General features: G+C 48.4%; 1 protein-coding gene across 1 annotated transcript; it reads left to right on the top strand.

Annotated features, from left to right (window-relative positions):
- The first annotated feature begins 4,059 nt into the window (after positions 1-4,059).
- Positions 4,060-42,600, top strand: atg9a (ATG9 autophagy related 9 homolog A (S. cerevisiae)). The gene is made up of 14 exons (XM_043694411.2): positions 4,060-4,236; positions 20,033-20,076; positions 25,279-25,343; positions 25,993-26,154; positions 26,917-27,058; positions 28,282-29,030; positions 29,866-30,019; positions 32,207-32,386; positions 33,341-33,586; positions 33,946-34,127; positions 37,193-37,310; positions 40,066-40,294; positions 41,512-41,642; positions 41,844-42,600. The coding sequence occupies exons 1-14, from the start codon at positions 4,134-4,136 to the stop codon at positions 41,847-41,849; spliced, it is 2,511 nt and encodes an 836-aa protein (XP_043550346.1). The 5' UTR covers positions 4,060-4,133; the 3' UTR covers positions 41,850-42,600.
- The last annotated feature ends 21,983 nt before the right edge of the window (positions 42,601-64,583 follow it).

Below are 64,583 nucleotides of genomic sequence, written 5' to 3'. Positions count from 1 at the left end.
TGAGGGAGTGGGCACTGTCAGAGGGTCAGTGCTGAGGGAGTGCTGCACTGTCAGAGGGTCAGTGCTGAGGGAGTGGGCACTGTCGGAGGGTCAGTGCTGAGGGAGTGGGCACTGTCAGAGGGTCAGTGCTGAGGGAGTGCTGCACTGTCAGAGGGTCAGTGCTGAGGGAGTGGGCACTGTCGGAGGGTCAGTGCTGAGGGAGTGGGCACTGTCGGAGGGTCAGTGCTGAGGGAGTGGGCACTGTCAGAGGGTCAGTGCTGAGGGGAAGTCACTATATTTCTGTTTGTGTGATCTTTCTCTGCATAAATGTGCTGCTATGTTTCCCATGTCATGACCAAAATGATATTTCCTTTACTGTGAAACGTGTGAGCTAGTGTAAACTATTGTTTTCAAGCAAGTGCTGTGATGTGGGATGTGTTGTAGTGCCTCATTCAATATCTGGATAACCAGATGGTTTCTCATTCCAGAAAGTCCGATCTCCAAGCTGGTGAAAATTGAAACTGAAACAAACTGTGGTGATTGCTGATTTTCAGTCATTGCTTCTCTTTCAATATTTCAATTGTGGCTTACTCAGTCTGTGATTTTGACTACACCTTCATAGTCAGATACAGCATGGGGTTAGTTACATTACACTTTTAAACTGAAAGTAATGCTCCCTTAACGGTGGCACAGTGGTTAGCACAGCTGCCTCACAGCGCCAGAGACCCGGGTTCAATTCCGGCCTCAGGCGACTGACTGTGTGGAGTTTGCACGTTCTCCCCGTGTCTGCGTGGGTTTCCTCCGGGTGCTCCGGTTTCCTCCCACAGTCCAAAAGATGTGCAGGTCAGGTGAATTGGCCATGGTAAATTGCCCGTAGTGTTAGGTAAGGGGTAAATGTAGGGGGTATGGGTGGGTTGTGCTTCGGCGGGGCGGTGTGGACTTGTTGGGCCGAAGGGCCTGTTTCCACACTGTAAGTAATCTAATCTAATCTAAACACTGTCCCCCATTAAGTAGTCTCAGGAGAGGCACAGCGTTTGGGCAGATACAGAGTAAAGCTCTCTCTACTCTTTAAAACTGAAAGTACAGCCGACTCTACTTAAATCAAAAGTAAATCTCTTCATATTGTCCCCATCAAACAGCCTGAGGACAGGTACAGCATAGGGCTGGATATAAAATAAAGCTGCTTCTACACTGTACACATCAAACACATTCAGGACATTCAGCATGAAGTCAGACATCTTTGAAGTATTGTCTCTGTTGTTACGACACGGCAGTGGACCCTTCTGGTAATTAAACCGAACACAAAGAAAAGCCACCTCGCCTCGTAATCTGTTAAAGTATGAGTGACAGAGAACTCCCAAATTCCACTATTGAAAGAAAGATATTAATTTTATTCTTTAACTCTTAAAAGTGAACATTAAACAACAGCTATTTATAACTCAGCCTCCTTTCTCTGAAAGGTCTGTTATCTACGTCCAACTCTCGAACAATGTACTGATCCAATAAAAGTCCCTAATAAAATTACATCAACTTAATTTTCAAAACCAAACAGCGGCTGTCGTCATCTGCTTCTGACTTCTTTCAGCTGCAGATCTCCCGGGGTTGTCTTTGGTTTTTGCTGTAAAGATGTTTCATATGAAAAAGGTACTGTTTAATAGTGTTTTGGATGGCAGTCTGCCTCTGTCTCTAGACGACAGGTTGTCATGCTTTCTTTGTCTAACTCTCAAAATGCTGGCTTATTATTTACCCCAAACATCAGATCCTCTCATTGGTTCGTTGTTGTCAAAACAGTAAAATTCAAATTCGATTGGGTTTTCATTTCCTGACGGATCATTTAAACTAGTTCAATTCAAATGGTGATCAAAACAACTGAGATATCTAGTTTACAGCCAAATGTTACATATTTTCAATTTTCCAGTACACACTGAGACTGCTAGTCAGTCACATGACAATTGCCTGCAAGCTCTCACTGCCAAAATAGCCTTCTCTTAAAGGTACAATACACACCTTCAACTTCATAACACTGTCCACTGGATAACTAATCACTTACCTCTTTCGAACTCATTTTCCTGTTTCTCTTCCTATCTTTCAGGCATTGGTAGCCCTAAGTCTATTGGGTCTTGCGTCTTGGTGGTAGTGCCTCTATCTGTGTGCCAGAAGGTCATAGTTCAAGTCTCACCTTTCCCCAGGCATGTCATAAGTGTTGGACTTATTAAAAAAAGCACATTATCCGTTCATCTAAGTTATTGATTTGGACTCAAATCAGTTGTTGCCGTCATATTGATCTCTGTGGCAGCACTCTAGTTGTACTTTGCCAGACAAGAAACAATCCATTACAGACCTTTCGTCCCCTGTCTAGGTGACATCCTCAGTGCTTGGAAGCCTCCTGTGAAGTGCTTCTGTGATGTTTCCTCTGGCGTTTATAGTGGCCTGTCCCTGCTGCTTCCGGTTGTCAGTTCCAGCTGTCCGCTGCAATGGCCGGTATATTGGGTCCAAGTCGATGTGTTTATTGATTGAATCTGTGGATGAATGCCATGTCTCTAGGAATTCCCTGGCTGTTCTCTGTTAGGTTTGTCCTATAATAGTAGTGTTGTCCCAGTCGAACTCATATTGCTTGTCACCTGAGTGTGTGGCTACTAAAGATAGCTGGTCATGTCGTTTAATGGTTAGTTGGTGTTCATGGATGCGGATCATTAGCTGTCTTCCTGTTTGTCCTATGTAGTGTTTTGTGCAGTCCTTGCATGGGATTTTGTACACTACATTGGTTTTGCTCATGCTGGGTATCGGGTCCTTTGTCCTGGTGAGTTGTTGTCTGAGAGTGGCTGTTGGTTTGTGTGCTGTTATGAGTCCTAGTGGTCATAGTAGTCTGGCTGTCAGTTCGGAAATGCTCTTGATGTAAGGTAGTGTGGCTAGTCCTTTGGGTTGCGGCATGTCCTCGTTCCGTTGTCTTTCCCTTAGGCATCTGTTGATGAAATTGCGGGGGTATCCGTTTTTGGCGAATACATTGTATAGGTGTTCTTCTTCCTCTTTTTGCAGATCTGGTGTACTGCAGTGTGTTGTGGCCCTTTTGAATAGTGTCTTGATGCAACTTCCCACAGTCCAAAGATATGCAGGTTAGGTGGGTTAGCCATGGGATGTGTGGGGTGACAGGGATAGGCTAAGGGGTTTGGATTGGGTGCTGTTCGGAGGATCAATGTGGACTTGATTGGCCAAATGGTCTGCTTCCACACTGTAGGGATGCTACAAGTTTAAATCTCTAGCCCTTTTATAAAGGATACTAACATTGCATTTGTCTTCCTGACTGCCAGTTGGACTTGGACTCCCAAGCCTCATACCTTCCCACATTGTACTCCACTGCCACTTCTTTACCCACTTGTCGAGTCTGTCCCAGTCCTTCTGCAGCACCATCCGTCCCTTCACCCACCTTTTGTGATCATCTGCAAACTTAGCAACAATGCCCTCATTTCCTTTGTCCAGATCGTTAATGTATAATGTGAATAATTGTGGTCCCAACACTGGCCCATGTGGAACTCCAGAAGTCACCGGCTGCCATCCTGAAAACGATGCCATTCTTCCCACAGTCCTCTATCCGGGGCAGTACCTTGTCCCGAACACCATCTGCTCTTATCCTATTTCATAGCTCCTGATTCTGGGCTCCAATTTATCCTGTTTATAAACCTTTTAAGCTGTGAGTCAAAAGAGAAATCCAGCAAAAACCACCTCTTTCCGCTCTCCACCTAATTCCTACATTGCCACCAAATTCCCCGAATGATCTCCTCACTCTGGATGGGACCTCTCCTTTCTGAATGTGTGAGGTTTACTGATCTCATTGAGTTAGATCTATTTGTGTTTAATCTTAGACCACCATTCTCCCTGAAGAAGATGTAACATTCAATCATGTTAGGGTGTTTCACCACTTAGTCATTAATTAATCCTGTCTATTGCATGTTTCCATTGTACTTGCTTGTGAGAGCAGCTGAAGAGGTCTGGAAGTGAAACTGGACTGGGATTGAAGCTGTAGGAACAGTGTCCATGCTGGCTTTGATGTTGCACTAACTTGACCCTTTGTTCTCTTTGCAGTTCGAGCCTTGCTGTATGTCAGTGGGACCTTCCTGTGTTATTGAAGGATGAGTGTGCCTGTCACTAGTTGAGTAATGGCAGCATTCACCACAGAGTACCAGCGACTGCAGTCCTCCTACACCGATTCCCCACCCGGGGAGGAGGATTTGCTGGTTCATGTGGCTGATGGGGGCAAATGTGAGTTGAATGTTTTCTTATTCTTCCCCAGTCCCCTACTCTCCTAACCCCACCCCTGTCATGGTTGTGAATTGGATGTATTTTTTTTTAAAAGGGAAGCTTGGGATCATTGGGGTCTGTTTTATGGAGTGTAGTTAATGAACTAATGTGGTTTTAAACTCTGTTTGCATACAGTTATCTCTCGTATGTAATACCAGCCTTGTATTCAACAGATCATCTTCAGCCATTCTGCCAGCTCAGTGTAATGCCATCACCAAATACATTGTCCTTTCCAACAGAACCTATCCCTCTCCAACACTCTTGCCTTCTCTTCAATTATCTCCAACTTTCTCGATCCTGTGATACATTTCCATACAAGTGCAGGAGAAATAGCAGCTGTCCTTTCACCTCTTTCCTGTCTCAGGCTCAGAGTACTTCTTCAACACTGCTCGCAATGTGATTTAATATCCAAAAGGAAAACTGAACAGCAATTGGGTAATTGATTTGTGTAACATCTCTGATCAGTGTATCCAAGTTTCTGATGGCCTGACGCTTTAGTCTTCCACCTTTGTTTCACATTGCCCTCACTGTCCTCAGTCACCTGCATCTTCCAGTCAGGTTCAGTGGAAACCTCAGGATCAGCCTTGTGACCTCAACATTCAGGAGAAAGTGAGGGCTGCAGATGCTGGAGATCAGAGCTGAAAATGTATTGCTGGAAAAGCGCAGCAGGTCAGGCAGCATCCAGGGAACAGGAGAATCGACATTTCGGACATAAGCCCTTCTTCCTTTTTCAGACCTCAACATTCAGTTGAACAATTGCAACTTTCATCCTCTGCACTCATTTTGTTGACTTTGTTCAAAAAGTGGCTGTTGGTCAATCTGCCATTCACACCTTCTCTAGATTAGATTAGATTAGATTACATTACATTACAGTGTGGAAACAGGCCCTTCGGCCCAGCAAGTCCACACCGACCCGCCGAAGCGCAACCCACCCATACTCCTACATTTACCCATTACCTAACACTACGGGCAATTTAATATGGTCAATTCACCTGACCTGCACATCTTTGAATTGTGGGAGGAAACCGGAGCACCCGGAGGAAACCCACGCAGACATGGGGAGAATGTGGGCGGCACGGTGTCACAGTGGTTAGCACTGCTGCCTCACAGCGCCAGAGACCCGGGTTCAATTCCCGCCTCAGGCGACTGACTGTGTGGAGTTTGCACGTTCTCCCCGTGTCTGCGTGGGTTTCCTCCGGGTGCTCCGGTTTCCTCCCACAGTCCAAAGATGTGCAGGTTAGGTGAATTGACCATGCTAAATTGCCCGTAGTGTTAGGTAAGGGGTAAATGTAGGGGTATGGGTGGGTTGCGCTTCGGCGGGGTGGTGTGGACTTGTTGGGCCGAAGGGCCTGTTTCCACACTGTAAGTAAGCTAATCTAATCTAATGTGCAAACTCCACACAGTCAGTCGCCTGAGGTGGGAATTGAACCCGGGTCTCAGGCGCTGTGAGGCAGCAATGCTAACCACTGTGCCACCGTGCCGCCCACTAGATTTGGTTATTTCCACTCCATTGGCCCCTTGCCACTGTTTTGGACATTTTGATCTCTCTTGTCTTCCCCTTTTTATTATAGACCTTTCTTCTAACCCTGTGTTACTGGTTGTGGCTATAATCCATCACTTTCTAACCTTTTCCCACTTCTGACAGGAACAAAGAAACAGGAGGAAACCAATCAGTCCATCGAGCCATACAATCATGGCTGATTGAACTCTTCAATGTCTTTTACCTACCCATCCTCATCACCCTGTACCCCAGTGGTAATCAGAAATCTGACTCACTCTAGCCTAAACATACTCAGTCTGAACTTCCACAACCCTCTGTGGTAGAGAATTCCGCAGGTTACAACGGAGTAAAAGAAATTCTCCTCATCTCCGTCCTCAATCTCATCCCCAATATTTTTTAAGTTCTGCCCTTTGGTTCCAGACTCCCAGTCAAGGGAAACATCTTACCTACATCTGTCCTGTCTATTCCTTTAAGTATTTTGTAAGCTTCATTCACCTCTCATTCTTTGAAACGCTGGAGAATATAGCTGAAAATGTGTTGCTGGAAAAGCGCAGCAGGTCAGGCAGCATCCAAGGAGCAGGAGAATCGACGTTTCAGGCATGAGCCCTTCTTCAGGAATTCTCCGCTGGAGAATATAGGCCCAGTTTGTCCAGATCTGAGTGGGGACCTGAACTTCTGGTCTTATTCCAACCTTGAGCTGAATTCCGAGGTGAGGTGACAATTCTTACCCGTGACATTGAGGCTGCATTTGACTGAGTTTGGTATGGAGGAGCTCCAGCAAAACATGACCAGTTCATTGCTGCTGTCTATTTTCTACCTGTTAGCCAGCTTTTACATTCCATGTGCTTTAATATGTTCCACCCAACCTCCTGCAGGGAGTTCGATTCTCAGAAGCTTTCTGATGAAGTATACTATAGCCATTGAGTCTCCTTTATCAATTTAGTTGATAAGATCTTCCAAAAGCCCTCACAAGATTGTCAAACATGATTTCCCATTCTCAAATCCAAGCCTGACTCTGCCCAATCATCCAATTGTCTGATTATCTGATCCTTTATAATCGACTCTAACATTTTCCCTATTTCTGATGTTAGGCTAACAGTTCGGTAGTTCCCTATTTTCTCTCTCACTCCCTGCTGTGAGCCACAGCTGACTGACCTTGTTGGAGTTGTTGCACCTCTTAGGAATGTGTAGTTGCTGTAAATTACATAATAGTTATCTTTTTTAAAAATCCATTGCCCATGTTACTCATGCCTTTTCATGTATTTTCCCAATCCATTCAGTCACTTTTTGCTCTTGTTTTCATAATCTCCCTTATTCACATTGACTGACTGGTCTTTGTTCAGATTGAGCTCCCTCCCTGGTCACCATGCAGCCATGTTTCTGGAATGATAATTAGATCGAACCTTTGCATCTGTATTAGCACCTACAGATTAACCACCTTGTTATGAATACTGTGTGCATTCAGAGAGAATGCTCTTAACTTTTGCCTTTTTGACATTATTCCACTATTGAAGTGTACTCAATACTCTGCTTTGTTTATCCTGCCTTCTAGTCTCCCTAGCAAATTTTTGATTTCCTGTTACCAACTAAATTGCCTTCCAACTTGGCTTATCACTTGAGGTTTCTATCTCCTTTATGAAATAGTTTGAACCAACCCCAGCAGTGCTAGCATATAAGGAGCTTGACCTGGTCCTGTTAAGATGTATCATGTCCAGTTTGTGCAGGACTCACCAGCCCCAGAAGCAGTTCCAATCCTCCTAAATCTGGCCTCCCTTGTACACCAGTTCTTCAGCAATCTTCTTCAAGCAGTCAGACCTTTCACTCTTCTACTCATGTCGTGTGACACTGGGAATGAACTCGTGGGAGTGAACCTCTGATACTGCTTTTTAATTTTCTTCCAAACTCATTGAAATCACAGATTTGTTACGGTGCAGAAAGAGGCTATTTGTCCCATTGTGCCTGCACTGGGCTCTTCTAATCAGCATCATTACCAAGTGCAAATTTGCCCCCTTTTCCCCCTTAATATTCACACTCACTCTATCTAAATAATTATTTATTGCCTCCATGAATCTGCCTGCATCACATTTCCTGGCAGTGAACTCCAGACCCTCATTACTCGTTGTGTGAAAACGTTTTCTCTTGCATTACCCTTGTTTTGTTTGCACTTTTAATCTATGCCCCTCTCATTCTTCCTCCTTTCTTTAACAGCGGGAACAGCTTCTCCTGCTGGACTCTGTCCAGCACTCTAATGATTTTGACAATCTGTACCAAATTATACTCTCAGCCTCCTCTCTCCAAGGAGAAGAGCCTCAACTTTGATCTCTCCTCAAACTGAAATTTCTAAGCCTTGGAACCTTTCTTGTAAATCACTTCTGCACTCTCTCCAATGCTTTCCCGTCTTTATGACAATGTGGTGCCCAGAATTATACACAGTAGTCCGAGCTGAGGTCTAACAAGTCTCATATCACCTCCTTGCTCTTGCAATCTGTGCTCCTATTAATAAAGCTGAGGCCACTGTGCCTCTCTCCAGATTAATTGCTCTCTCCAGATATCCCACGACCTTCAATGATCTGTGCACATAAACAAGGTTTAGAACATTTAAAAAGAACAGGGAGGGTGGAAAAAGAGGAGGGGGTGTAGCATTGTTAATCAGAGAGTGCATCACAGCTACAGAAACGAAGGTTGTTGAAGGTTTGTCTACTGAGTCAGTATAGGTGGGAGTTAGGAACAGCAAGGGAACAGTCACCGCATTGGGGGTTTTCTACAGACCCCCTAATAGCGGTAGAGAGATTGAAGATCTCATAGACCGGCAGATTCTGGAAAAATGCAGATGAAGCAGGGTTGTTGTTATGGGTGACTTTGACATTCCCAATATTGACTGGAACCTCCTTAGTGCAGATGGTTTGGATGGAGCCGTTTTTGTCAGGTGTATTCAGGAGGGTTTCCTTACTCAGTATGTAGACAGGCCGACGAGGGGAGAGGCCATTTTGGATTTGGTGCTCGGCAACGCGCCAGGACAGGTGTCAGATCTCGCAGTGGGAGAACACTTTGATGATAGTGATCACAACTGCCTCACATTTACCATAGCCTTGGAGAGTGACAGGAGCAGTTACAGAGGGAAGATATTTACTTGGGGAAAAGGAAATTATGATATCAGACTGGGAGCAATTGTTCCACAGAAAGGGCACGGCAGACATGTAGAGATTATTTAAGGAGCAGTTGTTGCGAGTGATGCATGAATTTGTTCCTCTGAGACAGGTAAGAAGGGGTAAGATTAAGGAACCTTGGATGACGAGAGCAGAGGAGCTTCTCGTCAAAAGGAAGAAGGCAGCTTACGTAAGGTGGAGGAAGCAAGGATTGAGCACAGCTTTAGAGGATTACAGGCTTACTAGAAAGGAGCTCAGAAATGGACTGAGGGAAGTCAGGAGGGGGCATGAAAAAGGCTTGGCAGGAAGGATTAGGGTGAACCCAAAGGCATTTTACTTACACATGAGGAATAAGAGAATGATCAGGGAGAAGGTAGGGCCGATCAGGGTTAGCGGAGGGAACTTGTGTGTGGAGTCTGAGCAGATAGGGGAAGCCCTAAATGAGTTTTTTGCTTCGGTTTTCACCAAGGAAAGGGAACTTGTTGTGAATGAGAACTTTGAGGAGCTGGGATACAGGCTTGAACAGATCAAGATTGATGAAGTTGATGTGTTGGAAATTTTGGCAAACATTCAGAATGATAAGTCCCCAGGGCCAGACCAGATTTATCCGAGGCTGCTACGGGAACCGAGAAAGGAGGTTGCTAAGCCGCTGGCAAAGATCTTTGCTTCCTCGCTGTCCACGGGAGTCATACCAGAGGATTGGAAGGAGGCGAATGTTGTTCCTCTTTTCGAGCAGGGGAATAGGAAAATTGCTGGCAATTACAGACCAGTCAGTCTGACATCTGTAGTCAGCAAAGTTTTGGAAAGAATTCTGAAGGATGGGATTTATGACTATTTGGAAAATAATACTGTGATTAAAGACAATCAGCATGGCTTTGTGAGGGGCAGGTCATGCCTCACAAATTTTATTGAGTTCTTTGAGGAATTGACGAGGCAGGTTAAAGAGGGTCGAGGAGTGGATGTGGTGTATATGGACTTCAGCAAGGCATTTTATAGGGTTCTTCATGATAGCCTCATTCATAAAGTCAGGAAGTATGGGATGCAGGGACATTTGGCTATCTAGATTTAGAATTGGTTAGCTGACAGAAGGCAGAGAGTGGTTGTAGATGGAAAGTATTCTGCCTGGAGGACAGTGTTGAGTGGTGTCCCGCAGGGCTCTGTTCTTGGTAGTTTTTATAAATGATTTGGATGAGGACATTGAGGGGTAGGTTAGTAAATTTGCAGATGACACAAAGTTTGAAGGTGTCGTTGATAGTATCGAGGGCTATTGCAGGCTGCAGTGCAACATTGACAGGGTGTAGAGCTGGGTTGAGAAATGGCAAGTGGAGTTCAACCTGGGTAAATGCGAAGTGACTCATTTTGGAAGGTCAAACATGAGTGCTAAATATAGGATTAATGACAGGATTCTTGGCAGTGTGGAGGAACAGAGGGATCTGGGTGTGCAAGTGCATAGATCCCTGAAAGTTACCACCCAAGTGGATAAGGTTGTTAAGAAAGCATTTGGTGTTTTGGCTTTCATTAACAGGGGCATTGAGTTTAAGGGCCTTGAGGTTTTGCTGCAGCTCTACAAAACTCTGGTGAGACCACACTTGGTATATTGTGTCCAGTTCTGGTCGCCCTACTATAGTAAAGATACAGAGGCTTTGGAGAGGGTGCAAAGAAGGTTTACCAGGATGCTGCCTGGACTGGAGCGCTTGCCTTATGAAGAGAGGTTGAATAAGCTCAGACTTTTCTCTCTGGAGAGAAGGAGGAAGAGAGGAGACCTGATTGAGGTAATGAGAGGCATGGATAGAGTCAATAGCTAGTGACTTTTCCCCAGGGCAGGATTGACTGGCACGGGGTGGGGTCATAGTTTGAAGATATTAGGAGGAAGGTATAAAGGAGACGTCAGAGATAGGTTCTTTATGCAGAGAGTTGTGAATGCATGGAGTGAGTTACCAGCGGTGGTCGTGGAAGCAGAGTAATTAGGGAATTTAAGCGACTGCTGGACATGCACTTGGACAGCAGTGAGATGAGGGATGCATAGGTTAGGTTATTTTATTTTAGGTTAGGGATAATCCTTGGCATGACATCATGGGCTGAAGGGCCTGTACTGTGCTGTACTTTTCTATGTGCTGTGTTCATAAACAGCCAGGTTCCTCTGTTCCAGCTTCTCCTTTCAAATTGTAACCTTTATTTTATATTGTCTTACAAAGTCCTTCTGATCAAAGTGCATCACCTTATACTTCTCTGAATTGAACCTCACCTGCCACCTATCCGCCCACTCCAGAAGGACATTGACAAATTAGTGGAGTTTCTCACTGCCCTATTCATAGTTTACGATTCTTCCAAATTTGGTACCAACATAGTCCATGATTCTGACTGATTCTTCCCCCTCACCTAGAAAGATGTCTGTGATATCCTCGATCCTGGCATCAGGGAAGAAACGCACCATCCTAGAATCACATTACCTGGTGCAGAAACAGCTGCCTGATTCTCTGACCATGGGCTTCCCCATAGCTATTGCTCATCCATTCTTCTCCCTCCACCCTTAGCTGGTGCCATGGACATGGGTCTGGCTGTGTTCCCCTGAGAAATCATCACTCTCCAGTTTCCAAACGAAATACCAATTGGTAAGCATGATGGAGTCAGGGACTCTTATATTTCCTGCCCCGTTTACTTAGGGTGTCTGATAACCACCCATTCCCCTTCTCCCTTTCCACTTCTAATCTGCTGTGTGATCACCACCTATCCATTCTATCCATGTAGTTCACTGCCTTGGAAGTGTACAGCAGTGACTTTAGCCACTGGTCATATTCCACAGCCTGGAACTCAGGCTCCTGCCACTGGTGACACTTCGTGTGCGTGCGTGCGTGCGTGCGTGCGTGTGTGTGTGTGTATCTTAGATATAGCACAGGATGTACACCCCACATGACACTGCTGACCTGCCATCCCTTGGCACCAGACACTGTTTTAGATTAGATACCCTACAGTGTGGAGACCGGTCCTTCAACCCAACCAGTCCACACCGACCCTCCGAAGAGTAACCCACCCAGACCCATTCCCCTCTGACTAATGCACCTAACACTATGGGCAATGTAGCGTGGCCAGTTCACCTGACCTGCACATCTTTGTGACTGTGGGAGGAAACCGGAGCACCCGGAGGAAACCCACGCAGACACGGGGAGAATGTGCAAACTCCACACAGAGAGTCGCCCGAGGCTGGAATCGAACCCTGGTCCCTGGTGCTGTGAGGCAGCAGTGCTAACCACTGAGCCACCGTGCTGCCCACTTGTCACCCTTAGTCAGTATGAACTTACAATGAGCACTTCACAAGCACTCTCTCAAAAAAAAGGAGGAAAAATGACGAGAGGCAAACACTAATTAATACCAACTTCACTATAAAGATTAGAAATACTGACACTCACCAATCAGTTCTTTCCATGTAGTTATGACATCACTCTGCAATCGGTGTCCGTGCAGGAAGGTTTCTCGATCTGTGCCCTCTTTATTTTGCAATAAGCCTTCATTATTGGGGGAGTACTTTGGGGCCAGCGGTCATAATTCAATTAGAGTTAAAATAGTGATGGAAAAGGATAGACCAGATCTAAAAGTTGAAATTCTAAATTGAAGAAAGGCTAATTTTGACGGTATTAGGTAAGAACTTTCAAAAGCTGATTGGGGGCAGATGTTCGCAGGTAAAGGGATGGCTGAAAAATGGGAAGCCTTCAGAAATGAGATAACGAGAATCCAGAGAAAGTATATGCCTGTCAGGGTGAAAGGGAAGGCTAGTAGGTATAGGGAATGCTGGATGACTAAAGAAATTGAGGGTTTGGTTAAGAAAAAGAAGGAAGCATATGTAAGGTATAGACAAGATAGATCGAGTGAATCCTTTTATAGACAGTAGGAATATACTTAAGAGGGAAATCAGGAGGGCAAAAAAGGGACATGAGATAGCTTTGGGAAATAGAATTAAGGAGAATCCAAAGGGTTTTTACAAATACATTAAGGACAAAAGGGTAACTAGGGAGAGAATAGGGTCCCTCAAAGATCAGCAAGACGGCCTTTGTGTGGAGCCACAGAAAATGGGGGAGATACTAAATGAATATTTTGCATCAATATTTATTGTGGAAAAGGATATGGAAGATATAGACTGTCGGGAAATAGATGGTGACACCGTGCAAAATGTCCATATTACAGAACAGGAAGTGCTGGATGTCTTGAAACACAGAGCAGAGGAAAATCACCTATACCGTGTATTCAAAAAGAATGGGTACCCAATGAACACAGTCAACTGATTTCTCAGCAACAAACCCAAACGAGCAGACAAAACACGTCCAGAAACCCTAGCCACTCTACCCACGTCAAATACATCTCGGAAATGACTGCCAGACTACTCAGACCCCTTGGCATCATGGTAGCCTACAAACCAACCAACACACTAAAACAGCAGCTAATGAACTTGAAAGAACCTATACAGGCAACAAGCAAAACTAATGTCATTTACAAAATACTGTGCAAGGACTGTAACAAACACTACATTGGACAAATAGGCAGAAAACTAGTCACCAGGATACATGAACACCAACTAGCCACAAAGACATGACCCTCTCTCACTACTATCCTTACATACAAATGAAGAAGGACACCATTTCAACTGGGACAACACATCCATCCTAGGACATAAACAAAGACACGCACGAGAATTCCTAGAAGCATGGCATTCCAACCAGAACTCTATCAATAAACACATCGAGTTAGACCCCATCTACCACCCCCTGAGAAAAAGAACAGGAAGTGACTTCATTACAGGAAATGTCATCACCAACGGCCTGCCTGCAACAGTAGTAGAATGGCTGACATTAAGGGCATTTAAATGGGCATTGAATATACAGATGGATAATGATACATATGCAACATGGCTTTGTGTGTGGGAAATCATGTCTCTCAAACTTGATTGAAGATGTAACAAAGAGGATTGATGAGGGCAGACTGGTAGACGTGATCTATATGGACTTCAGTAAGGCATTCGACCAGGTTCCCCATGGGAGACTGATTAGCAAGGTTAGATCTCATGGAATACAGGGAGAACTAGCCATTTGGATACAGAACTGGCTCAAAGGTAGAAGACAGAGCGTGGTGGTGGAGGGTTGTTTTTCAGACTGGAGGCCTGTGACCAGTGGAGTGCCACAAGGATCGGTGCTGGGTCCTCTACTTTTTGTCATTTACATAAATGATTTGGATGCGAGCATAAGAGGTACAGTTAGTAAGTTTGCAGATGACACCAAAATTGGAGGTGTAGTGGACAGCGAAGAGGGTTACCTCAGATTACAACAGGATCTGAACCAGATGGGCCAGTGGGCTGAGAAGTGGCAGATGGATTTTAATTCAGATAAATGCAAGGTGCAGTATTTTGGGAAAGCAAATCTTAGCAGGACTTATACACTTAATGGTAAGGTCCTAGGGAGTGTTGCTGAACAAAGAGACCTTGAAGTGCAGGTTCATAGCTCCTTGAAAGTGGAGTCGCAGGTAGATAGGATAGTGAAGGCAGCGTTTGGTATGCTTTCCTTTATTGGTCAGAGTATTGAGTACAGGAGTTGGGAGGTCATGTTGCGACTGTACAGGACACTGGTTAGGCCACTGTTGGAATATTGCGTACAATTCTGGTCTCCTTCCTATCGGTAAGATGTTGTGGAACTTGAAAAGGTTCAGAAAAGATTTACAAGGATGTTGCCAGGGTTGGAAGATTTGAGCTCTGGGGAGAGGCTGAACAGGCTGGGGCTGTTTTCCCTGGAGCGTCAGAGGCTGAGGGGTGACCTTATAGAGGTTTACAAAATTATGAGGGGCATGGATAGGGTAAAAAGACAAAGTCTTTTCCCTGGGGTCGGGGAGTCCAGAACTAGAGGGCATAGGTTTAGGGTGAGAGGGGAAAGATATAAAAGAGACCTAAGGGGCAACGTTTTCATGCAGAGGGTGGTACGTGTATGGAATGAGCTGCCAGAGGATGTGGTGGAGGCTGGTATAATTGCACCATTTAAGAGGCATTTGGATGGGTATATGAATAGGAAGGATTTGGAGGGATATGGGCCGGGAGCTGGCAGGTGGGGCTAGAGTGGGTTGGGATATCAGGTCGGCATGGACGGGGTTGGCCCAAAAGGGTCTGTTTCCGTGCTGTACATCTCTATAACTCTATTATAGCACCTGTTTATCCGTTTGCAATGAATTCCCACATTCCCAGTTACTCGTTCTGTCTCAAACCCATTCCAGTGCAGTCTCCCTCACTCTGACTGTCTGTGCACTTTGAACTAGCTGTAATATGGGGAGCTCTGACGAGGCTCTGGTCGGTCTTAACCTGCTGCTACAGTAATCAGCACCGAATTCAGGCAGAAATTTCAGGTGGTTGATGGATAATTTTCATTGTTGTGCAGTTGTCTTTTAACTTCCTTAGAACCTATTGGTTCTAGGTCTGATCCTGACTCTTATGCTATAACTAAACTTGCAAAAAATTTACTGGTTGAATTCCATTTTGATCTAAATTCTCAGATACTCACTCTGTCTGAGTGAAGTGAAGTTTCCTTTATTCTGTCTGTGTGGTTTATTCTGTTGAAAATTTGCAGACCAGATATGTAACATTGTTTCTCTCTCCATAAACGTTCTTGGATCTGCTGAGTGTTTCCAGCGTTTTTCTTTTTCTTTTATTTCCATTATTTGCAATGTCTTGCTTTTATCATAGAATCAGGGAATATTTGCAGCACAGAGGGGAGGCCATTCAGTCCCTCATGTTTGTACTGATTCTGTAAGAGCAACTTACCTAGTCTCACATGCCCACCTTTTTTCCTCATAGCATTGTAACTTTTTTCCGTTTCAGATAGTAATCCAATTCCTCCTTAAACACGTCAATTAAACTTACCTCCATGTTGCTCTTGAACAATGCATTCTAGATCTTGCTGCAGGAAAATGTTTCTCTTTGTGTCACCATTCCTTCTTTCTCCAACAACCTTAAACCTGTACCCTTTAACTCTGTGCCTAATTTTAACTGTGCCTAACTTGGTGACATCAGCCCGTGGAAATCCAGATCAAAGTCATTGATGTTCTCAGAAACAGAGTTGGCTCCAAATCCTGTGAGGAGGCACCTTGACCCTCTCCAAGAAACGTAAACATTCTGTCTCATGCCCTCTAAGCAGTGCTTAATCTCACCTTGCTTTGGAGATGTCGGTGTTGGACTGGGGTGTACAAAGGGCTCTGGACAGGATGAGCCAGCTGACCATGGCACCATGGTGCAGAAGGCCATTCAAGAGGAGGGAGCAAAAAGACAAGTAGTTGTTATAGGGGATTCTATAATTAGGGGGACATATAGCATCCTATCCACGCCAGATCAGGAGACTCGCATGGTGTGTTGCCTGCCCAGTGCCAGGGTGCGGGACATCTCCGACCAGCTTGAAAGGATATTGGAGCAGGAGGGGGAGGATCCAGTTGTTGTGGTCCACGTTGGGACTAACAACATAGGCAAAGCTAGGGTGGAGGACCTGTTTGGGGATTATCGAGCACTAGGAAGGAAATTGAAGTACAGGTCCTCAAGGGTCATAATCTCCGGATTACTGCCCGAGCCACGTGCCAATTGGCATAGGGATAAGAAAATTAGGGAAGTAAACACATGGCTAAGGGATTGGTGTGGGAAAGAGGGATTCCACTTCATGGGGCATTGGCATCAGTTTTGGAACCGGGGGGGATCTGTACCGTTGGGACGGTCTCCACCTAAACCGATCTGGTACCAATGTTCTAGCGAAGAGGATAAATAGGGTGGTCAGTAGGACTTTAAACTTCTGAGTTGGGGGGAAGGGAAAGTGAAAGCGACAGGGAGTATGGAGTTAAATGGAAAGATAAGCAGGAGGATAGCATGTATGCAGGTGGATTTAACCTTGAGGCAGATTAGGAATGCAACAAAAAGGAAGGATAACTTAGGACATCTTATGACTTCCAGTATCTCTAATGATAAAAAAGTTAGCATTAAGGCACTTTACCTGAATGCTCGTAGCATTCGTAACAAAGCAGATGAACTAACGGCACAGATCATTGTGAATGATTATGATGTGGGCATCACAGAGACATGGTTTCAGGGGGTTCAGGACTGGCAGTTAAACATCCAAGGATTTACAACTTATCGAAAAGACAGGGAGGTGGGCAGAGGGGGTGGGGTGGCCTTGTTAGTTAAGAACAAAATTAAATCTATGGCACTGAATGACATAGGGTCGGATGATGTGGAGTCTGTGTGGGTGGAATTGAGGAACCACAAAGGCAAAGAAAAACCATAGTGGGAGTTATGTACAGACCTCCTAACAGTGCTCAGGACCAGGGGCGCAACATGTACCGGGAAATAGAAAAGGCATGTCAGAAAGGCAAGGTCACAGTGATCATGGGGGACTTCAAAATGCAGGTGGACTGGGTAAGTAATGTTGCCAGTGGATCCAAAGAAAGGGAATTCATGGAATGCTTACAGGATGGCTTTTTGGAACAGCTTGTCATGGAGCCCACAAGGGAGCAGGCTATTTTGGACCTAGTGCTATGCAATGAACCACACTTTATAAAAGATCTTAAAGTAAGGGAACACTTAGGAAGCAGCGATCATAATATGGTAGAGCTCAGTCTGCAGTTTGAAAGAGAGAAGGCAAAATCGGATGTAATGGTGTTATATTTAAACAAAGGTAATTACAGGGGCATGAGAGAGGAACTGACGAAAATCGATTGGAAGCAGAGCCTAGCGGGGAAGACAGTAGAGCAAAAATGGCAGGATTTTGTGGGTATAATTGAGAACACAGCACAGTGGTTCATCCCCAAGAAAAGAAAGATTATCCGGGGAGGGATTAGACAGCCATGGTTGACAAAGGAAGTCAGGAAATGTATCAAAGAAAAAGAGAGATCCTATAAAGTGGCCAAGAGCACTGGGAAATCAGAAGATTGGGAAGGCTACAAAAACAAACAGAGGATAACAAAGAGAGAAATAAGGAAGGAGAGGATCAAATGTGAAGGTAGGCTAGCCAGTAATATTAGAAATGATGGTAAAAGTTTCTTTCAATACATAAGAAACAAACAACAGGCAAAAGTAGACATTGGGCCACTTCAAACTGATGCTGGACGGCTAGTGATGGGAGATAAGGAAATAGCTGGAGAACTTAATAAGTACTTTGCGTCGGTCTTCACAGTGGAAGACATGAGTAATGTCCCAACAATTAAAGGGAGTTGGGGGCTGAGTTGAGTATGGTTGCTATTACAAAAGAAAAAGTGCTAGAAAAGCTAAAAGATCTTAAAATTGACAAATCTCTTGGCCCCGATGGGCTACATCCTAGAGTTCTGAGGGAGGTGGCTGAGGAAATAGCTGAGGCATTGGTTGAGATCTTTCAAAAGTCACTGGAGTCAGGGAAAGTCCCAGATGATTGGAAGATCGCTGTTGTAACCCCATTGTTCAAGAAAGGATCAAGACAAAAGATGGAAAATTATAGGCCAATTAGCCTAACCTCGGTTGTTGGTAAAATTCTAGAATCCATCATTAAGGATGAGGTTTCTAAATTCTTGGAAGAACAGGGTCAGATTAGAACAAGTCAACATGGATTTAGTAAGGGGAGGTCGTGCCTGACAAACCTGTTAGAATTCTTTGAAGAGGTGACAAGTAGGTTAGACCAGGGAAACCCAGTGGATGTGGTCTATCTAGACTTCCAAAAGGCCTTTGATAAGGTGCCACACGGGAGACTGCTGAGTAAGGTGAGGGCCATGGTGTTCCAGGTGAGCTACTGGCACGGATTGAGGATTGGCTGTCTGACAGAAGGCAAAGAGTTGGGATAAGAGGTTCTTTTTCGGAATGGCAGCCGGTGACATGCGGTGTCCCGCAGGCTTCAGTGTTGGGGCTGCAGCTATTCACGTGATAAATTAATTATCTGGATGAAGGGACTGGGGGCATTCTAGCGAAGTTTGCCGATGATACGAAGATAGGTGGACAGGCAGGTAGTACTGAGGAAGTGGGGAGGCTGCAGAAGGTTCTAGACAGTTTGGGAGAGTGGTCCAGGAAATGGCTGATGAAGTTCAATGTGAGCAAATGCGAGGTCTTGCACTTTGGGAAAAAAGAATACAAGCATGGACTACTTTCTAAACGGTGAGAAAATTTGTAAAGCCAAAGTACAGAGGGATCTGGGAGTGCTAGGTGAGGATTCTCTAAAGGTAAACATGCAGGTTGAGTCCGTGATTAAGAAAGCCAATGCAATGTTGTCATTTATCTCAAGAGGGTTGGAATATAAAAGCACTGTTGTGCTACTGAGACTTTATAAAGCTCTGGTTAGGCCCCATTTGGAGTACTGTGTCCAGTTTTGGTCCCCACACCTCAGGAGGGACATAGTGGCACTGGAGTGTGTCCAGCGGAGATTCACACGGATGATCTCTGGAATGGTAGGTCTAACATACGAGGAACGGCTGAGGATCCTGGGATTGTACTCATTGGAGTTTAGAAGATTAAGGGGAGATCTAATAGAAACTTACAAGGTAATACATGGCTTGGAAAGCGTGGACGCTAAGAAATTGTTTCCGTTAGGCGGGGAGACTAGGACCTGTGGACACAGCCTTAGAATTAGAGGGAGGTCAATTCAGAACAGAAATGCGGAGACATTTCTTCAGCCAGAGAGTGGTGGGCCTGTGGAATTCATTGCCGCAGAGTGCAGTGGAGGCCAGGACGCTAAATGTATTCAAGGCAGAGATTGATAAATTCTTGATGTCACAAGGAATTAAGGGCTACGGGGAGAATGCGGGTAAGTGGAGTTGAAATGCCCATCAGCCATGATTGAATGGTGGAGTGGACTCGATGGGCCGAATGGCCTTACTTCCACTTCTATGTCTTATGGTCTTAAAGTTAGAAATCACACAACACCAGGTTATAGTCCAACAATCACCTGATGAAGAAGCAGTGGTCTGAAAGCTAGTGCTTCCAAATAAACCTATTGGACTATAACCTGGTGTTGTGTGATTTGTAACTAATCACATCTTGTCCTGTAGGCTGATTCAATCAGTTTCATGTTCACTGGGAGTCTGGCTGGTAATGAGCAAAAGGTGCTTTAAGTAATCTCTAATCTTTCTGTTTAATTCTCCACAGCTCCATGGCATCACATTGAAAACCTGGATTTGTTTTTCTCCAGAATATCCTTTTGAATTGTTTCAAAGTCTGTTGCATCAGCATGTTAGAATGTGGTTGAGTTCACTAAAGTTATCTGTCCACTTCCTTCAGTGGCACTGAACAAGGAAATGAGACACCTGAGAATTAATGCACGTCAGTTGAGATTTCAACAGGAATGCATTGACAGATATGTACATTATTTGGGATCTGTCAGTTGCTGTGCCTTTTGTTGTGGCACCAGTACACTCACTCGACTCTTTCAGGGAGATACCTGCATGCTACTGGTGTTTTTTTTCAGTCCCCTCTCTCAGGGCGATACCTCTACAGACTAGTGTCTCTCAGTCCTTTCTCTCAGGGAGATATTTTTCACTGCAGTCTCTGTCCTATCTCTTTCTCTGTCCTATCTCTTTCTCTGTCCTATCTCTTTCTCTGTCCTATCTCTTTCTCTGTCCTATCTCTTTCTCTGTCCTATCTCTTTCTCTGTCCTATCTCTTTCTCTGTCCTATCTCTTTCTCTGTCCTATCTCTTTCTCTGTCCTATCTCTTTCTCTGTCCTATCTCTTTCTCTGTCCTATCTCTTTCTCTGTCCTATCTCTTTCTCTGTCCTATCTCTTTCTCTGTCCTATCTCTTTCTCTGTCCTATCTCTTTCTCTGTCCTATCTCTTTCTCTGTCCTATCTCTTTCTCTGTCCTATCTCTTTCTCTGTCCTATCTCTTTCTCTGTCCTATCTCTTTCTCTGTCCTATCTCTTTCTCTGTCCTATCTCTTTCTCTGTCCTATCTCTTTCTCTGTCCTATCTCTTTCTCTGTCCTATCTCTTTCTCTGTCCTATCTCTTTCTCTGTCCTATCTCTTTCTCTGTCCTATCTCTTTCTCTGTCCTATCTCTTTCTCTGTCCTATCTCTTTCTCTGTGTCTCCCTTTCTCTTTGCAGTAGAACATAGAACAGTACAGTGCCGACATTTTATCCTTCTCTAAGATCAGACTAACCTACATTCCCTACATTTTGATATCTTCCATGTGCCTATCCAAGAGTCGCTTAATTGTCCCCAATGTATCTGACTCTACCACTGCTGGCAGTGCATTCCATGCACCAACTACTGTCTGTGTAAAGAATCGACCTCTAAACCTTGGACATCTCCCCTAAACCTTCCTCCACTCACCTTAAGATTATGCCCCATCATGATAGCCATTTCCACTCTGGGAAATAGTCTCTGCTATCCACTCTATCTCTGCCTCTCATCATCTTGTACACCTCTATCAAGTCACCTCTCATCCTTCTTTGCTCCAATGAGAAAAGCCCCAGCTCCCTCAACCTTTCTTCATAAGACACACCCTCCAGTCCAGGCAGCATCCTGGTAAATCTCCTCTGTACCCTCTCTAAAGCTTTCACATTCTTTCTATAATGAGGTGACCAGAACTGAACACAATATTCCAAGTGTCATCTAACAGGGCTCTATAGGGATGCAGTTTAACCTTGCAGCTCTTAAACTCGATCCCCCTGCTAATGAAAGCCAACACACCACTTTCTTAACAGCCCTGTTAACCTGGGTGGCAACTTTGAGGGATCTATGGACATGGACCCCAAGATCCCTCTGTTCCTCCACACTTCCAATAATCCTGCCTTTAACCGTATACAGAGGAACCTCGATTATCTGAAGGGGATTTCAGGGTCCCAGTAGAAACATTACATCAAAGTGCTGTTTCAACCCTGATTGCGTCTTGTGTTTACAGGTACAATGATTAAAAATGAACTCGGCTCACTGCTGCTGAGAACACTCCTGGACAGTCCAGGCAGCGTCTCCAAATTACTGACTTCCTGCGCGCTCTCTCTCGCGCGCTCTCTCTCTCGCGCTCTCTCTCTCGCGCTCTCTCTCTCGCGCTCTCTCTCTCGCGCTCTCTCCCTCTCGCGCTCTCTCCCTCTCGCGCTCTCTCCCTCTCGCGCTCTCTCCCTCTCGCGCTCTCCCTCTCGCGCTCTCCCTCTCGCGCTCTCCCTCTCGCGCTCTCCCTCTCGCGCTCTCCCTCTCGCGCGCTCCCTCTCGCGCTCTCCCTCTCTGTCTCTCTCCCTCTCGCGCTCTCCCTCTCGCGCTCTCCCTCTCGCCCTCTCCCTCTCGCCCTCTCCCTCTCGCCCTCTCCCTCTCGCCCTCTCCCTCTCGCCCTCTCCCTCTCGCCCTCTCCCTCTCGCGCTCTCCCTCTCGCGCTCTCCCTCTCGCCCTCTCCCTCTCGCGCTCTCCCTCTCGCGCTCTCCCTCTCGCGCTCTCCCTCTCGCGCTCTCCCTCTCGCCCTCTCCCTCTCGCGCTCTCCCTCTCGCGCTCTCCCTCTCGCGCTCTCCCTCTCGCGCTCTCCCTCTCGCCCTCTCCCTCTCGCCCTCTCCCTCTCGCCCTCTCGCCCTCGCCCTCGCCCTCGCCCTCTCGCCCTCGCCCTCTCGCCCTCGCCCTCTCGCCCTCTCGCCCTCTCGCCCCCTCGCCCCCTCGCCCCCTCGCCCTCGCCCCCTCGCCCTCGCCCCCTCGCCCTCGCCCCCTAGCTCTCGCCCCCTCGCCCCCTCGCCCCCTCGCCCCCTCGCCCCCTCGCCCCCTCGCCCCCTCGCCCCCTCGCCCCCTCGCCCCCTCGCCCCCTCGCCCTCTCGCCCTCTCCCTCTCGCCCTCTCCCTCTCGCCCTCTCCCTCTCGCCCTCTCCCTCTCGCCCTCTCCCTCTCGCCCTCTCCCTCTCGCCCTCTCCCTCTCGCCCTCTCCCTCTCGCCCTCGCCCTCTCGCCCTCGCCCTCTCGCCCTCTCCCTCTCGCCCTCGCCCTCTCGCCCTCTCCCTCTCGCCCTCTCCCTCTCGCCCTCTCCCTCTCGCCCTCTCCCTCTCGCCCTCTCCCTCTCGCCCTCTCCCTCTCGCCCTCTCCCTCTCCCTCTCCCTCTCCCTCTCGCCCTCTCCCTCTCGCCCTCGCCCTCTCCCTCTCGCCCTCTCCCTCTCGCCCTCTCCCTCTCGCCCTCGCCCTCTAGCCCTCTCCCTCTCGCCCTCGCCCCCTCGCCCCCTCGCCCCCTCGCCCCCTCGCCCCCTCGCCCCCTCGCCCCCTCGCCCCCTCGCCCCCTCGCCCCCTCGCCCCCTCGCCCCCTCGCCCCCTCGCCCTCTCCCTCTCGCCCTCGCCCTCTCGCCCTCTCCCTCTCGCCCTCTCCCTCTCGCCCTCTCCCTCTCGCCCTCTCCCTCTCGCCCTCGCCCTCTCGCCCTCTCGCCCTCTCGCCCTCTCGCCCTCTCGCCCTCTCGCCCTCTCGCCCTCTCGCCCTCGCCCCCTCGCCCCCTCGCCCCCTCGCCCCCTCGCCCCCTCGCCCCCTCGCCCCCTCGCCCCCTCGCCCCCTCGCCCCCTCGCCCCCTCGCCCCCTCGCCCCCTCCCCCCCTCGCCCCCTCGCCCTCTTGCCCTCTCCCCCCCTCGCCCCCGCCCCCTCGCCCCCGCCCCCTCGCCCCCGCCCCCTCGCCCCCCTCGCCCCCCTCGCCCCCCTCGCCCTCCCCTCGCCCTCCCCTCGCCCTCCCCCTCGCCCTCCCCCTCGCCCTCCCCCTCGCCCTCCCCCTCGCCCTCCCCCTCGCCCTCCCCCTCGCCCTCCCCCTCGCCCTCCCCCTCGCCCTCCCCCTCGCCCTCCCCCTCCCCCCCCCTCCCCCTCGCCCTCGCCCTCGCCCTCGCCCTCCCCCTCCCCCTCCCCCTCCCCCTCCCCCTCCCCCTCCCCCTCCCCCTCCCCCTCCCCCTCTCCCCCCCTCTCCCCCCCCTCTCCCATCTCTCCCCCCCCCTCGCCCTCTCCCCCCCTCGCCCTCTCTCTGTCTCTTTCTCTCACCTCCACAGTTTCCCTGAAGTTCTACATAGGGCTGTACCCCCCCCCCCCCCCCCCCCCCCCCCCCCAGATAATCTCTCTAACATTGTCCTGTACAGGGCAGAGGTGAAACCTGTCAAAATGTTGTCTGTGTGCGTGTGCTATTTGGAGACTTACCCCACAAAGGCAGCAGCAGCGGTCCTATTGTTGGTATCCAGTCCGGCTGCCCTGGAGGGGGTGGCAGATGGGAGTTGGGTCAGACGTAGGAGGGGCGGGGGCACAGACGGGGATCAGACGGTGGGTGGGGATGGTTGGGGGAGGCAGGGTCTCATGCACAGTGCTGCTGCTGCTTGGTCTCCTGAACGGGGAGCAGACTTTACAGAAAACTCCGAGCCCCAGAAAAAATCAATTACCCAAATGAGATAGTGCCTGCCCATCTCGTTCGGATAATCGAGGTTCCTCTGTATTCTGCATTCAAATTCACGCTTTTCCAGGTTGAATTCCATCTGCCAGTTCTCAGCCCAGTTCTGCATCCTGTCAATATCCCATTGCAACCAACAACAACCCTCCACACTATCCACCACTCCACCAACCTTCGTGTCATCGGCAAACGTAAGAACCCACACTTTCACTTTCTCATCCAAGTCATTAATAAAAATCACAAAGAGCAGAGGTCCTGGGCTGATCCCTGCAGAACATCACTGGTCACCGAGCTCCAGGCCGAATACGCTCAATCTACCACCACCCTCTGTCTTCTATGGGCTGGCAAAGTCTGTATCCAGACAGACCGGTTTCCCTGTATCCCATGCCTCCTTACTTTCTGAATGAGCTTACCATGGGGAACCTTATCAAATGCCTTGTTAAAATCCATGTACACCCCATCCATTGCTGTACCATCGTCAACATGTTTTATCACAGCCTCTCAAAGCCATGCTGACTATCTCTAATCAACCTATGGTTTTTCAAGTAATCATAAATTCTGTCTTTCAGAATCCTCTCTAATACTTTACCCATCACAGACATGACTGGTCTGTGATTCCCAGAATTATTCCTATTCCCTTCATTGACTGGTGTATTCCATGTCCCCCCTCGTAAGGAGATGTCTGTATAGAGAATGGTATCTCTCAGGTAGAGTGAGAACGGAGATATCTGTTCCCTGGTGTCTGTCAGTTCCCCCTCTGTCCCTCTTTCTCAGGGATATGTCTGTACATTGACTGGTGTCTCTCAGTCTACTCTCCCTGGGGAACTACTGTGTGCAGCATGGAGTCACGTTCATAGTTCAGCCCATCAAGTCAACATTGTTGACAGTAATTGAAGTATTCAGGGTGTGAGACCCTGATTGAATGTTGCACTTGCGTTTCCTGTGTGTAAATTGGGCTGCCTGAGGCAGTGGTGGGATCTGTGTTCTTCATTGAAGTTCCTCATTTTACCTTAACTGCTTGGCATGTCTATCACTTGCATCAGAAGAATGGCTTCCTCTGTATGCTGCTATCCGAGATGTTTGAATTGGTGTAGGTATTCTTAGTATTAACTACATTTTGGTATTAATCTATATCCAGCACTAGATATTCATCTAGATCCATCTGTATCTAACTTCAAGCTGTTCCTACCCTGGAGTGAGACAATGTAGAGGGAGCTTTACTCTGTATCTAACCCTGCGCTGCCCCTAACCTGGGGGTGTTTGATGGGGGGACAGTGTAGAGGGAGCTTTACTCTGTATCTAACCCTGCGCTGCCCCTGTCCTGGGGGTGTTTGATGGGGGGACAGTGTAGAGGGAGCTTTACTCTGTATCTAACCCTGTCCTGTCCCTGCCCTGGGAGTGTTTGGGGACAGTGTCAATGGAGCTTTGCTTCCAGTAGAAAAGAGTAGAGGGAGCTTTATTCGAAGTAACATCTTGCTGTCTCTGTCTTGTGAGTGTTTAATAGAGACCGTGTAGAAGAGCTTTACTTCCAGCATATTAGAGTAGAGGGTGCTGTACTCTGTGTCTAACCCCAGGCTGTCCCTGTTCTGAGAGTGTTTGGTGGGGACAGTGATGATGGAACTAAATACTTACAATTTAAAAGTGTAGAGGAAGCTTTCATCTTTATTGAACCCATGTTGTATGTGCATGTGGATTCCTGGTTGATAGTAATCTCTCTCTCTCTGGCTCGATTTCTGCAGGCAGTTTGTCTTTGTCGTGACTTTCACCACGTTCTTGGTCAGTTGTGTTGACTACGACATCCTTTTCGCTAACAAGCTGGTGAACAATACTCATCGTGAAAGCCAGCTGATGAAAGTGACACTGCCAGATGCCTTTCTGCCCCCATGTGTCTGCACTGCTCAGTAAGGATTGTGGAGGAGGGGGGATTGGGGCAGACTGACATGTTTGGTCGATCTAGTCATAGTTCAAAGGAAAGTCGGTTTTATTCCCTCACTGACATTAGCGACCTAGTTGGCTTTTTATATCTTCAATGTTTTTCAATGTTACAATTTATATATTCGTAGAATTACACTGAATTTCCAGGATGGAAACAGGCCTTTCCTCCAACAAGTCAGTGCTGGCAATCTCTGCTCCTTATGAAGCTTTTCCAACCCTCCTCCATTTAACCCCATCACCCTATCCTTCGATTCATTCATCCACGAGGTGTTTGTCCATTCCCTTGCAATGTATCTGCACTTCAGTAATTCCCTACAAAAGTGATTTGTGTATTTTGTAAATTCATTTCAAGATAATGTGGACCTTGCTGGTTTAGCAGCATGGATTTGCCAAGGTGGTAGTGAGCTGTGTTCTTGAACTACTGCAGCTCTGGGGGTGTTGCAACAGCTACAGTGCTGTTGGGCAGGGATGGAGAAAGTTCCGGGATTTGGACCCAGCACCAACGAATGTAGCCTTGGTGAATTTCTGCAAGGCATCTTTTGATGGTACACACTGCTGGCTATCTGACTTTGGGGAAGGGGGTGAATGTGAATGGGGTAGGGGACATGGATGGGAGAGGTGGGGATTAGGAAGGGGGAAGGAGGCTGGGGAAGGCAGAGTTTGGTGGCTGGAGTGCCTGTAAATCCCATGGTGGGATTAGCTTTCACTTTATGGGTTCTACTTTTTAGGATCCGACAGAACGTGCTGATCATCTTCATCTTGCTGATTGCTGGCGTCTTTTGGGTTCATCGGTTGGTGAAGTTCCTCTATAATGTCTGCTGTTACTGGGAGATTCGTGCATTTTACAAGAATGCTCTGAAGATACCGATGGTATGTTCCTGCTCTCTGTATCTCTGCCCACCTCACTACTGTTCCCTTTCCTTGGGGTTAAAGTAAGAACAGCTGAGTGTGGAGATCCATTTTCTGGAGTTGGGTTTGACATGCGCACTTTTTGTGAGCTGGAACAGCTAACAATGAGCCAGCAATATTGATCAATTTACTGGGGTGTGAGGGTGGTTTAATGCAGCTTACACTAACCACCTGGGTTTTAAAAATGTGGGCTTGCATTTCCTGACCACCTTGAACCGCTGCAGACCACCTGCTGTGGGTAGACCCACAGTCTCCCTTAGGGAGGGAATTCCAGGATTCTGACCCAGTGACACTGAAGGAGCGGCGATATATTTCCAAGTCAGGACGGTGAGTGGCTTGAAGGGGAACTTGCAGGGGGTGGTGTTCCCATGTATCTGCTGCCCTTGTCCTTCTAGATGGAAGTGGGTGTGGGTTTGGTTATAGTACACACTGCTGCCACTGAGTGTCAGTGGTGGGTTTAGGGTGTAAGTTTAGAAGGTGGGGAGTGGTTAGTCACTGGCTGTTGATCAATGAGTATATTTTGTCGGAGATTTTTGTAAAGTGTTGTCGGAGGTTATGATATTGCCCTGGTTAGTGCTGATGCACATAGTGATATTTGCTGACCCTGCCAGGATGCTGAACTGGTCAAGACTGGGTGAAGTCGTTTACTACTTCTCTCCGGCTGCAGCCTGTCTAATTATCAGCTGTAGAGGATAGACCACAGATGAATGTAAACAGAACTAACACTTGTGTTCACGACCACAGGAAGTAGTTGATGCTAAAACATTGAATGTATTCAAGAGGTGATTAGATCTAGTACTTTGGGTGAATGGGATCAAAGGTTATGGGGAGAAAGCAGGATTAGGCTAATGAGTTGGACAATCAGCCAAGATCAGGATGAATGGCAGAGCAGGCTCAAAGGGCCGAATGGCCGCCTCCTGCTCCTATCCTCTATGTTTCTATGTTGGATAATATGAGAGTCCATTATACTACAGCAATAAATGTGACTTGGGTTACTCGTCTAAAGACCCTCTGGAGCTTGACAGTCAGCCACTCCTTTTGGGAGAGGGTTTTGAGGGTGGGGGTGTTTAAGGGGTGGGTGTTGGAGCGTGAGTGTTGCAATTGGGTCTAACATGGTGTTCTTGTGGATGATATTGGGGTTAAGCTGTGGCAATGTGAGCTCATGTTGTGGTTCTGTGTTTCAGGCCCAGCTCCCGTACTGTAGCTGGCAAGAGGTGCAAGCACGGATCATCCACATTCAGAAAGAACATCAGATCTGCATCCACAAGAGGGAGCTGAGTGAACTGGATATCTACCATCGTATCCTGCGTTTCAAAAACTACATGGTGGCCATGATTAACAAATCTCTACTGCCAATCCGTTTTCACGTTCCTATCCTGGGCGAGGTGGTTTTCTACACCAGGGGTTTGAAGTATAACTTTGAGCTGATCTTTCTGTGGGGTCCTGGCTCGCTGTTCCAGAATGAATGGAGTTTGAAGTCCGAGTATAAACGAGCAGGCAATCGCTTAGAGCTGGCACAGAAGCTGAGCACCCGGATCCTGTGGATTGGAATCACCAACTTGCTCCTCTGCCCGATTATCCTGATCTGGCAGATTCTCTACGCTTTCTTCAGCTACACGGAGGTCATTAAACGGGAGCCTGGCAGCCTGGGAGCTCGGTGCTGGTCACTGTACGGACGGTGTTACCTCCGTCACTTCAATGAGCTGGACCATGAGCTACAGTCCAGGCTCAGCAAGGGCTATAAGGCTGCTTCCAAATACATGAACTGCTTCCTGTCACCATTGCTCAGCGTCCTAGCTAAAAATGTGGCCTTCTTTGCTGGCTCTATCCTGGCTGTGCTCATCACTCTAACTGTGTATGACGAAGATGTTCTGGCTGTAGAACATGTGCTGACCACAATCACACTGCTCGGCCTATGTGTTACTGTGTGTAGGTGAGAATCCTGGGCTGAGGGCCACTCAAAGGGACACTTTCCAGGAGCTGCTGGGAGGGAATATGGAGAGAGAAGGCCCAGAGGATCACTGAAGGAGAAATCTCTCAGCTCATCAGTTAGAAATAAAACAAACTGCTGGAGAAGCTCCAGCAAAGCAGCAAAGCTTGTAACATCACTGACACAGAATCAGAGTTAATATTCTGAGCCTGCTCCACCATTCAACACAATCATGGCTAATTACCCAAATAGTACTCTGTTCCTGCTTTCTCTCTATACCCTTTGTTCCCTTTGGCCCTTGGATGATCTAACTCCATCTTGAAACATTCAGTGTTTTATCTTTAACCGCTTTCTGTGGGAGAGAATTCCACAGGCTCCCCACTCTCTGGGTGAAGACATTTCCCCTCATCCCAGTCCTGAATGGCCTCTCCCGTATCCTGACACTGTGACTATTGGTTCTGAACTCCCCAGTCATTGGCAATATCCTTCCTGTGTTTACCCAGTCTAGTTTTGCTAGAACTTTATAGGTTTCTGAGATTTCCCTGATTTGTCTAAACTCCAGTTACTGTAGTCCTATTTGATTCAGTCACTCTTCATATGTAAGTCCTGCTGGGTTGAGGGCTTCTAGTGCAGGCTATGGATTAATCACTGTGTGGGGGTCAGGTGCTGAGGGAGTGCCACACTGTCGGAGGGTCAGGTGCTGAGGGCGCGCCACACTGTTGGAGAGTCAGGTGCTGAGGGAGCGCCACACTGTCGGAGGGTCAGTGCTGAGGGAGTGCATAGTTTACTTTGCTGTTGATTTGTCTCTTGGTGATCTGAATCACCTGTCTGTTTCCAGATGCTTTATTCCAGACAAACACATGGTGTTCTGCCCAGAGCAGTTACTCCGGGTCATTCTGTCCCACATCCACTATATGCCTGATCATTGGCAAGGGGCAGCCAATCGTTACGAGACCCGCGACGAATTCGCTCAGCTCTTTCAGTACAAAGCGGTAAGGAGCCCATGGGGCAGGTGGGGAGTGTGGGCACTGGGGGAGAGGAACTGGTGTGGTCCTGAGGTCACTGGGGAAGAGATGAGGTCAGTACAGGAATTGGCAGGGTCCTGTGCAGGGGGCAGGGTTTGGGCTTTCAGCGTGCTGAGGAGGAGGGCATGTGCGTGCAGGGTCTCAGGGAGGTCAGTGTAGCAGTTGGGGAATGCGGCTGATGGGTATCGTGTGTGGGAAGAGGTGTGTGTGGGTGCAGGGAGGGCTGTGCAGAGTGTGAGGGTGTCGGGAGAGGGGTGCCTGGGGGTTTCAGGGCCTGGGAATGCTGCAGGAGGAGAGTCTGGAGGTGCAGGGAGAGGGGTGCGAGGGGGTGCAGGGAGAGGGGTGCATGGGGGTCCAGGGAGAGGGGTGCCTGGAGGTTTCAGGGCCTGGGAATGCTGCAGGAGGAGAGTCTGGAGGTGCAGGGAGAGGGGTGCGTGGGGGTGCAGGGAGAGGGGTGCGTGGGGGTGCAAGGGGTATAGGGGAGGGTTGCGTGGGGATGGGGTGTGTGGGTATCGGGTGAGAGGTGTCTGGCGGTTCTGTGAGTGCAGAGGGTATTTATTGGGAGTAGTGAGGTGGGGAAAGTGAGGACTGCAGATGCTGGAGACCAAAGTTGAAAAGTGTGGTGCTGGAAAAGCGCAGCAGGTCAGGCGGCATCCGAGGAGCAGGAGAATCGACGTTTCGGGCATAAGCCCTTCAGGAATGAGGCTGGTGTGCCAAGCGGGCTGAGATAAAAGGTAGGGGGGAGAATTTGGGGGAAGGGCGCTGGGAATACGAGAGGTGGAAGGGGGTGAGGGTGATAGGTCGGAGAGGGGGTGGGGGGGGCGGAGAGGTCGGGAAGAAGATTGTAGGTCAAGAGGTGGGTGCTGAATCCGGGGGTTGGGACTGAGATAAGATGGGGGAGGGGAAATGAGGAAGCTGGAGAAATCTGCATTCATCCCATGTGGTTGGAGGGTTCCTGGGCGGAAGATGAGATGCTGTTCCTCCAGGCATCGTGTGGCCAGGGTCTGGCGATGGAGGAGGCCAAGGACCTGCATGTCCTTGGCGGAGTGGGAGGGGGAGTTAAAGTGTTCAACCACGGGGCAGTTGGGTTGGTTGGTCCGGGTGTCCCAGAGGTTCCCTGAAATGTTCTGCAAGTAGGCGGCCTGTCTCCCCAATGTATAGGAGGCCACATTGGGTGCAGCGGATGCAGTAAATGATGTGTGTGGAGGTGCAGGTGAACTTGCGACGGATGTGGAAGGATCCCTTGGGGCCTTGAGGGAGGTGAGGGGGATGGTGTTGGGCGCAAGTTTTGCATTTCTTGCGGTTGCGGGGGAAGGTGCCGGGAGTGGAGGTTGGGTTGGTGGGGGGTGTGGACCTGACGAGGGAGTCACGGTGAAAGGGGTGAGGAGGGAAATATATCCCTGGTGGTGGGGTCTGTCTGGAGGTGGCGAAAATGACGACGGATGATACGATGTATCTGGAGGTTGGTGGGGTGGAAGGTGAGGACCAGTGGAGTTCTGTCCTGATGGCGGTTGGAGGGGCGTGGTTCAAGGGCAGAGGAGTGGGAAGTGGAGGAGATGCGGTGGAGAGCATCGTCGATCACGTCTGGGGGGAAATTGTGGTCTTTGAAGAAGGAGGCCATCTGGGTTGTTCGGTATTGAAACTGGTCCTCCTGGGAGCAGATGCGGCGGAAGCGAAGGAATTGGGAATATGGGATGGCGTTTTTACAGGGGGCAGGGTGGGAGGAGGTGTAATCTAGGTAGCTGTGGGAGTCGGTCGGTTTATAGTAAATGTCCGTGTTGATTCGGTCGCTTGAGATAGAAATGGAAAGGTCTAGGAAGGGGAGGGAGGAGTCTGAGACGGTCCAGGTAAATTTGAGATCGGGGTGGAAGGTGTTGGTAAAGTGGATGAACTGTTCAACCTCCTCGTGGGAGCACGAGGTAGCGCCGATACAGTCATCGATGTAGCGGAGGAAAAGGTGGGGGATGGTGCCAGGTGGGGGTATTGTAATGTGGAGATGTGGATCCGGTGTCGAGGGTGCTGGGTTCTCAGAGAAATGCTGTCACCATTCCACCTGGGAAGAAGAGGGCCTTCTGTGTCTCCGGTTGTGTGGGAGAGGGTCTCTTAGACCCACGTCCTGGCTTGCTCCTGAAATGAAACTGTTTCTGTTCCCAGGTCTTCATCCTTGAGGAACTGCTGAGTCCCATCATCACTCCCTTCATCCTCATCTTCTGCTTACGGCGCAAGTCCCTCGAGATCATTGATTTCTTCCGTAACTTCACGGTGGAGGTTGTGGGTGTTGGGGATACCTGCTCCTTCGCCCAGATGGATGTGCGGCAGCATGGACACCCTGCAGTAAGTGATGCCTAGCCTTGTCCTCAGTGGAGTTCTCTTCCCTAAGGTGTGGTGGGTGCTGGGGGTCATTGAATGTATTCACACCTGATAGACAAGTGAGTTTCAGCTCATGGGGCACGGACAGGGAAATGCACCAAGATCAGTCACGATGGTGGAGCAGGGAAAGACTCCATCACAGCCCCCGACCTGGCACTGCCAGCTCGCTTACTGCCCAGCCCCATGTTTTGTGCCTTTGTTATTACTAAATTTGACCACTTCTGGCTGGTCTGCCGCATTCCAATCTCCGTAAACGTGAGCTCATCCAAAACTCTGTTCCCCCTGTCCTTCTGTGTACCATGCCTTGATCTCCCATCACTCAATGACCTACAATGGCTCCCATCACAGTGACACCAACATTTCTAAATAAATGAAGATGTTAATGGAACGCTGGTAGTCCTATCCAGAATGTAAGGGAATAGGAGTCACCTTTCAGCTGCATAAAGCCCTGACCAGCTCAAACCGCACCTAGCCATGCCACTGTAGGGTGGGCAGTGCTGACCACACCCAGCCATGCCACTGTAGGGCGGGCAGTGCTGACCACACCTGGCCATGCCACTGTAGGGCGGGCAGTGCTGACCACACCCAGCCATGCCACTGTAGGGTGGGCAGTGCTGATCGGAGGCAAACTAAAATGCATGATCAATTTTAAATTAAATCAAAATTCAATGGAGATAAAGGACGTGGGGCAGAAGGTCATAGATCATTCATGGTCTTAGTTTACAGAGAAACAGACTCGATGGGGTGAATGGCCTCCTGCACCTGTGTAACAATTGCAAGGGGCTGAATGGCCTCTTTCTGTTCATATGAAAGGGCATTTCTCACAATCTCTCCTTGTGTTACTGGATGTCATTTTAGTTTGATGCAGTTCCTTGGAATATTATAAAACTGAGTTTTTGTCACTTTACTGCCTGCCAGTGGTTTTCGGGGGGTAAGACAGAGGCTTCCATCTATCAGCAAGCTGAGGATGGCAAAACCGAGCTCTCCCTCATGCATTTTGCCATCACAAACCCTCGGTGGCAGCCCCCTCAGGACAGTACTGCCTTCATCAGCCAACTGAAGGAGAAGGTCAACCGAGAGAAGGGTGCGGTGATCGGAAACCACAGCCTCCTTCCAGAAAACGGCTTCTTCGCATCTTTGCAGTCCGTACAGTCGGAGTCTGAGGTAAGGAGCAAACAGGGGCTGGGGAGAGAGACACAGGCCAGTCCCACAGAGCATCACGGGCTGGGGAGAGACAGACCAATCCACAGGCACCACGGGCTGGGGAGAGACGCAGGCCAGTCCCACGGGGCACCATGGGCTGGGGAGAGACAGAGACCAGTCCCACAGGGCACCAGGGGTGGTTTGGGGGAGAGATGGGGGAAGTTGGTGTGTTGGGAGCAAATCCTGGTCCCAAAGAGCTCTTGAGGTAAGTGGGAGGAGGTGTGGAAAGGCCTGTTCCACAGAGCTCTTGGGTGGAGGTGAGGGGCTTTTTGAGCAGGTTATCTAAGTTTCCTAATGATGAGCCCCTTGTGTTGTTGCAGCCTCACAGTCTGATCACAAACCTGATTGCGGGCCCCCCCTCCCTGGTGTTTCAGAGAGGGCGAGAGGGACCATTGGATCCAGCTTCCTCACTGCGATCATTCTCTCCAGGACAGAATGTTCCAGGCAGTCTCCACACCTCCCTGCTGCGGAACAAGCCAGGACGACACACAGCTGGATCCGGGTAAAATCAACACACTCACTGTCTGACTAACCAGGTTCTTGTAGTTAACCAGCAGTTTATCCAATCAGCTTCCTGTTCCTTGCCAAATGAATCTCCCCTCTCTCCATCACTGCTGTGTATCCAATCACCAGGCAACAGAGAGGCTGGCAGGAATAGATCAGAGGATTTGTGTGAATGGGCAGAGTGTGGGGAGGGGAGTGTCCTTTTTAATTTACTTATAATGTAGGCATCTCTGGTTGGGCCCAACATTTATTACCAGTCCCTCGTTGCCCCCTTGAGGAGGTGGGGGTGAGCTGCCTTGAACTGCTGCAGTCCATGTGCTGTGGGTAGACCCACAATGCCCTTAGGGAGGGAATTCCAGGTTGATTGCGCTGCAACAACAAAGCTGGATTTCCCTTGTGACCGTGGGTAAGAATTGTAATTGGGGTGGGGTGTGAAATAGGAACACCGGGATTAGGAGTGGGAGGAGGCCATTCAGCCCTTTGAGCCCATTCCGACATCTAACATAATCATGACTGATCTTATCCTGGTCCCAACTCCACTCTCCCGCCTGCTCCCCACAGCCCTTTATCCCATGTTTCATCAGAAACCATATTAATTTCTTTTTTGAATGTGTTACTGATTCTGCTTTCACTGCCCTCTGGGACAGTGAGTTCCACAGATCCACAACCCTCTGAGAGAAACAGTTTCTCCCCATCTCTGTTTAGAACCTCCCTCCTCTCACTCTATATCGACGTCCTCTTGTTGGAGACTGTCCCACAAGGGAGAACCTCTGTTTAACAACCACCTTATCAATCCCTTTAGTATTTTATATCCCTCAATCAGATCCTGAGGAGCTGGAGAATCAACATTTTGGGCAAAATCCCTTCATCAGGAATGAGGCAGAGAGACTCTGGGTGGAGACATAAATGGGAGGAGGTGGGGCTGGGGGGAGGGTAGCTGAGTGTGCAGTAGGTGGATGGAGGTGGGAGTAAAGGTGATAGGCTGGAGGGGAGGGTGAAGTAGATAGGTGGGAGGGAAGATGAACAGGTAGAGGACAGGTCATGAGAGCAGTGCTGAGCTGGAAGGTTGGAACTGGGGTATGGTGGGGGGAGGGGAAATGAAGAAACTGGTGAAATCCACATTGATGCCATGGGGTTGAAGGGTCCCAAGGCGGAAGTCGAGGTGTTCTTCCTCCAGGCATTGGGTGGTGAGGGAGTGGCAATGGAGGAGGCCCAGGACCTCCATGTCCTCGGCAGAGTAGGAGGGGGAGTTGAAATGTTGGGCCACAGGGCGGTGTGGTTGATTGGTGCAGGTGTCCCAGAGATGTTCCCTGAAGTGCTCTGCCAGTAGGCGTCCCATTTCCCCAATGTAGAGGAGACCGCATCGGGAGCAACGGATACAATAAATGACATTGGTGGATGTGCAGGTGAAACTTTGGATGTGGAAGGCTCCTTTAGGGCCTTGGATGGAGGTGAGGGAGGAGGTGTGGGCGCAGTGGGGTCCATTTGTAGGTGGTGGAAATGCCAACCCACCACCAGAGATATTTTTCCGTCCCCACCCCTATCCGTTTTCTGTAAAGACCGTTCCCTCTGCAACTACCTGATCAAGTCCACGTGCCCCATCCCCACCCCCATCCCCCCGACAAAAACCCACCCACCCCTCCTGGCACCTTCCCCACCACTGCAGGAATTGCAAAACTGTGCCCACACCTGCCCTCCTCACCTCCATCCAATGCCTCATCTTTCCCCCTTGGGACCCTCTAACCCCAGGGCATAAATGTGGACTTCACCAGTTTCCTCATTTCCCCTTCCCCCACCTTATCCCAGTTCCAACCTTCCAGCTCCGCACTGTCCTCATGACCTGTCCTACCTGACAATCTCCCTTCCCACCTATTCTGCTCCACCCTCCCCTCTGACCTATCATCTTTACCCCCACCTCATCCACCTATTGCATACTCAGCTACCTTCCCCCCCAGCCCCATCCCCCTCCCATTTATCTCTCCACACCCGAGGCTCCCAGCCTCATTCCTGCTGAAGGGCTCCAGCCCGAAACATCGATTTTCCTGCCTCTCAGATGCTGCCAGACCTGCTGTGCTTTCCCAGGGCCACACTTTTTGACGACTCCACCGCAGCCTATTTTCTCACCTATTTAATGTTGCTAGGTTACATCTGTTCCTATTTGCAGATCATTTATATAGATTGCAGACCTCAACCATTTCCAAATTGAACGCTGTGACACACCCCCACTCATCAGGAAATGAAGGGCTTTTTGCCCGAAGTATTGATTTTCCTGCTCCTCGGATGCTGCCTGACCTGCGCTTTTCCAGCACGACATTCTAATCCCCAGCATCTGCAGTTCTCATTTTCGTCACATCCGGTGATGCCCATTACCCACCTTGCTGGTTACATCCTCAAAGAACTCCAGCAAGTTTGTCGAAACTGTGCTAGCACTGGTAAATTCAGCTTTGTTTTCCTCCTTTATGATTGACTCCAGCAACTTCCCCACAACAGACTAACTGGTCTACTGTTTCTGAATTTTTGCCTGTTTTTTTGAATAAGTACACACTGGCATGTTTCCAAACCATTGGTATCTTTCCAAATTTATCTGGATTCTGGAAAATCATACTGATGTAGCCATTATCTCTGCTGTAAGCTGATTTAATACCTTAAGCCTGGGGATCTATCTGCCTTTGATCCCATCAGTTTACTTAATACCTTCTCCCTAGTTTTAGTAATTTCACCAAGTTCCTCTCTAGTAACTGCAGTTTTTGGAAAGAAATAATCATCTTCCACTGAAAACAAGAGACAAAATATTTCTGTTGAGGGTGGTCCTGGTTTGGAGAGGGATGAGACCAGTGGGTTATACACATTGTTATTGGTGGCTGGTAGTTTGTGGGTGAGAGGAACTGAGTCTTTCCCTGTAAGTATCTCCAGGCCACACTCTCCTCCAGCCAGCCAAGTGTATCATTGGTCTCTGTATATTCCCTGTTTCCTTTCGCTGTGCTGCAGTAACTAGATCAGGCTTTGGTACTGCTCTTCCCAGCTGCTGTCTGACCCCTCTCTCCCTGTCTCTGTTGCTGGCAGTGTCGATATGAAAATGATGAGTTCTGGGAGCAGTGCCTGGGAGGGACAGCTCCAGAGTATGGTGCTTTCCGAATATGCTTCGACTGAAATGAGTTTGCATGCACTCTACATGCACGAGGTAAGCAAGGCTCCTCCAGTACCACCATGCCCTGCTCCCCTCAGCATCCCCCTCAGGTGAACCTAGCCAACGATATCTCCACTCACTGTTTCTATTCACTCCCCAACGATGTCAGCTGATGGAGCCATCCTGTTCTCAGCATTCTGCCCCCAGGTCATTCACTAAGCTATATCTGTGCTTCACTGTCTCCAGCAGCTCCCCACCCCTTGGACTCTCCTTGTGCACCTTCAGCTCTGATCAGTTTTCTTTGTTAACTTTGTTCATGTCCTCTCCAAGCTCATTTTGTCCGTAGGACCCACCACCTATTCTTGTAGCATCATTATGGCGCAGCTAGAGGCCCTTTGGTCTATCGACTCCTTACTATCCCTATTCCTATTAAACTACCAACCACTTAGCCTCCCTGCTGAGCCTCTGTGTTAGCCAATAGCCTTAATGTTTCAAAGGATAACTAAAAAAAATGAGAAGAAAAGATGAGTTATGAGAGTAAGTTGGCTAGTAATACAAAAAAGATTGCAAGACTCTCTTTAGATGTTTCAAAGGTAAGAAAGAGGCAAGAGTGGACACTGGACCGCTGGAAAACGAGTAATGGGGAAGAAAGAAATGGCAGAGGAACTGAGTAAGTACATGATGTCAGTTTTCACAGTGGGAGATACAAGCGGCATTCCAGAACTTTGAGAATTAGTGGACAATGGTGGGTTTAGTGGCCATAAGGAAGGAGAAGGTGCTGGTCTGAAGGTGGATAAATCACCTGGGCCAGATGGACAACACCCCAGGGTTCTGAAGGAGATCATTGGGATTATAGAGGCATTGATGGTGATCTTTCAGGAATCAATGGAGTCAGAGTCCCAGAGGACTGGAAAATGGCTAATGTAACCCCCATGTATAAGAAGGGACGGAGGCAGAAGATGGGGAATAACAGGGCAATTAGCTTGACCTTGGTTGTTGGTAAAATTTTAGAGCTCATTATTGAGGATGAGATTGTGGAGTACTTGGAAGCACAGGGGAGAATAGGGCTGAGTCAGCATGGCTTCGTCACCGGGAGGTTATACCTGAAGCATCTGTTAGAATTTGTTGAGGAGTTAACATGCAAGTTAGACAAAGGAGAGCCAGAGGATGTGATCTGTTTGGATTTCCGGAAGGTCTTTGACAAGTTGCCGCACAGGCGGTTGCCAAATAAGGTGAGAGCCCATGGTGTTAGGGACAAGGTACTGGCATGGATAGAGGATTGGCTGACTGGCAGAAGGCAGAGAACGGCGATAAAGGGGGCTTCTTCAGGATGGCAGCTGGTGACTAGTGGAGTTTCACAGGGGTCAGTGTTGGGACCACAACTATTCATGTTATACATTAACAATCTGGACAAAAGAACTGAGGCCTTTGTTATTGCAGATGACACAGAGATAGATGGCGGGACAGGTAGTGTTGTGGAAATGGGGAAGTTGCAGAACAAAGTGGACAGGCTAGGGGAGGGCCGAGGGCACAGCTTCAGGGTGAAGGGATGACCTATTTAGAATTGAGATGAGGAAGTTCTTCAGCCAGAGGTCGGGTAATCTGTGAAGCTCATTGCTGCAGAGGGCTGTGGACCCAAAGTCACTGAGTGTATTTAAGGCAGAGATAGATAGGTTCTTGATTAGTAAAAGGGATCAAGGGTTATAGGGAGAAGGTAGGAGAATGGGACTGAGAAACATATCAGCCATGATCGAATGTGGAGTAGACTCGATAGACTGAATGGCCTAATTGTACTCTGATATCTTATGGTGTCTGTCTTCAGGGGTTGTCCCTCTCCTTTCAATCTGGTGTCACAATCCCTCCCTTCAAAAAAGAAACAGCCCTTGAGCTTTCCCATCCTGTCACCAAACTCCCACATCCTTTCTCAGGACTCCATATTAGAATCTCTCCAACCAGCTGTCTGGCCAGTCAATACTGAAACAGCTCCTCTCTAAGTTATGAATCTCGCTGCTAGTAAACGTGGTAAACATTCCCCCCTCATGATTCACAGCCTGGCTGCACCCTCCATCCTCCTCCAACCCCTCTCCACCATCATCCAGCTGCTGTGACTGCTCACTCTTGGTCCCAGTCTCATCATAGGGAAAGAATCTCTGGAAAATCCCTTCCTGCTCCTGTTCCTTCTGTGTTCCTGAATGATCCCTAACTCCTCCTACTTACCTACCGTCTGTCCCTCAGCAGCCAACACGCTGTCAATTTTCACAGAAACAGAGGAAAGCTGTTCACCATCTTGTATCATTCGGAGAGATTGTATCGTTTGTATTGTAACCCCATTGCCCTGCCTTGTTTCCATACACCTTGAATCACTCCCCCCAATTAAATCGTTCCATCTCTATTGTAACGTTTTAAATGGACCCTGAGCACCAGCATGGAGGGCGAGAACATCAGATCGTTACTCTGAGGGAAAATGCCTTCTGACATCAGCCCTGAATGATGCTCACTTGTCTGTGCTCCCCGCCCCTTCCCCCAACCAGAGTTTTTTCTGTTGATCCTAAAAAAAGTTTTCAAGCATTTTAAGCATTTCAGTTAGATCACCCCTTAATCTTCTACTTTCTAAGGAAGCAAACACAGTCTGTGTCACCTGCTCTCATAATTTAATCTGTTTCAACCATGGAATCTTTGTGGGGAATCCGCCCTGTTTTCTCCTTCCTTCAAGGCCCAGATCTCCTGCCTGAGGTGTGGCACCCAAAGCTGGTCCAAGTGTATGGTTAAACTGCCAAAGCAACTCACCCAGCTGTCTGTCTGCCTGCAGCTTCACAAACAGCAAATGCAAGGAGAACCATCTCGTCACCTATGGCACCGACAAGACAGTGATGACAGCGGTGAGAGTGGTCTGGAGGAGGCTGAGCTGAGGAGACCATCGCCAATGACCATCCCACGATCCTCTACCTACCCAGTCACTGCCAGCAGAACAACGGATCTCCGTGAGGAACCAGCCGGTCTCTTGCACACTATCCACAGGAGATATGGAGGAATCGACAGTAAGACTGGGGCTTACTGGGGTTAATAACATAACCAGTAACTGGAAACCAATGCTTACACTTTGTGCTCAGTGTTATTTCCAAATGGTACACCTGCCTGTGCCCCTGTAATGTTTGACTCCTGGCCCTGAGTGAATAGACCCATGCCTCTACATTTCCAGGCTCGAGGGGCTTCTCGCTGCACTTCAGGTTTTTGTTCTATAATCACACTGTGTGAGTGTGTCAGTGGTTGTTTAATCTCTGTGTTGATAACAAGCTGTACAGTAGGTGTGAAAGTAAATTAATCCCTCGGGACTAGTAAGTACTCATCTAAATGGTTCAGGAGCATCTCATTTTCTTAAATGCATTAATTTGATTTGAGTTATTGTAGTCACATGTACCTCAGCACAGTGAAAATCTTTGATTTGCAAGCAGTACAAGCAGGTCATAGCAAGTAATACAGATCATAGTGTGTTTCGAAGGGATGTGAAATTGCTGATTGGGCCAACTTTTATTTCCCGTCCCTAGTTGCCCCTTGAGAAGGTGGGGGTGAGCCGTTGCCTTGAACAGCTGCAGTCCACATGCTGTAGGTTGACCTGCAATGCCTTTGGCAGAGTTGGTGTTCAGGACTGGCTTTCCCATTGTCTTTCCTAGTGCCAGCATGTTACCGGGTCTGTCCAGTTCGTTTCCATTTGTTTTGGTAACAGTTTCTACAACTGAGGGGTTTTCTGGCCCATTTCAGGGAGGCAGTAATAGGCAAGCACGTTGCTGTGGGTCTGGAGTCACATGTAGGCCAAACCAGGGTAAGGATGGCACATTAGTGAACCAGATGTGTTTTTTTTTATTAACCGCAATCAATGATATTGTCACAGTCACCATTACAGAGACCCCCACCATTTTATTCCCAGTCAGAGTTGACAGCGGCTGTGGTGGGGTTTGAAACCATGATTCTAGGCTGCCACCCTCTGGATTCATACCTCATCACCATTCCCTTGGGGGGTAAAAAGGGGATGCTGGAGCAACTCAACAGGCCTGGCAGCATCTCTGAAGAGAGAAACAGAATTAGTGTTTGGAGTCTGGTATGACTCTTGTTCAGAACTTAGATTTCCAAGGTCTGTAGTATTTTGCTTTTGTTACATTCACTGGGGCTCACATTCCAAGCCCTCAGCTCCCTAATAGTAAACCACCTTATCTTTGTTTACCATCTTTTCCATCATATCGCCATCTTTTTTTTCTAGGTTCTACTGAACCCCAAAGGCCATTCTCCCAACAGCCCATGGGGGGCTGGACGGAAAGCTCACCCCTTCAACATGCTGATCCTGTACCAGAGGAGGGATTGGAGGATGAACTGCCCCCACAAATGCACCAGGTAACTAGCTTTCTGCCCCCGGTAACCCGTGCAGGACAGGCCCAGGCTATGGGGAGGTATACAGTACTGAGACCCACAGAGCGTGGAGTGTGAGGCATGCATTCTTAGAAACGGTATGGATCTAGGCTGTTGGGGGGGTGGGGCGTGTGGACCTGAGGATCAGGGCCACTTTGTTCACTGATTCTTTTTTATATTTTGAAGGTGTAGTTGATCTGGAGTATCTAACAGATGGTGAAGATGATCCAAGAGTTGGGGGCTTTCAGGTGCTTACTGCTGCTGCATTGTCCAATGCATGGCCCACTGGTGTATGTTTAACTTAATTTATTGCAATGAAATTGGTATTTGTGCATTTGGGTGATGAAGTATGCCAAACTACACCCCAGAATGTTCTGAAAAATTTTGCCATTTTTAATAAATCATTGTGAAAGTCTTTGAATATTTATTTTTAGTAATCCCTCTGGTTTCCCATCCATCAGAATCCTGAATAATGTTTTAAATAGCCCAAAGTCTACTGCTTCCATGACAGGGCTGGGACAGCGGCAGAGTTGGCCTGTCTCTGTCTGGGACAGCGGCAGAGTTGGCCTGTCTCTGTCTGGGACAGCGGCAGAGTTGGCCTGTCTCTGTCTGGGACAGCGGCAGAGTTGGCCTGTCTCTGTCTGGGACAGCGGCAGAGTTGGCCTGTCTCTCTGGGGCTTTTGCCCGAAACGTTGATTCTCCTGCTCCTCGGATGCTGCCTGACCTGCTGTGCTTTTCCAGCACCACTCTGATCTAAACTCTGGTTTCCAGCATCTGCAGTCCTCACTTCTGCCTCTCTGGGCAGAGATGCATTTTTAAGATTAGATGTTGTTTGTTCCCCTCTTGGTTGTTTGTTGACTCTCTTATTTTCGATTCTGTTCTGTCAAAGGAATTTCTTGTTTGATGGACTTTAGAAGTCTGAGTAAACAGAGTGAGGAATTGGTTTATCCCAGTGTGGAGCAACATTTTGTTCATTGTTATGGGAACGTAAGGATAGAAAACCATTCAGCCCCTCGAGTCTGCCATTAATTGAGTTCTGATTGATCTGTCTCTCCATATCTCACAGACTAGTTTGAGAGTTTTCCCTGATATCCAGGTCAATGTTTATCCCTCATGCAACATTAGATAAAACTGATGATCACCATTGCCATTGGTGGCAGCTTGCTGTGTGTTCATTGGCTGCTGCATGTTTTTTCATTATAATAATGACTGTTTATTTTCAAAACAAACCACTCTCTCTTAGCTGTGAAACATTTGGGGACCTCCAGTGAGCTTGAACAAAGCTTTGTACAGGTGCAGGTCTGAGGAAGAGTTCTGTGAGAGCTGCTGAGTTTCTCCAGCATTCTGATAACTTAATATTCATGCATGGAGCAAACACCCATCCAAGTCTGCATTGCTATTTCTGTTGTTATTTCCATTTCAAGTGAGTGCATTCCAGATTTCCATTCTGTCATGTGACGACCTGTTTCCTGACTTCACCACCACCAGCACCCTCCCCCACCCCCCCAGGACCTAGCTGTGGTTTTAAGGTTCAGCCCCTTGTTGTGGACTCCCTCTCCCTGTAAACCCCAGCCCTAGTTGACCCTAAGGCAATCAATCCTGTAAACTCTCCTGTAAACGCCTTAATGAGATTGCCCTAGATGTATTGTCACTATTCTAATAATCCAGAGACCCCAATAACTTTGAGAACCTGGTTTTGAATCCCACCTCAGCAGATATGAGTTCAATAAAACTGTGGCATTGAAAGCATTGTTGATTGTTGTAAAAACTTACCTGGTTCACTAATGCCCTTCAGGGAAGGAAATCTGAGCTGAAAAATGTGTTGCTGGAAAAGCACAGCAAATCAGGCAGCATCCAAGGAGCAGGAGAATCAACGTTTCGGGCATGAGCCCTTCTTCAGGAATGAGGAAGGTGTGCCAAGCAGGCTAAGATAAAAGGCAGGGAGGAGGGACTTGGGGGAGGGGCGTTGGGAATGCGATAGATGGAAGGAGGTTAAGGTGAGGGTGATAGGCCAGAGTGGGAGTGGGGGCGGAGAGGTCGGGAAGAAGATTGCAGGTTAGGAAGGCGGTGCTGAGTCCGAAGGTTGGGACTGAGATAAGGTGGGGGGAGGGGAAATGAGGAAACTGGAGAAATCTGCATTCATCCCTTATGGTTGGAAGGTTCCTAGGCGGAAGATGAGGCGCTCTTCCTCCAGGCGTCGTGTTCCCATGGTCTGGCGATGGAGGAGGCCAAGGACCTGCATGTCCTTGGTGGAGTGGGAGGGGGAGTTAAAGTGTTCAGCCACGGGGCGGTTGGGTTGGTTTGTGCGGGTGTCCCAGAGGTGTTCTCTGAAACGTTCCGCAAGTAGGCGGCCTGTCTCCCCAATATAGAGGAGGTCACATCGGGTGCAGCGGATGCAGTAAATGATGTGTGTGGAGGTGCAGGTGAATTTGTGATGGATATGGAAGGATCCCTTGGGGCCTTGGAGGGAAGTGAGAGGGGAGGTGTGGGCACAAGTTTATCATTTCTTGCAGTTGCAGGGGAAGGTGCCGGGAGTGGAGGTTGGGTTGGTGGGGGGTGTGGACCTGACAGAGTCGCGGAGGGAGTGGTCTTTCCGGAACGCTGATGGGGAGGGGAGGGAACTATATCCCTGGTGGTGGGGTCCGTTTGGAGGTGGCGGAAATGACGACGGATGATACGATGTAATTGGAGGTTGGTGGGATGGTAGGTGAGGACCAGTGGGGTTCTGTCCTGGTGGTGATTCGAGGGGCGGGGCTCAAGGGCGGAGGAGCGGGAAGTGGAGGAGATGTGGTGGAGAGCATCGTCAACCACGTCTGAGGGGAACTTGCGGTCTTTGAAGAAGGAGGCCATCTGGGTTGTACGGTATTGAAACTCGTCCTCCTGGGATCAGATGCGGCGGAGACGAAGAAATTGGGAATATGGGATGGTGTTTTTACAGGGAGCAGGGTGGGAGGAGGTGTAGTCTAGGTAGCTGTGGGAGTCGGTCGGTTTATAGACTCCCACAGCTACCTAGACTACACCTCCTCCCACCCTGCCCCCTGTAAAAATGCCATCCTATATTCCCAATTCCTTCGGCTCCGCCACATCTGCTCCCAGGAGGACCAGTTTCAATACCGAACAACCCAGATGGCCTCCTTCTTCAAAGACCGCAATTTCCCCTCAGACGTGGTCGACGATGTTCTCCACCGCATCTCCTCCACTTCCCGCTCCTCCGCCCTTGGGTCCCGCCCCTCCAATCGCCACCAGGACAGAACCCCACTGGTCCTCACCTACCACCCCACCAACCTCCAGATACATCGTATCATCCGTCGTCATTTCCGCCACCTCCAAACGGACCCCACCACCAGGGATATATTTCCCTCCCCTCCCCTATCAGCGTTCTGGAAAGACCACTCCCTCCGTGACTCCCTCGTCAGGTTCACACCCCCCACCAACCCAACCTCCACTCCCGGCACCTTCCCCTGCAACCGCAAGAAATGCAAAATTTGCGCCCACACCAACCCCCTCACTTCCCTCCAAGGCCCCAAGGGATCCTTCCATATCCGTCACAAATTCACCTGCACCTCCACACACCATTTACTGCATTTGCTGCACCCGATGTGGCCTCCTCTACATTGGGGAGACAGGCCGCCTACTTGCGGAACAGTTCAGAGAACACCTCTGGGACACCCGCACCAACCAACCCAACCGCCCCGTGGCTGAACACTTTAACTCCCCCTCCCACTCCACCAAGGACATGCAGGTCCTTGGACTCCTCCATCGCCAGACCATGGGAACATGACGCCTGGAGGAAGAGCACCTCATCTTCCGCCTAGGAACCCTCCAACCACAAGGGATGAATGCAGATTTCTCCAGCTTTCTCATTTCCCCTCCCCCCACCTTATCTCAGTCCCAACCCTCAGACTCAGCACCGCCTTCTTGACCTGCAATCTTCTTCCTGACCTCTCCGCCCCCACCCCCACTCCGGCCTATCACCCTCACCTTAACCTCCTTCCATCTGTCGCATTCCCAACACCCCTCCCCCAAGTCCCTCCTCCCTACCTTTTATCTTAGCCTGCTTGGCACACCCTCCTCATTCCTGAAGAAGGGCTTATGCCCGAAACGTCGATTCTCCTGCTCCTTGGATGCTGCCTGACCTGCTGCGCTTTTCCAGCAACACATTTTTCAACTCTGATCTCCAGCATCTGCAGTCCTCACTTCCTCCTAGGGAAGGAAATCTGCCATCCTTAGCTGGTCTGGCTTACACGTGACTCCAGACCCACAGCGATGTACGTGACTCCTACCTGCCCTCTGAAATGGCTGAGGAAGCCATTCAGTTGTATCAATCACTAGAAAGGGAAAAAAGAATTAAACTGGACAAATCACCTGGTATTGACCTGGGCATCAGTAATGGCAGGAGCAGGCCCTGTTGACCCTGCAAATCCTTTTTAGTAACATCTGGGTGCCAACATTAGGTGAACTGTCTCACAGACTAGTCAAACAATAGCCTGACACAGTTATACTCACGGAATCATACCTTACAGTGTCCCAGACAGCACCATCACCATCCCTGGATAGACCCAGCCAAGGTTGCACGATGCTATAGAGTCGGGTGGGAGTTGCCGTGGGGTCTTCGACATTGACTCGAGTACCACAAAGTCTCATGGTACCAAATCAAACATGGACAAGGAAACCACCTGCTGATCAGGTACCAATAAGAGCCCATGGTATTGGGGGTAATGTATTAGCATGGATAGGGAGTTGGCTATCTCTGGGAAAACAGACCTGGGATAAGAAGGACATTTTCAGGATAACAACTGTAACCAGTGGAGTGCTGCTGGCACCACCATTATTTACAATGAATATACTATAGTCAAGTTTGTATATGATATAGAAATAGGTGGGAAGGCAAGTGGTGAGGGTGGCAGAGCCTGTGAGGGATATAGACTGGGTACATGAAGGGCGATCTTATTGAAATACAGAAGATTCTTTTGGAACTCGATGGGATAGATCGTGAAGGGTTATATCCTTATTGCAGAAGAGTCTAGGACCAGAGGGGTATCATCTCAGAGTAAGATTAAATCCCATTTATAACAGATGAGGAGGAATTTCTTCTCTGATGGGAACGAATCTAGAATTCTTTACTACAGAGGGCTATCAAGGCTGGGTCACTAATTATATTCGGGACTGAGGCAAACAGATCTTTAATCAGGAAGGAAATTGAGGGTTATTTGGAAAATTCTGGATTAGTGGTGCTGGAAGAGCACAGCAGTTCAGGCAGCATCCAAGGAGCAGCAAAATCGACGTTTCGGGCAAAAGCCCTTCATCAGGAATAAAGGCAGAGAGCCTGAAGCGTGGAGAGATAAGCTAGGGGAGGGTGGGTGTGGGGAGAAAGTAGCATAGAGTACAATGGGTGAGTGGGGGAGGAGATGAAGGTGATAGGTCAGGGAGGAGAGGGTGGAGTGGATAGGTGGAAAAGGAGCTGGGCAGGTCGGACAAGTCCGGACAAGTCAAGGGGACTGGAAGTTTGAAACTAGGATGAGGTGGGGGAAGGGGAAATGAGGAAGCTGTTGAAGTCCACATTGATGCCCTGGGGTTGAAGTGTTCCGAGGCGGAAGATGAGACGTTCTTCCTCCAGGCGTCTGGTGGTGAGGGAGCGGCGGTGAAGGAGGCCCAGGACCTCCATGTCCTCGGCAGAGTGGGAGGGGGAGTTGAAATGTTGGGCCACAGGGCGGTTTGGTTGATTGGTGCGGGTGTCTCGGCGATGTTCCCTAAAGCGCTCTGCTAGGAGGCGCCCAGTCTCCCCAATGTAGAGGAGACCGTATCAGGAGCAATGGATACAATAAATGATATTAGTGGATGTGCAGGTAAAACTTTGGATGTGGAAGGCTCCTTTAGGGCCTTGGATGGAGGTGAGGGCGCAGGTTTACAATTCCTGCGGTGGCAGGGGAAAGTGCCAGGATGGGAGGATGGGTTGTTGGGGGGCGTGGACCTGACCAGGTAGTCACGGAGGGAACGGTCTTTGCGAAGGCGGAAAGGGGTGGGGAGGGAAATATATCCCTGTTTGGAGGTGGCGGAAATGTCGGCGAATGATTTGGTTTATGCGAAGGTTGGTAGGGTGGAAGGTGAGCACCAGGGGCGTTCTGCCCTTGTTACGGTTGGAGGTGTGGGGTCTGAGGGCGGAGGTGCGGGATGTGGACGAGATGCGTTGGAGGGCATCTTTAACCACGTGGGAAGGGAAATTGCGGTCTCTAAAGAAGGAGGCCATCTGGTGTGTTCTGTGGTGGATCTGGTCCTCCTGGGAGCAGATACGGCGGAGGCGGAGGAATTGGGAATACGGGATGGCACTTTTGCAAAAGGTAGGGTGGGAAGAGGTATAATCCAGGTAGCTGTGGGAGTCGGTGGGTTTGTAAAAAATGTCAGTGTCAAGTCGGTCATCATTAATGGAGATGGAGAGATCCAGGAAGGGGAGGGAGGTGTCAGAGATGGTCCAGGTACATTTAAGGTCAGGGTGGAATGTGTTGGTGAAGTTGATGAATTGCTCAACCTCCTCGCGGGAGCACGAGGTGACGCCAATTCAGTCATCAATGTAGCGGAGGAAGAGGTGGGGAGTGGTGCCGGTGTAATTACGGAAGATCAACTGCTCTACGTAGCCAACAAGGAGACAGGCATAGCTGGTGCCCATGGCTACCCTTTGGTCTGGAGGAAGTGGGAGGATTCGAAGGAGAAGTTGTTAAGGGAAAGGCAGGAAGGAGAAATTGAGAATTGTCAGATCAGCCAGGATTCCATTGAATGTGGGGCACACTCGATGGGTTGAATGGCCTCCTGCTTCTCCATGTTTATGATCTACTGACCTTAAATACCTTCCTTGGTTTGTGATGATTGACTTGGTGTGTCCCTTCACTCCTTTCACCTCTCTCCCACCTTGTACAGCAAAACTCGATCACCCCCACCATGACTCATGTCCCTGCTCTCAGCGTGACTCATCCTCATACTCCCCCCCCCCCCCCCACTGCGACTCCCTTCTAACCCCCTTGTGACTCAGCCCCCCACCCCATACTCCCAAGCAGGAGCTTTGCCCTGAAGCCCCGCCTCTCACTCCACTCAGGCCGGGTCAAACGTCACCACTCATTCAGGGCAGGGTGGCCCCCACCCTGGGTATGGCTCATATTGCTCCTCTCCCCCCCAACACCGCAGAGGGCTCGATACCTATTCTGTTGTTGCCTTGCTCACCCTAAGATCTCTCCTGCTATATTATTACATTTCAATAAAACCCTTTGATTCCTGGCTTTACAAGTAACCTTTATCCTTCACCCACCAACTCATTTCCTTCCATCTCCAAACATGAAGACATGGTTTTGATGACATTACAGCTCAGATCCAACTTTGTCAGTGAATGTTAAAGCTCCCAGGCTTCTGTGTGAACCTGGTGTCCCTTGTCCAGTATTTCCCTTCTCGATCATTACCACAGCTCAGCTTGCTGTTTGTGTAATCCTGCTGTATGTAAAAACTGCTGCATGTCACCATGTAAATGGAGTGAGTATTTTAGAACAATTTATTGTCTATGAATTGCTTTAATGTTTCAGAGGATGATAGGGCCATGTTTCAATGTGAATCACTCTTTGTTCTTCTTAATATTGACTGATTGTAATGTTTTGTTTCTGTGCTCGGAAACCCCAGCCTGCTGACAGTGAGTCTGCTCATGGGGTCCAGGTAATTTGCACTTTTTAATAATCTGTGTACAGACTGGTTTTGTATAAAATCTGTATATTGCACCTTTTTTTAACAGATGTATAAGTCATTGTTAATAAAATAATGTATTAGTCACAAAATGTTACATTATTAGTTATTTTACTTTCCTTCTTCATTGAAGTAGTTGATCTTCAGTGCACCTTCATAAACCTGAGACCACTCGGTAAACCTCTCACCTTCAGCATACCCAGGGAAATAGTGACGTTTTACTGATACCATACTGATAGCAGTGGGAGAACTGCTTGAGGGGGAGCCCTTATCGTATTTAATGCTGTGAAATACACTGGCTTAGCGTTCACAATGATTAACCAACTGCGCAAGAGAATACAACCAAATTTACAACCGTGTCCCACATTACCCTCCTCAGTACATGCATGCTCACTGTCATTGGACTGAATAGCCTATTCCCATCCTTGTGAGACTACCCTGCCAGTCAATACAACCATGGCTGATTGGGCACTTCAATGCCCTTTACTCACCCTGTCGTCCTAACCCTGTACCCCACTGGAAATCGGAAATCGATCACTCCCTATCGAAAACAGACTCTAAGTTTGAGTATCTGGGTGAAAACATTTCTCCTTATCTCGGACCCCACATTTCTAAGTATTGCACTGTTCTGAAATCTCTAACCAGGGGAAACATCTTCCCTGTATCTCCCTTTTCTATCCATTCAGCAGTTTGTAAGGTTCAAAAGATAGAACATAGAACAGTACAGCACAGAACAGGCCCTTCAGCCCACGATGTTGTGCCGACCATTGATCCTCATGTATGCACCCTCAAATTTATGTGACCATATGTATGTCGAGGAGTCTCTTAAATGTCCCCAATGACCCTGCCTCCACAACTGCTGCTGGTAACGCATTCCATGCTCTCACAACTCTCTGTGTAAAGAACCCGCCTCTGACATCCCCTCTATACTTTCCTCCAACCAGCTTAAAACTATGATCCCTCGTGTTAGCCATTTCTGCCCTGGGAAACAGTCTCTGGCTATTGACGCTATCTATGCCTCTCATTACCTTGTATACCTCAATTAGGTCCCCTCTTCTCCTCCTTTTCTCCAATGAAAAAGTCCGAGCTCAGTCAACCTCTCTTCATAAGATAAGCCCTCCGGTCCAGGCAGCATCCTGGTAAACCTCCTCTGAACCCTCTCCAAAGCATCCACATCTTTCCTATAATAGGGCGACCAGAACTGGACGCAGTATTCCAAGTGCGGTCTAACCAAAGTTTTATAGAGCTGCAGCAAGATCTCACGACTCTTAAACTCAATACCCCTGTTAACGAAAGCCAAAACACCATGTGCTTGCTTAACAACCCTGTCCACTTGGGTGGCCACTTTAAGGGATCTATGTACCTGCACACCAAGATCCCTCTGTTCCTCCACACTGCCAAGAATCCTATCCTTAATCCTGTACTCAGCTTTCAAATTCGCCCTTCCAAAATGCATCACCTCGCATTTATCCAGGTTGAACTCCATCTGCCACCTCTCAGCCCATCTCTGCATCCTGTCAATGTCCCGCTGCAGCCTACAACAGCCCTCTATACTGTCAATGACACCTCCAACCTTTGTGTCATCTGCAAACTTGCTGACCCATCCTTCAATCCCCTCATCCAAGTCATTAATAAAAATTACAAACAATCGAGGCCCAAGGACAGAGCCCTGTGGAACACCACTCACCACAGACTTCCAGGCAGAATATTTTCCTTCTACTACCACTCGCTGTCTTCTGTTGGCCAGCCAATTCTGGATCCAGACAGCTAAGTTCCCCTGTATCCCATTCCTCCTGACCACCTGAATGAGCCTACCATGGGGAAACTTATCAAATGCCTTGCTGAAGTCCATATACACCACATCCACAGCTCGACCCTCATCAACTTTTCTAGTCACATCCTCAAAGAACTCGATAAGGTTTGTGAGGCATGACCTGCCCCTCACAAAGCCGTGTTGACTGCATTTAATCAAGCCATGCTCTTCCAGATGGTCATAAATCCTATCCCTCAGAATCCTTTCTAACACCTTGCAGATGACAGACGTGAGACTTACTGGTCTGTAATTGCCTGGGATTTCCCTATTTCCTTTCTTGAAGAAAGGAATTACATTTGCCTCTCTCCAGTCCTCAGGTATGACTCCAGTGGAGAGCGAGGATGAAAAGATCTTCGCAAGTGGCGAAGCAATTGCATTTCTCGTTTCCCAAAGCAGCCGAGGACAAATCTGGTCCGGGCCTGGCGACTTGTCAATCTTAATGTTTGACAAAATTTTCAGCACATCAGCTTCCTCTATCTCTATCCATTTCAGCATGCACACTTGCTCTTCAAGGGTTTCATTCACTACAAAGTTCGTTTCTTTCGTAAAGACAGAAGCAAAAAACTCACTTAGGGCTTCCCCTACCTCCTCAGACTCCACACACAAATTCCCTATGCTATCCCTGATCGGCCCTACTCTTTCTTTGACCATTCTCTTATTCCTCACATAAATGTAAAATGCCTTTGTGCTCTCCCTAATCCGTTCTGCCAAGCCTTTCTCGTGCCCCCTCCTGGCTCTCCTCAGACCATTTTTGAGCTCCTTCCTCGCCTGCCTGTAATCCTCTAGAGCTGAGCTTGACCCTAACTTCCTCCACCTTATGTAAGCTACCTTCTTCCTTTTGACGAGAAGCTCCACCGCTCTCGTCATCCAAGGTTCCTTTATCTTACCCCTTCTTGCCTGTCTCAAAGGGACCCATTTGTGCATCACTCACAACAACTGTTCCTTAAACAGTCTCCACATGTCTCTAGTGCCTTTACCATGGAACAATTGCTCCCAATCCATGCTTCCTAACTCATGTCTAATCGCATCATAGTTTCCTCTTCCCCAATTAAATATCCTCCCATTTTGCCTAATCCTCTCCTCCTCCATAGCTATGTAGAATGTGAGGCAGTTGTGGTCACCATCACCAAAATGCTCTCCCACCACAAGATCTGATACCTGCCCCGGCTCGTTTCCGAGCACCAAGTCTAGAATGGCCTCTCCCCTCATCGGCCTGTCAACGTACTGAGTTAGGAAACCCTCCTGAACACAAAACAGCTCCATTCAAATCTTCTGCTCGAAGGAGGTTCCAATCAATATTGGGAAAGTTAAAGTCACCCATTACAACAACCCTACTACGTCCACACTTTTCCAAAATCTGCCGACCTATGCTTTCTACCATCTCCCTGCTGCTATTGGTGGGCCTGTAGTAAACCCCTAATGAGGTGACTGCTCCCTTGTTCCTAATTTCCACCCATACTGACTCGGTAGGCAGATCTTCCTCGACAATGGAAGCTTCTGTAACTGTGATACCCTCTCTGATTAGTAGTGCTACACCCCCTCCTCTTTTTCCCCCCTCTCTATTCTTTTTAAATGCTCTAAACCCTGGAACATCCAGAAACCATTCCTGCCCCTGAGAAACCCATGTCTCTGTTATGGCCACAACATCATAGCACCAGGTACTGATCCATGCTCTAAGTTCATCACTTTTATTCCTGATACTCCTTGCGTTAAAGTAAACACACTTTAACTGATCCCTTGGTTCCTTCCCAGGAAAATCCTTCCCACTAGCTGGTCTACCTCTTGCTACTGCCTCATCTGCATCAACTCTCACCTCCGGTATACAGCTCAGGTTCCCACCCTCCTGCCATAGTAGTTTATACCCTCTCGAACTACTCGAGCAAACCTTCCACCCAGGACATTGGTCCCCTTCCAGTTCAGGTGCAACCCGTCCTTCTTGTACAGGTCCCACCTTCCCCAGAAGGCATCCCAATTATCTACATAGCTGAAGCCCTCCCTCCTACACCAGCTGCGCAGCCACGTGTTAAGCTGCACCCGCTCCCTGTTCCTCACCTCGCTATCTCATGGCACCGGTAGTAAACTAGAGAACACTACTCTGTTCGTCCTGCTTTACAGCTTCCATCCTAACTCCCTGAAATCACTTTTTATATCCTCGATCCTTTTCCTGGCTATATCATTGGTGCCAATATGTAACACGATTTCTGGCTGTTCGCCCTCCCCTTTTCGAACCTTATACACCCGATCGGAGACATCCCAGACCCTGGCACCAGGGAAGCAACATACCTTCCGGGAATCCCGGTCCTGACCACAAAATCTCCTGTTGATTCCCCTAACTATCGAGTCCCTACCACGAGTACTTTTCTATTCTGCCCCCTTCCCTTCTTTGCCACAGTGTCAGGCTCAGTGCCAGACTGCTATGGTTTTCCTCTGGTAGGTCATCCCCCCCCCAGCAATATTCAAAATGGTATACTTATTGCTGAGGGGGATGTCCACAGGGGATCTCTGCACTGTCTGTCTGTTTCCTTTCCTCCCCCTGACTGTAACCCATCTATCCGAGCCCTGAGCCTTAGGAGTGACCAACTCCTGGTAACTCCTCTCAATTACCCCCTCAGCCTCCCGAATGATCCGTAGTTCATCCAGCTCCAGCTCCAATTCCCTAACACGGTTTTCAAGGAGCTGGAGTTGGGTGCACTTCCCACAGATGTAGCCAGCGGAGACGTGTGCCATGTCTCCCACCTGCCACATTCTGCAGGAGGAGCAAGCAACTGCCCTAGCATCCATACCTGACTTATCTGAACACCCACTCAGTACTAAAGTAGAAAGCTTAGTTCAAGTTGCTATAAAATTAATAACAAACTTATATTCAATAGAGGAAGTATAGAATGAACGTTACCTTATTAACTAGATTAGAGGAGGAGGGAGATCATCTCTGAGTCTTTAAAACTCTAAAGAATTCAGGTCCAGTTGGCACAATCTTTCTCCATAGGACAATCTCACCCTCCTAGGAACAAGTCTGCACACCCTCTCAATGGCAAGAACATTCTTCCTGAGGTAAGGAGACAAAAACTTTGCATACTAATCCCGATGTATTCCCCACCCCCACCCCCACCCCCCCATATCCAATCTCGCACAGTCCCTCTGTATTCAGTGTCTGACCATCCTGCCCATGCCAGATCTTTGAATGAATTGGATGAGAATATAGGAGGTAAGGTCACTCAGTTTGTCGTGTATTCGACAGTGAAGAAGGTTACCTCCAAGTACAATGAGACCTACCATAACCACCCTATTATTCTTACAGATAACTGAGATCTCCTTACAAATTTGTTTCTCAATTTCCCTCTGACGATTAGGGGGTCTGTAATACAATCTCAATAAGGTGATCATCCCTTTCTTATTTCTCAGTTCCACCCAAATAACTTCCCTGGATGTATTTCCGGGGAATATCCTCCCTCAGATGCCTTTTAGATTAGATTATATTAGTTTCCCTACAGTGTGAAAACAGGCCCTTCGGCCCAACCAGTCCACACCGACCCTCCGAAGAGTAACCCACCCAGACTCATTTCCCTCTGACTAATGCACCTAACACTATGGGCAATGTAGCGTGGCCAGTTCACCTGACCTGCACATCTTTGTGACTGTGGGAGGAAACCGGAGCACCCGGAGGAAACACACGCAGACACGGGGAGAATGTGCAAACTCAACACAGACAGTCGCCCGAGGCTGGAATCGAACCTGGGACCCTGGTGCTGTGAGGCAGCAGTGCTAACCACTGAGCCACTGTACCAGCTTCCATCATTTCCCTGGCAGCTCATTCCATACCACCCTCTGCGTGAAAAAGTTGCCCCTTAGGTATCTTTTAACTTTCTCCTCTCACCCTAAACCCTCCCCCACCCCAGGGAAAGACCTGGTCTATTTACCCTATCCGTGCCCCTCATGATTTTATAAACCTCTATAAGGTCACCCCTCAACCTCTGACACTCCAGGGAAAACAGCCCCAGCCTGTTCAACTTCTCCCTATAGCTCAGATCCTCCAACCCTGGCAACATCCTTGTAAATCTTTTCTGAACCCTTTCAAGTTTCACAACATCCTTACAATAGGAAGGAGACCAGAATTGCGCACGATATTCCAAAAGTGGCCTAACCAATGTCCTATACAGCAGCAACATGACCTCCCAACTCCTGTACTCAATACTCTGACCAATAAAAGAAAGCATACCAAACGCCTTCTTCACTATCCTATCTACCTGCGACTCCACTTTCATGAACCTGCACTCCAAGGTCTCTTTGTTCAGCAACATTCTCCAGGACCTTACCATTAAGTGTATAAGTCCTGCTAAGATTTGCTTTCCCAAAATGCAGCACCTCGCATTTATCTGAATTAAACTCCATCTGCCACTTCTCAGCCCATTGGCCCATCTGATCGAGATCCCGTTGTAATCTGAGGTAACCTTCTTCGCTGTCCACTATACCTCCAATTTTGGTGTCATCTGCAAACTTACTAACTGTACCTCTTCTGCTCACATCCAAATCATTTATATAAATGACGAAAAGTAGTGGACCTAGCACCGATCCTTGTGGCACTCCACTGGTCACAGGCCTCCAGTCTGAAAAACAACCCCCCACCACCACCCTCTGTCTTCTACCTTTGAGCCAGTTCTGTATCCAAATGGCTAGTTCTCCTTGTATTCCATGAGATCTAACCTTGCTAACCAGTCTCCCTTGGGGAACTTTGTCGAATGCCTTACTGAAGTCCATATAGATCACATCTACCGCTCTGCCCTTATCAATCCTCTTTGTTACTTCTTCAAAAAACTCAGTCAAGTTTGTGAGACATGATTTCCCACACACAAAGCTGTGCTGACTATCCTGAATCAGTCCTTGCCTTTCCAAATACATGTACATCTTGTCCCTCAGGATTCCCTCCAACAACTTGCCCACCTCCGAGGTCAGGCTCACTGATCTGTAGTTCCCTGGCTTGTCTTTACTGCCCTTCTTAAACAGTGGCACCACGTTAGCCAACCTCCAGTCTTTTGGCACCTCACCTGTGACTATCGATGATACAAATATCTCAGCAAGAGGCCCAGCAATCACTTCTTTAGCTTCCCACAGAGTTCTAGGGTACACCTGATCAGGTCCTGGGGATTTATCCACATTTGTGTTTCAAGACATCCAGCACTTCCTCCTCTGTAACATGGACATTTTTCAAGGTGTCACCATCTATTTCCCTACAGTCTATATCTTCCATATCCTTTTCCACAGTAAATACTGATACAAAATATTCATTTAGTATCTCCCTCACTTCCTGCGACTCCACACAAAGGCCGCCTTGCTGATCTTTGAGGGACCCTATTCTCTCCCTAGTTGCTCTTTTGTCCTTAATGTATTTGTAAAAACCCTTTGGATTCTCCTTAATTCTGTTTACCAAAGCTATATCATGTCCCCTTTTTGCCCTCCTGATTTCCCTCTTAAGTATATTCCTACTTACTTTATACTCTTCTAAGGATTCACTCGATCTATCTTGTCTATACCTGACATATGCTTCCTTCTTTTTCTTAACCAAACCCTCAATTTCTTTAGTTATCCTGCATTCCCTATACCTACCAGCCTTCCCTTTCACCCTGACAGGAATATACTTTCTCTGGATTCTTGTTATCTCATTTCTGAAGGCTTCCCATTTTCCAACCATCCCCTTACCTGTGAACATCTACCCCCAGTCAGCTTTTGAAAGTTCTTACCTAATACCGTCAAAATTGGCCTTTCTCCAATTTAGAACTTCAACTTTTAGATCTGGTCTATCCTTTTCCATCACTATTTTAAAACGAATAGAATTATGGTCGCTGGCCCCAAAGTGCTCCCCCACTGACACCTCAGTCACCTGCCCTGCCTTATTTCCCAAAAGTAGGTCAAGTTTTGCACCTTCTCTAGTAGGTACATCCACATACTGAATCAGAAAATTGTCTTGTACACACTCAACAAATTCCTCTCCATCTAAACCCATAACACTATGGCAGTCCCAGCCTACGTTTGGAAAGTTTAAATCCCCTACCATAACTACCCTCTTATTCTTACAGATTCTTACAGCTGCGATCTCCTTACAAATTTATTTCTCAATTTCCCTCTGACTATTGGGGGGTCTATAATACAATCCCAATAAGGTGATCATCCCTTTCTTATTTCTCAGTTCCACCCAAATAACTTCCCTGGATGTATTTCTGGGAATATCCTCCCTCAGCACAGCTGTAATGCTATCCCTTATCAAAAATGCCACTCTCCCTCCTCTCTTGCCTCCCTTTCTGTCCTTCCTGTAGCATTTGTATCCTGGAACATTAAGCTGCCAGTCCTGCCCATCCCTGAGCCACGTTTCTGTAACTGCTGTGATATCCCAGTCCCATGTTCCTAACTATGCCCTGAGTTCATCTGCCTTCCCTGTTAGGCCCCTTGCATTGAAATAAATGCAATTTAATTTATTAGTCCTACCTTGTACCTGCCTGCCCTGACTGTTTGACTCACGTCTGTTCTCAGCTGTACCAGTCTCAGATTGATTTGGAGATGCCGGAGATGACTATCACCTGAAGGAGCGTCGCTCCGAAAGCTAGTGCTTCCAATTAAACCTGTTAGACTATAACCTGGTGTTGTGTGATTTTTAACTCAGTCTCAGATTGATCTCTTTCCTCACTATCTGGCCCCAACCCCCCCCCCCCCCCCCCCAAGTTTAAATCCTCCTGAGCAGCTCTAGCAAATCTCCCTGCCAGAATATTAGTCCCCTTCCAATTTAGGTGCAATCCGTCTTTCTTGTACAGGTCACTTCTCCCATACACCAGCTCCTCAGCCATGCATTCATCTGCTCTATCCTCCTATTCCTGCCCTCACTAACTCACAGCACTGGGAGTAATCCAGATATTACTACTCTCGAAAACCTCCTTCTTAAATTCTGGCCTAACTCTCTATATTCTACCTTCTGAATCTCATCCTTTTCCCTTCCAATGTCATTGGTTCCAATGTGCACACTAACTTAATCTAATAGATTCCCTGTTTAAAACGGAATCTGATATCCAGTTTGGCTGAATTAATTATCATGGCACACTTAATCCTCAAATTCTTTCAGACTGTAGGTATTTTTAAGCAGGTGCTGCAAGCAGCTGAGAAGGAGCACTGTGTCAGTGCAGCTTGCTGACTGTTGCTGGATCCTGGGGAATTCGCTCTCCATCGTGGAGATGTTGAGCTGAGCCTGTCAGTGTAGGAGACACTGCTAACGATAGCATTTGCACCCACCTTCAGCCGGAGTCTATGACAAGGGTTCGTCTTGGAATAAAATGCAGGCATTTCAAACTGGGATGAGAAATTTCTGTGGAGGGTGAATCTTTGGAATTTTCTGTGGAAGCAGAGTCACTTGAGAATATTCATAATGGAGATAGATTTCATAGGGATCATAGATTCCCTATACAGTGGAAAGAGGCCATTCAGCCTATCGTGTCTGCACAGGGTCTTGTTACTGGACAGAATGAAGGTGTTCAGGGAAGCGGCCACCCAGTCTACACTTTGTTTCCCCAGGGTAGAGAAGACCACATTGTGAGCAGAGAATGCTAGATTGTGGGAAGTGCAGCTTCACCTGGAAGGTGTGTTTGGGCTCTTGGATACGGGGGAGACTGGGGTTACACCCTCAGCGGTTGCAGGGGGATGGGCTGTGGGGGGGGGGGGGGTGGTGGGATACACTTTTCAACCTCACAACCCCCCCACCCCAGACACATACACACGCACACACTCCTACAGACACACACTCCCACACTCACACATGCATCCTCTCACAGACTTAGACACTTTACACTCACGCACACACAAATACACTCTCTCACAGACGCCCACAACCCCCCCACCCCAGATACACACACACACATACACAAAGACCCACATGCACACATACACATACGTTTGTACTTGTAGAGTTACATTGTACTTTGCTCAAAAACTGCATGAATTCATGCAAGACTTTCTTAACTCAGTTTTTAGATTAGAATCAATCTAAACATCATGGCATAGACAGAGAACACAGGGGCTAACACCTTCAACATATTGTCTAGCTAACATCAATTGTTAGTTAACCTGAGAATGCAACTTTTGAAAAAGGTTTTGTGATTTACACATGAAAGAAGTGAAACTATCATGGTATTCAAACAGACGAAAGACTCAACAGACAATCAAGGTATTTTTCAATGTATAATTTCAGTTACATCACACTGTAAACTTTTGCTATAAATTCTGTGCCTTACAATTATGTCCTCCACAATCACCTGATGAAGGAGCAGCGCTTCAAAAGCCAGTGTGATTCCAATTAAACCTGTTGGACTATAACCTGGTGTTGTGTGATTTTTAACTTTGTACTCCTGACTTGTGCCTTGTAGATGGTGGACAGGCTTTGGGGAGTAACGGTCTAGACTAGAGTGGTGCTGGAAGAGCACAGCAGTTCAGGCAGCATCTGAGGAGCAGGAAAATCGACGTTTCAGGCAAAAGCCCTTCATCAGGAACAGAGGCAGGGAGCCTCTGGGGTAGAGAGATAAATGGGAGGGGGATGGGGTTGGGGAGAAGGTAGCAAAGAGTACCGCGTCTGTTTCAGTACGTGGTTGAGGAGTTTCAGGGCAGAGGAGATGACCTGGAGGTTGCAGTGAGAGAGAGAGACTCACTGAGATTCTTGTTGAGAGAGGAGGAAAACTTCAAGGTAGGCATCCTTGCAAAAGGATTCGCAGTAGGGTTAAAATCACCTAGGCAAACATGAGGACTGCAGATGCTGGAAACCAGAGTCTAGATTAGAGTGGTGCTGGAAAAGCACAGCAGGTCTCTTTGGGGTGTAAGGACTGAGTTACTTGTTGCAGGATTCCCAGCCTCTGCCCTGCTGGGGATTCACCAAGGCTCCTTGAACAGGAGCTATCTGACCCAGGGGCACTCACATCCATCCCATAAACAAATGAACAGTTTCCTGCCGTGTTTTTTCCGCACTTCCCAGGTCTGCCCAGCAGAGTGCAGTTACGCTCCAGAAATGTCTCCAGCCCTTCATTAGATTTGAGGTTTCTGTTTATTGCACAATTTTGCAACAAACTTCATCGTGCAAGGCAGCACTAATGTCCTTTCCTTGCACCCTACAAAGATGGGTCAGAGGGGGATGACAGGGTGTGGGATTGGAGGACCAGGTTTCGACTGGATGGAATATTGAAGGTTCTCTCCAGTAACTGGGTGTCACTGATCAGCTGATGCAATGATCCACTGAGCTACCGTGTACGCATAGTTCCTGTGTACACATAGTTACTTCCAGTGGGTATAACTGAACGATATTATAGGTTCAACTTGATTATCTTCGATTGGTTGTTAGTGTAATTATTAACACACTCAGGAGTGGTCAGCAAGTGCTATCCAACCTGAAACCACAGAGACCAGTTCAACCTCAGACAATTGCCATGGAGCTGGTCAATATGGAGCTGGGATTGTAAACAGTAACGTTGGTGTCAGTGTCAGAGAAGCAATGGTTCAGAAACACTGGATGGGGGGATGGGGGGTTGTGTGGAGGTACAACTGGGTATCATCAGCGAACACATCAAAGCTAAACATGAGACATTGTATGGTGTCTCCCAGAGGCAGAATGATGAGAAATAAGAGGGGCATAGGACAGATCATTGGGGGACACAGGGAACGGTGTGGGAAGAGGAAGAGAAACTGATATCGGGAATTCCCAGTGAGAATAAGAATGGGACCAGGTGGCATGTGGAGCAGACTCAATGGGCTGAATGGCTGACTTTTGTTCCTATCCCTCACAGTTTTATAGTGTCATAGAGTCATAGAGTTGTACAGCATGGAAACAGGCCCTTCGGTCCAACCTGTCCATGCTGACCAGATATCCCAACCCAATCTAGTCCCACCTGCCAGCATCCGGCCCATATCCCTCCAAACCCTTCCTATTCATATACCCATCCAAATGCCTTTTAAATGTTGCAATTATACCAGCCTCCACCACATCCTCTGGCAGCTCATTCCATACACATACCACCCTCTGTGTGAAAAAGTTGCCCCTGAGGTCTCTTTTATATCTTTCCCCTCTCACCCTAAACCTATGCCCTCTAGTTCTGGACTCCTCCGACCCCAGGGAAAAGACTTTGTCTATTTTTCCTATCCATGCCCCTCATTATCATTACGAAGAGAGCACAGACACAGAGACGGAGGGTGAGTTTGGTAAGGTGTGGAGGAGCTGTTTCAGTACTGACTGGGGCAGACAGCTGGTTGGAGAGATTCCAGTGAGGGAGGGCAGTATTTATTGCCCGTCCCTAGTTAGACCATAGAACAATACAGCGCAGAACAGGCCCTTCGGCCCTCGATGTTGCGCTGACCTGTGAACTATTCTCAGCTCGTCCCCCTACACTATCCCATCATCATCCATGTGCTTATCCAAGGATTGTTTAAATCTCTCTAATGGGTTTGAGTTGACTACATTGGGAGGCAGGGCATTCCACGCCCTTACCACTCTCTGAGTAAAGAACCTGCCTCTGACATCTGTCTTAAATCTATCACCCCTCAATTTGTAGTTATGCCCCCTCGTACATGCTGACATCATCACCCTAGGAAAAAGTCTTTCACTGTCTACCCTATGTAATCCTCTGATCATCTTGTATGTCTCTATCAAATCCCCCCTTAGCCTTCTTCTCTCCAATGAGAACAGACCCAAGTCTCTCAGCCTTTCCTCATAAGACCTTCCCTCCAGACCAGGCAACATCCTGGTAAATCTCCTCTGCACTTTTCCCAATGCTTCCACATCCTTCCCGATATATGGGGACCAGAACTGTACACAATATTCCAATTGTGACCGCACAAGCGTTTTGTATAGTTGCAGCATGATATTGCGGCTCCGGAACTCAATCCCTCTACCAATGAAACCTAACACACCGTATGTTTTCTTAACAGCACTAGCCACCTGGGTGACAACTTTCAGGGATCTATGCACATGAACTCCAAGATCCCTCTGCACATCCACACTACCAGTACTCTGCCTTCCTGTTATTCTTCCCAAAGTGCATCACCTCACATTTAGCTGTATTGAATTCCATTTGCCACCTCTCTGCCCAATTCTGCAGTTTATCCAAGTCCCCCTGCAACCTGTAACATTCTTCCAAACTGTCCACTACTCCACCGACTTTAGTGTCGTCTGCAAATTTACTAACCCATCCACCTATGCCTGTGTCTAAGTCATTTATAAAAATGACAAACAGCAGTGGTCCCAAAACAGATCCTTGTGGCACACCACTAGTAACCGGACTCCAGGCTGAATATTTTCCATCAACCACCACTCGCTGCCTTCTTTCAGAAAGCCAGTTTCTAATCCAAACTGCTAAATCACCCTCAATTCCATGCCTCTGCATTTTCTCCATCAGCCTACCATGTGGAACTTTATCAAAGGCTTTACTGAAGTCCATGTCTACCACGTCAACTGCCCTACCCTCATCTACATGCTTGGTCACCTTCTCAAAAAACTCAGTGAGGTTTGTGAGACACAACCTGCCCTTGACGAAACCATGTTGACTATCTGAAATCAAATTGTTGCTTGCTAGATGATTATAAATCTTATCTCTTATAATCCTTTCCAAAACCTTTCCTACAACAGAGGTAAGGCTCACTGGTCTATAATTACCTGGGTCATCTCTACTGCCCTTCTTGAACAAAGGCACAACATTTGCAATCCTCCAGTCCTCTGGTACTAAACCTGTAGATAATAACAACTTAAATATCAAAGCCAAAAGCTCTGCTATCTCCTTCCTCGCTTCCCAGTTGCCCCTTGAGAAGGTGGGGGTGAGCTGCCTTCTTGAACCGCTGCAGTCCATGTGCTGTGGGTAGACCCACAATGTCCCTTAGGGAGGGAATTCCAGGATTCTGACCCAGTGACACTGAAGGAACGGTGATATATTTCCAAGTCAGGATGGTGAGGGGCTTGGAGGGGAACTTGCAGGGGGTGGTGTTCCCATGTATCTGCTGCCCTTGTCCTTCTCGATGGAAGTGGCTGTGGGTTTGGAAGGTCCTGTCTGAGGGTCTTTGGTGAGTTTCTGCAGTGCACCTTGTAGATGGTACACACTGCTGCTACTGACCGTACATTTTAATGATAAAGAAGCTCATGCCTGTACAATTGTTGCTGGAGGGGAGACGTTTTAAGAATTACAGAATTCCTACAGAGCAGAAAGAGGCTATTCAACTTCTACCCTGTAGCCCTGCATTCCTCATGACTAATGCACCTAACCTGCACATCCCTGAACAATTTAGCATGGCCGACCCGCATCCTCATGAAGGAAACCGGAGCAATTCCACCCAGACACGGGGAGAATGTGCAAACCCCACCCAGACACGGGGGGGGGGAGAATGTGCAAACCCCACCCAGACACGGGGGGGGTGGAGAATGTGCAAACCCCACCCAGACACGGGGGGGGGGGGAGAATGTGCAAACCCCACCCAGACACGGGGGGGGGGGGGGGGAGAGAATGTGCAAACCGCACCCAGACACAGGGGGGGCGAGAATGTGCAAACCCCACCCAGACACGGGGGGGGGGGAGAATGTGCAAACCCCACCCAGACACGGGGGGGGGGGGGGAGAATGTGCAAACCCCACCCAGACACGGGGGGGGGGGAGAATGTGCAAACCCCACCCAGACACGGGGGGGGGGGGAGAATGTGCAAACCCCACCCAGACACGGGGAGAATGTGCAAACCCCATCCAGACACGGGGGGGGAGAATGTGCAAACCCCACCCAGACACGGGGGGGGGAGAGAATGTGCAAACCGCACCCAGACACGGGGGGGGGGGGGGGGGGGGGGGGGAGAGAATGTGCAAACCGCACCCAGACACGGGGAGAATGTGCAAACCCCACCCAGACAGTCACCTGAGGTGGGAATTGAACCCGGGTCTCTGGCGCTGAGAGGCAGCAGTGCTAACCACTGTGCCACCATGCTACTCTAAAGGTGATGATTGGCGGATGTGGATGGTTATGTGATTGTGGGAAGTTTCACAGACAAAAGCAGGTGCCTGGTTTAGAGACGTGAGAGTGAGATCAACACATTTATGAATTTGAGTACTGAGGGGAATATTCTGTTAAAATGGGATGAGATATTCAGGTGCATGTGATTGAGATCAATCAGGTCTTCTCCTGTGTTTTGGGAAGTGTGCCTCTGAACTCTCTCAAATTGCACAGAGCTGTACATCAGGCATTGCAACATTCCCTCTGTGTCTTGTTGTCAGTGATGGTCATGCCTAACTTTCCCAGATCCCCAAGAATGGCAACTGGGAATACTGCACAATTAGCAGGAGACAGAGACAAACACAGGATTGTGGAGTCGGAAAATACAGTCATTCCCTTTTAAATCGAGTAATTTCA

This window comes from Chiloscyllium plagiosum, unplaced genomic scaffold, assembly GCF_037043375.1.
Source record: "Chiloscyllium plagiosum isolate Xiang-an unplaced genomic scaffold, Cpla_swu_hap1 HiC_scaffold_7, whole genome shotgun sequence".
Lineage (NCBI taxonomy): Eukaryota > Metazoa > Chordata > Chondrichthyes > Orectolobiformes > Hemiscylliidae > Chiloscyllium > Chiloscyllium plagiosum.
Note: the sequence above shows the minus strand (reverse complement) of the source record. Positions and strands in the feature narration are given on the sequence as shown.

Excerpts from the sequence above, each read along its gene's own strand:
- atg9a (XM_043694411.2), top strand. The coding sequence starts at position 4,134 with ATGGCAGCATTCACCACAGAGTACCAGCGACTGCAGTCCTCCTACACC. Across the intron at positions 20,077-25,278 it reads TGGATTTGTTTTTCTCCAGA|GTCTATCACTTGCATCAGAA; the intron begins ATATCCTTTTGA and ends ACTGCTTGGCAT. Across the intron at positions 34,128-37,192 it reads CGACACACAGCTGGATCCGG|TGTCGATATGAAAATGATGA; the intron begins GTAAAATCAACA and ends TGTTGCTGGCAG.